General features: G+C 38.1%; 3 protein-coding genes across 5 annotated transcripts; 2 read left to right on the top strand and 1 right to left on the bottom strand.

The window, feature by feature from the left end:
- Positions 1-21821: 21821 nt before the first annotated feature.
- Positions 21822-28941, bottom strand: LOC105032541 (acetylornithine aminotransferase, mitochondrial). 2 transcript variants are annotated; one of them, XM_010907002.3, is made up of 4 exons: positions 27845-28940; positions 25329-25441; positions 25007-25217; positions 21822-22702 (listed from the first exon to the last, which is right to left on the bottom strand). In XM_010907002.3, the coding sequence occupies exons 1-4, from the start codon at positions 28280-28282 to the stop codon at positions 22163-22165; spliced, it is 1302 nt and encodes a 433-aa protein (XP_010905304.1). In that variant the 5' UTR covers positions 28283-28940; the 3' UTR covers positions 21822-22162. The 2 variants fall into 2 exon arrangements, with proteins under 2 accessions (XP_010905304.1, XP_010905303.1); XM_010907001.3 differs by having other exon boundaries at positions 25007-25441; positions 27845-28941.
- Positions 28942-40860: 11919 nt separating this feature from the next.
- LOC105032540 (WRKY transcription factor SUSIBA2) lies at positions 40861-64306 on the top strand. 2 transcript variants are annotated; one of them, XM_019846325.3, is made up of 6 exons: positions 40861-41243; positions 43042-43233; positions 61536-62100; positions 62202-62364; positions 62456-62614; positions 63066-63354. In XM_019846325.3, the coding sequence occupies exons 1-6, from the start codon at positions 40944-40946 to the stop codon at positions 63286-63288; spliced, it is 1602 nt and encodes a 533-aa protein (XP_019701884.1). In that variant the 5' UTR covers positions 40861-40943; the 3' UTR covers positions 63289-63354. The 2 variants fall into 2 exon arrangements, with proteins under 2 accessions (XP_019701884.1, XP_010905301.1); XM_010906999.4 differs by lacking the exon at positions 63066-63354 and adding an exon at positions 63439-64306 and having other exon boundaries at positions 40867-41243.
- LOC140853253 (uncharacterized) lies at positions 43740-52635 on the top strand. Its single transcript, XM_073247584.1, has 2 exons — positions 43740-48819; positions 48907-52635. The coding sequence occupies exons 1-2, from the start codon at positions 48352-48354 to the stop codon at positions 49447-49449; spliced, it is 1011 nt and encodes a 336-aa protein (XP_073103685.1). The 5' UTR covers positions 43740-48351; the 3' UTR covers positions 49450-52635.
- Positions 64307-72089: the final 7783 nt, after the last annotated feature.

Raw genomic sequence — 72089 nt, 5'->3', positions numbered from 1 at the left:
ATTTCAAATCCTTGAGTCAAGCAAAATCTCTGAATCTATAAAAATATTAAAATATAGATTAATGAGCTAGACAGTCCAGTAAGCAATATATACTTTAGTTAGATAAATTCAGTAATAATAATATACTAAAAATAAGTATGCAAGGTATATCAATTCAAAATATACAATACTAATAAATCCATATAAATTTATTTTTTAAAAAATTTATTTTTAAATTTATTTCTATTCATAAATTGATTACTTTCAAAACATCATACGTATCTCGACAGTCATGAACTAAATCAAAGTATCACTATACAATCTTCAATGACAGGGTATCAAAGTATCAGCGTACAACTCCTACTGGCAAGGTATCGAAATATCAACATATAACCCCTACTGATAGGGTATCGAAGTACCAGCACATAACCCTCACTGGTAGGATATCAAAAGACCAGCGCATAACCCCTACTAATAGGATATCGAAATATCAGCATACAACTCTCACTAGTAGGATATCAAAATATCAGTATGCAACCCCTATTGGCAGGGTATCGAAAGATAGTCAAGCTATGAGTCAAAATTCATCTCAGATCAAATATAAATTCATATTCTAAATTTAAAAAGTCATAAACCAGACAACATCAAAATTAAATCAATACGATCAATCACAAATCATTTGACATATCGAAAAAAGGGCATATTCAGTAATCCAAAATATAATGCATCGAATTTATAAATCATGAATAATTCAATATAAAAAATATCTTATAATTTATTGATAAATCTAAAAAAAACATATTACTTATCCCACATGCATTCCAATAAATCCAAATAATTTCATAAATTTTTTCTTTTTAAAATTTTCACAGCTCATATCGCTATATTCCACTACTAGACATCTTCTCGTCGAAACAACTGTACTCTTATACATAATAAGTTCAATAATCAGAAAGGATATGAATAATCATGGAAGATATGATGAACAGTAGTCACATCCTATCGGTTTGGGTCAGTCCAATCATATTAACTCTATCCAGTAGCCCAAACAAGATGTCCAAATAAGAACATCTATGATCAAAATCAAACTAAAGTGTGATGGTTTAGGGGGTGATCAGATCCATAGTATTTGACATGGGTCAAGGTGGAGATCGATACATCGATGGGCAAAGCAGTTCGAAACCCCTCATTGAAATCAAATTATATTTAAAGAAATAAATTGGATTCATCAGTTTCATAAATCACATAAAGAGAGAATATCAGAGGAGAGAAAAATTGATAAGATGGAACATGGCTAATCAAGCAACATTGTCCAACAATCCAATTAGTCTAATCAAGATGATTTAATCAAATCAAAGTTGAATTAGTTTATAGATGATTCAAAATAAATCATAGGTGATTAAATCTAATGATATCTGAATTCGACTGCAGATCAGGACTCTTTTTGTTGGAATCGGATCAGAATTATTAAAATAAATTTTTTCACTAGCTAATCTTAGAGAGATGACTTTTAGAAAAAAAAATCTATCAAGAGAAAAAAAAATTCTAAAAAAAAAAGTAGAGAGAGAAAATAAAATTTTTAGAGAGAGAAAGTGAAGCCCTTGAAGAGAGAAGGGAGAGAGGGGAGAGAGAGACCCTATCTCTCTTTTTTTTTCTTTTCTTTTTTTTTCTTTTCTTTTTCTTTCTTTTTTTTTCTCTTCCTGTGACTTCTTTAGCAAAATAGGGGACCATGTGGTCCCTTTTTATTCTTCAGATCAGAAGTCGCATCCGACGTGATGGTGGTCGATGGCTATTTGGGATGCAATGGTGTTGCCTAAAAAACCCAGACCGATGGTCAGCAGTGATAATCGATATCGAAAAAAATCAAAAGAAAGAGAGACAGAAACAACCCAAAATAGGGGAGGGTTTTTTCTCAAGAGAAATTCGATGATTGCTAGGTGGGATCAGGACTCTAATGGTTGGAGAATCTATAGAAAAGATCATCCTAAATCTCTTAGGTTCTTGCCTAACTTTTTCGATAATTTTTAAGCTGCAATCTTGTGGCATAGTGATGGCTTCCATGAGGGAAAACTCTGGCGGATCAATAGCAAACTTCATGAACTCTGGCTTGGGATTAGAAGGGGATGGAGGGGCTCTTAAATAGAATGGGAAGGAGGTGCCAAAATCCTCCTTGGATTCAAATTCGATCAGTGGAGCAGTCCAAATATGATGGGAATTCTTCTTCCCATCATGTTCTTTCTTTCTTTCTCCTTTTCTTGGTTCTCTTTTCCACTACTTTAAGATTCATGCGATGGGCTTAATCTAGGTTGGGGTATCATATTTTCTCCTCTTAAAAAGAAATTTCATCCTCAAAATATTTCTTTACTTACGTCTTCAAAAATCTAGGGTTACTTGTACCTCAAATCATGTCATCCTATAATTTCAAAATTGAATCTTTTATTATAATATCTTTCAAATCAAATACTATTCTGATCAGTTTGCAAACAATTCAAATCACTATATTTTTGTTGTGCACTATGATTCAAATCCACCAATGCACTTGTGTCAAATCTAACTTTCTAAGTTATGTCATAATCAATATAAATTATTATCCCAGTATCCCTAGTGTCAACCCACCTACACTCGTATGTCTAATTTTATGTGCCATAAATTATTCACTAATGCTTTGAAACCATATTAATTATCATACCCCATCCCGAGATCGCGAGTCAGAGATCGTGAAAACTGCCGCATTCTTATGAAGAACTCTCCCAACAAACATGCAAGGCATCTCATCATGATATCATAAAATAATAGCAGAATAAAATTTAAATAATTTATATTTAACTTTATTTTTTAATAACTAAATCAAATATTTTATAAAATAAAATTTTATGATCTTGAATCAAATTTTAAAAATTATTAATTTAAAACAAAATATCAAATTCTGCCTCTAGTTTACTTTTTTATATCGAATCTCTGAGTCGAACTAAATCTCTAAATCTGTAAAAATAGTAAAGCATAGAGTAATGAGCTAGACAGTAAGCAATATATACTTCAGCTAGATAAATTTAATAATAATAATATACTAAAAATAAGAATGCAAGGTGCATCAATTTAAAATATACAGCACTAATAAATTCATGCAAATTTAATCTTTTCAAAATTTATTTTTAAATTTATTTTTGTTCATAAATTAATTTTTTTTCAAAATATTATATGCATCTCGATAGTTATAAACTAAATCAAAGTACCACTGCATAACCTCCAATGGTAGGGTATCAAATATCAGTGCATAATTATCACTGGTAGGATATCGAAATATTAGCATATAACTCCCACTAATAGGGTATCAAAGTGTGGACACATAATCTCCACTGGTAGGATATCGAAATACCAGTATACAACCCCCATTGATAGGATATCGAAATACTAATATACAACCTCCATAGTCAGGCTATAAGTCAAAATCCATCTCAGATCAAATACAAATTCACATTACAAATTCAAAAAGTCATAAACTAGATGACATCGAAATCAAATCAATACGATCAATGACAAATCAGTTGACATATCAGAAAAAAGGGCATATTCGGTAATCCAAAATACAATGCATCAAATTTATAAATTATGAATAATTTAATATAAAAAAATATTTTATAATTTTTTAATAAATCTAGAAAAAGAATTGCATTGCTTATCTTACATGTATTTCAATAAATCTAATAAATTTTTTCTTTTTAAAATTTTTAAAGCTTATATCACAATATTTCACTACTAGACATCTTCTTGTCGAGACAATTGCACTCCTATACATAATAAGTCCAATAATTAGAAAGGATATAAATAATCATGATGAACGATAGTCGCATCATATGGGTTCAAGTCAGTCCAATCATATTAACTTTATCTGATCAAAATCAAACTAAAGTGTGATGGTTCAGGGGGTAATCAGATCCATAGTATTTGACAAGAGTCAAGGTGGAGATCGGTACACCGATGGGCAAAGCAGTTCGAAACCCCTCATTGAAATCAAATTAGATTTAAAGCAATAGATCAAATTCATCAATTTCATAAATCACATATAGAGAGAATATCAGAGGAGAGAGAAATTGATAAGGTGAAACATGACTAATCAAGTGACACTATCCAACAATCCAATTGGTCTAATCAAGATGATTTAACCAAATCATAGTTAAATTAGTTTATTGATGATTCAAAATAAATCATAGGTGATCAAATCTAATGGTATTTGAATTTGGCCAAGAGGGGTTGCGGTGCATAGCTCGACGACTGTAGATCAAGATTCTCTTTGTGGTAGTTGGATCATAATCATTAAAATAAATCCATTCACTAGCTAATCTTAGAGAGATGACTTCTAGAAAGAGAAATCTATCAAGAGAGAGAATCAATCTAGAGAGAAAATTCTAGAGAGACTAAAATTTTTAGAGAGAAAAGTGCAATCCCTTAAAAAGAGAAGGGAAGAGGGAAGAGATAGAGAGACCCTTTCTCTCTCTTCTTTCTTTTTCTTTTTTTTCTTTTTTGTTTTTTTCTTTCTTCCCGTGACTTCTTTGGCAAAACAGGAGATCGTGTGGTCCCTTTTTATTTTTCTAATCGAAAGCAGCATTCGGTGTGATGGTGGTCAGCAGCTGCGATGGTGCAGCCCAAGAAACCCAGACTGACGATCGGCAATGACCACCGACATCAAAAAAACCAAAAGAAAGAGAGGTGGAAATAATCCAAAATAGGGGAGGGTTTTTCTCAAGAGAAATCCAATGATTGTCTGGTGGAATCGAGACTCTAATGGTTGGAAAATCTAGAGAAATGATCAACCTAAATCTCTTAGGTTGTTACCTAGCTTTTTCGATGATTTTTAGGTTGAAATCAGGTGGCATAATGATGGCTTCCATGAGAAAAAACTCTAATGGATTAGCAGCAAACTTCATGAACTCTAGCTTGGGATCAAAAGGGGATGGAGGGGTGCTTAAATAGAGTGGGAAGGAGGTGCCAAAATCCTCCTTGGATTCGAATGCCATCGATGGAGTAGTCCGAACATTGGTGGATTTAATCTGGGTTGGGGTATCACACTATGAGTTTCGATTATATGAGTTATTAAATCTAATATATATTTGTTTATTTTATAATTAGAAATAGTTGTTACCAAAAGGACAAAAAGGTACTTGAGAGATCAACATGGCAGGGATAAGTTGCAATCAATTATGGAATATAAAATGAAACCAAAACATAGTATGGCACGACATCATTCTATCTTGGATGATAAATTTAAGGTATTGGGATGGGGATTATATTGTTCAACCATTCAAAAGAGCAAAAGCCTTTTGGAGGTCAGTACCAAAGTTTTGGTATAAGACATTTTGAAGAATATGTATTGAAAATTATACTATTTTTGACTATAAGGATCCGCTATTAAGATTAGAGAATGAGTATAACTATCATTATATGACAAAAGCAATGAGATGAACATGTACTCTAACTCTGTATCTTAATCTCTACAGTGCCAAGCATACTATATATAGCAAACCTGTGAGTAGCCTAATGATGACAAAGATGGCTTTGGGCATTGCACATCGAGTTGAATATGATAATGTTGTTCCAGAGCCATAGTGCACTAAGAATGGAAAAGAAGACTAAATACTATCTAGTAGTCATACTTAAACTCATAGGATATTATGTGCAGCTGCTTAATTGTTCATTTTGAATGTAACTGAGCATGTGTAAATATTAGTAAACACTTGAATGCCAATGTTAATGTTAGTATGTTTATTTTATAAATGATATAATTTTATGTTATATTTTATATGGTGATTATCATATGCCTTGAGAAGTATTTAATTGAGTGGGAGTTTTAAAATTGTTAGAACTTAAACTTTGCAAGATAAATATTAAGTTAATGATGCCTCGACATTCGAATATGGAAGAAGATTAGGAATATAGTAAACTTTTGATTTTATACCTTATGTTAAGCCATCATCAATTTAGCATGTTATTCTATTGCTAAATGATGTATGTGCATTAAATGTTGAAGTGTTGGTTTTTATTATCAACATTGTCTCTATAGAATCCATGGCATTAAAAAATATTATTGTTGACCTGAATAAGGATGAAAAATTGGATGGTGATAACTATAATATCTGGCAAACAAAAATCTAGTATGTTCTTGAAGAATAAGAGGCACTGGGGGCAATCCACTGCACCATGACTAACTCTGACGATGGAAACATTGCCCAAAATAGGAAAGGTCAAGAAGCTTATCAAGCATGGAAGCACAAGGATGCTTTTGCTTATGAAATTCTGATAAGCTCCATGATTGACAATCCCATTGGTGAATATGAACAATTACCTTCTACTCAAACCATATGGCTTCACATAAAAGATAAATTTGGGGGTTCTATTATAACTAAACTAAGACATTTGACTATCAACTTTGATACTTACAAAAAGTGACACAATCATACAATCAAGTAGCATCTAAGAGAGATATCTAATATGATTAGAGAACTAAAGGCAGCTAGTCATACCCTCACTGATCAGTAGCAGGTTCAAGTAGTAATCTGGCCTCTTTTCAATAGTTAGGAATATATAAAGGTCAACTTGACTCGCAATAATAGCATCAAGATTTTTCAAGACATGTCGCACTATGTTGAGCTGGAAGATGAGTGTCTTAAAACCGCTAATACCACCAAACAAGCTTATGTGGCTGAATCAAGCTCAAAGAAGACAAAGGGCTATTGGTGCAAGAAGTACAAAATAAAAGAAAAAAAGGGAAAGAGATTAATTGTGGACCTAGAAATAACAAGTTCAAGAAGAATAAGAAATACAAGCATTTATGGAAGAAAAAGAATAAGAGCAAGATAAGGTACTATAACTATGAAAAAATGGGCCACTTTGCTCGTGAGTGTGGCAAGTCAAAGAAGATAGCACCTAAATATATTTTTCTTCATACTATTTATATTTCTAATACTATTTTGCTCATAGATTCTTATTCTTTATGGACTATAGACTGAGGAGCCACAAATCATGTAGCTGCAGATGGAGCAGCATTTGTAGAATACCGTCAAGTCCAAACTAGAACCAGATGGGTATATGTAGGAATAATGCAAAATTTGAAGTGAAAGGAATAGACATGTGCAAGTTGAAATTGCATGGTGGCCGAACCTTACTCTTACATGATGTCTTGTATGCTTCAAAGATTTGGTAGAATTTAGTCTCCTTATCTATTCTTCTAAGTCTCGGGTATATTTTAAATTTCCATGATCGATGTGTAGATGTTTAGTGTAGATCTGTTTACTAGGGTGCTGGACACCTCTTAAATAGTTTTATTATACTAGATTGTGACTATTATGGTAGTAGTTATGCTAATAGTTATTTTTTCGTAACTACTTTAAGCAATGTTAATATGGATGTAAAAATTTGGCATGCAAGATTGGATCACATTGGATAAAAAAGAATGAATAGGCTAGCAAGAGAGGGCTTGTTAGGTCCATTAAATAAAATTGACTTGCCTAGATGTGAACATTGTTTAGTAGAAAAAGCAATTAAGAAATCATTTGAAAAAGTAATTAAAGCTGAGTTTTCATTGCAATTAATTCATTCTGATATATCTAGCCCTATGAATATGAGAGTGAGGCATGATCCTTTGTATTTCATCACATTTATAGATGACTTCATCCATTCTGGTCATGTTTATTTGATTTCTCATTAGTCAAAAGCATTGGAATGCTTCAAACATTATGTGACCCTGGTGAGAATCAATTAGACAAAATAATAAAAGTTTTAAGAACTGATTGAGGAAGGAAATATCTATCTAAATAATTGAAATATCTATATGATGAAAAAAGTATAAAATGGCATGTGACTATTCCTGAAACTCCACAACAAAATAGTGTGGCTACAAAGAAATATAGGACTCTACTAGAAATGGTTAGATATATGATGGTTCAAACTAATCTTCCCATTTAATTTTGGGGAGATGCATTGCTGACTTCTGCCTATATATTAAACTAGGTGCCTTTTAAATTAGTTATTTCTACTTCATATGAGTTATGGACAAGAAGAAAATCAGATCTAACTCATCTTTGACCATGGAGGTCAGCAGCTTGTGTTCACGATCCTTCCCACAAGAATAGAAAATTAGATCTTAGAGGTAAGAAATGTATCTTTATAAGATATCATGAATACTCGAAAGGATATATGTTCATTGGTGAACATTCAGATAGAGAAGTGAAATAGAATCAAGAGATATCATGTTTTTAGATGATGATTTCCTAGTAAGGGTAAGGTAAATAAAGAATTTCAATTATATGAGATAGAAGAACTTGATCATATATTAGAAAAGAATATTGAGATAGAAAAAAAAATGCCTCAATCTCTTGATCTAAGGAGTAGTACATTACTTGATGATCAAACTCCACATGTATGAAGAAGTACTTGTCAGAGTATTCCTCGATGATGTTTTGAGATTGAGGGAGAAACTTTTATAGTAGTATCACATGGTGATGAAGAGCCTAAATCAACAACTGAGACTCTAACATGTCCTACTAAGGAACAATAGAAAATTACAATAGAAGAGAAAATGGAGAATGAAAAATAACCATATCTAGGACTTGGTTGATCTACTGCAAGGATACAAAACTATTGAGAATAAGTGGGTTTTCAAAATCAAACATAAGGCAGATCGATCAATTAAGAGGTATAAGGTGCGTTTAGAGGTGAAAGAGTATGCCCAACTAAAAGATATAGATTATGAGAAAATATCTTCATCAGTAGTGCATTTTATATCAATTCACCTAATCCTAGCTATTGTAGCTCATTTAGACTTAGAGTTATATCAAATGGATGTAAAAATAGCTTTTCTCAAAGGAGAACTAGATGAAGAAATCTATATGAAACAATCTATAGGTTTTATAGTTAAAAGTCAAGAAAATAATGTTTGTAAACTCAAAAGATCTATATATAGTCTTAAACAATCATCCAGATAGTGGTATATGAGCTTTTACAAAGTAATAGCATCTAATTACTTTGTTATAATCAATGAAGATCATTGTATTTATGTCAAATGTCAACAAGATAAATTTGTGATTTTATCACTTTATATTGATGAATATTGTTAGACGGAAATGATAAGAAGTTTGTCAATATCATCAAAGGATGGTTGTCTTCAAACTTTGACACGAAAGATATGGGAGAAGCTACATGTATACTTGGAGTTAAAATTTATAGAGATCATTCTAAAAAATTACTAACTTTTTTACAAGAATCTTATATTAAAAAGATTCTAAAACTATTTAATATGCAAGATTATAATCCCATTGACACTCCTACTACAAAGGCTGAGTACCTAAGTCTTGAAATATGTCCTAATACACTAGAAGAGAAGAAAAAAATGGCTAAGGTTCCTTGCTCTAGTGCTATTGAAAGTCTTATGTATGCGCTATGTACACTTGACTAGATATATATTATGCCATAGGCTTGGTAAGCCATTGTTAGTCAAATCTTGGTAAGATGCACTGGAAGGTGGTCAAAAGGATCCTAAAATACCTCAAAGAAACTACAGATTATTCTTTATGTTATCAAGAAAATGGTTTGAGTAGGACATTCAGACATAAAGTGGGCAAGAGATCTAGATGGGTGCAAATCTACTTCTGACTATATTTTTTTGCTTACTAATGGCATCATATCATGGAATAGCAAGAAACAAAATTGCATTACATGATCTGTAATAAAAGTTGAATTTATAGTATGTTCAGCAACAGTGCAAAAAGTAGTTTGGTTAAGGAAGTTCTTACAAAGTTTATATATAAAAGAGAATATTACTAAACCAGTAACTATTTACTATAATAGCCAAGTGGCGATTGCTTATGTGAAAGATCCTAAGTATCATAGAAGAACCAAACATATAGATATAAAGAACAATTTTGTGAGAGACATAGTAGCAAGAAAAGAGTGGTCTTACAATATATTTCTATGCATATGATGTGAGCTGATCCATTTACAAAATCAATACCAAATGATGTGTTTAAAGCACATATGCAGTCAATTGGTTTGCATAGAATATGATGTACTACATAGCAAAAGACCAATAATCATATATTGTAATATTTTCAATTGATGAAATACAATATTTTATTCTATTTATTAATATTTGTGTGATTATATGGAAGAAAAATATAATTATAATACTAGCACATGCACATATGAAGTTTAAAAGATATGTCATCAGGTTAAGGTTGGTTCTCTCATATAAACAGCCACCTCATGCACTAAGAAAGTATGCTAAGATAAGATACATGTACACTTGTTTAAACCAGAGAGATTTGAAAGAAAATTTAAAAGTGTATAAATATATGGTTTAAGTATCACCTGAACTAAAAGTCAAGATAATGTCCATATTTATATGATTTATATTATTCTAGATCGAATATAATAATTTCACAATCATGTTAGCCTATGGTATAACATATGCTAGATGTGAGATCTCCAATGGGTTAAGGTGAATGGCCACATGGAGAACTCAAGTTACGTGTAGTGAAATGCCTAGAGTAAGATCTGTATGGTGTTTAAGATGAATATTAAATGAAATGACATATACTCCTTAGTGGAGAGATAACACTATAACATATATTTTATACTGTGTATGCAAAGACAACCAATAAGGAAAGTGAGGTTAAAATTAAAGAAATCCCTACATTCTCACTATGTGAGTTCCTCAAAGCTTAAAATCTAATTTGGCTTCAACATTGCCTTTATAACTTTTGACTATACTTTGATATGATAGATCAATGTTTACTACTTTAGTATATTTCCAATGGTGATAGAATAATTAATCATATGAGGTATATCTACGAAAGTAGTTGATTTGAAACTGATAAATATGAGAAGGAAAAGGAAGATAATTTAGATTATGTTAATCTTATATATTCACTAGTTGACCAATTATTTCTTTCTTAGAAAAGTTAGATATAATTGTGGATGCATAGAGAGATAAGAGGGGTTAAATATAGCTTTCGAGGAATTAATATGCTTAATCTGACGTAACTAAATGTATCTAGGGCATAACGAGTCATAGTATAATTTGAATTTAATCTCTAGTTTTTGCAGTCGCTATATATCTCTAACAAATGCATAATTAGGCATGAAAGTGAGCTCACAAGTCACACAACCCATTTGCTAGTATGAAAGTTACCATGATAATAGAAATGTTTTGCCCATCATATGCGAATGGAAGATGTTGGAAATTAGATGGGTCCACCCATGATAGGTGGGAATGGTTATTCTTAGGAGTTAAACAAAACCATCCAAAACTACCTACATGAGTTATAAAAGAAATAGAAAAAAAGAGTGGGTAGTGGTTACTCAAAAACTCTCTCATAAAAAGACCATCCGGAAATATCTTTCAATCTGGTAAACTTAACATTTGGGTTGTGAAAATTGGATGTTTTTCAACTGATTAATTATACTCGAGTCCCATGGAAGCACGTGGTTTAATCATGGTAAATTTCAGTCCAAAACTTCACTCAAGAGATAATCTTAAAACTCATTGTTTCATATTCATCATTCAGTGCTCCAACTGTCAAGCAATTCTCATCATACCCACTATTTACTATATTTTTAAAGATCTTAAAAGAGAAATAGAGTCTTTATCTTTATACTCCACACAATGTAGTTGTCTCTATTGAGGAATGACATTGGTGGATTTGAAGATCCAAACCCAAGCTACTGTTTGCCTTCTCTAAGCTATCCCGAGCCATGCTCCGATATCCAATATTAACTCAATTCACATAATGATATGGCACTTAGTTTATACATGAGGAAAATAATATGAAATAGAAAGAAGGGGCAGAGAGATATCTCATATTACAAATGAATTAAATTTTATTTACTCTTTCACTATATTACATGGGTTTATATAGAATCAAGAAAAGGGTACATTGAAAAGAATGAATAAAGTTGGACACTCAAATTGCTACATAAAGAAGAACTAAGATTGCATTTGGTAGCTGGCAATCTATCCAGATTGCTGGCAATTTAAAGGGACCCCATTAGATTACCACATTTGGTATGTTTTTTGGATTGATAATCCAGATTACTAAGGGAAGGGGTGGCTATCCAGATTACCACGTATTTGGCAATCTTGTAATAATTTTTTTGGACAAAAATACCTTCAAAAATCCAGATGATCTTCTTCCCCACAATAGACAGTGAAAAGAGGAGGGGCCAAAACCAGCACCCTCCTCCATAAAATCTGATTGGCAGTGGCCCCAAAATCGATGAATCGATGGGCCGCTGCCGTCTTCCAACCATCGGCTGTCGGTAGCCATCGGGAAGCAAGAAAAAAATATCGATCAAGGCAGGATCCAATGACCCCTCCTTTTTTTTGTTTATTTGGTTAACTGGGCCACCGGTGAGCCACATCCGGCACCGTCGGCTACCCAGATGTTGCCATCAAAGTCATCACCGCCTCTCTGAATGATGGCCTGCATTCACTACGTAGAGAAGAAGGAGGATACGGCATGGAGGAGCCGGTAGTCCCTTTCTTCCCTCTTTTTTTTGTCTAATGTGAGGAAGAAAAAGATCGGACTCGATGGGGATCAAGTGACGCCAGTCGCCACTAGTGGCACTGTGCCGGACGGCCGCAGGGGGTGCAGTGTGGGGGACTGATGGCATGGGTGAGGGCGGCGATGCGAGTGGGTGAAGGCAGCAATGGAGGTGGCTGTGAAAGGCACGGGGTGTGGATTCATCGGAGGGCCAAGGGATGGTGCAGAGGGTGGCATGGACAGTGGGGGGGCCGAGGGTGGTGCCAGAGATGTGACTGTCAGGGGGTCGAGGGTAGACGGCCAGAGGGCCGGGGGTGAAGCAGTCGGGGGTTGCGGGGTTATGGCATGCGGGGGAAGGAGAAGGAAGGAAAAAATAAAAATAAAAAAAATAATAATATATTATATTATATTATATATTATATATAATATAATATATATTATATATTATAATATATAATATATTTTGTTTTTTTATTCTAAAAAATTAAATATTTTATGCATGGGGTGTGATTTTTAATAATTTTGATTTAAGGATATTTTAAAAATTTGATGTTATATTATCAATAATCTAATTATCATACCAAATATGTCAATCAAAAGTTTCAGTAATTTTACTATAATATTATCTGCATATATCAAATATAGTAATCAATATTACTGACAATCTATTCAAATTATAGGTAATCTAGATTACCACTACCTAACAATGCACCAAACGTAACCTAATAGAAGAACTTTTCTTCATTTTTTGGCCAATCAGATTTATTAAACAAGTCTAGAATAAATATATCCATAGGAATCATGTCGGGATTCGAGTACTCTAAAAGAATAAATAGATGGAACAAAAATTTACGCTAACAATAATACCAAAGATACAGAGAAATCACAGCAATCAAAAGAATACCAAAATTTTTTTATGATTTGGTCGAAACCTATGTCCACATAGGGACCGGAGTAAAAAGGAGCTTCTACTATAATAATAGTTTAGAGTATAAAAAAAAAATTGGCACCACATCAGGAACATCGCTTCTGATACAAGAAAGAAGAAATCCAAAGATTAAATAAATCTCCAAAAGAATCCTCCTCGATGGAATAACTGTAATATAAGGTTAAGCGAACTCCTCCAATCGATATGTTTCAATCTTTTTTTTTTGAATGAAGCACCCTCCAAGCCTCTCTTCTTCTCTCTCCCTCTCTCCTTTTTGGTGGCTTATGGTCTCCTCATGGCCTTCTCTCTTCTTCTTTTCTTCTTTTTTTTTTGTGTTCTATTCACGACGTCTGCAACCCCCTTTTTATAGGCCAAAAAAGGTAAGTGTCCTTTATAGACTTGTTTTCCATGCAACTAAAGAATTCCGCACGTCAAAAGGCTTCTACACAAAAAAATTTCCATGCGTCTCTACCTTTCCATGCAGCCCCTCAAAGCCTTTCATGTTGTTTTGGTTTAAAGTGATGGGTCCCATTAAGGAGGGACTATACCAACAAATCTTTCCTTCTCAACTTATATGGGAGGTTCCATCAAGCCTACAGTGCCCTTGCACTTCATCAGTTATGTCTCTGAAACTAGCTTCATCAACATATCAAAACTATTTTCTTGAATATCAACCTTTTCAAACTTGAACTGCTACATCTCCACCGCATCCTGAATCCAATGATATCTGACATTGATGTGTTTCATCATTGAATAAAATGCCAGATTCTTACTTAGATGGATGGCACTCTAGCTATCACTATAGAGGACGTACATCTCTTGCTCTCTATCCAGCTCTTTTAATTAGTTCTTTAGCCATCACACTTCTTTATCCGCCTCTGTTATGGCAATGTATTCTGCCTCCATTGATGACAGTGTGACACTTTTATAACTTTGATTGCCACGACACCGCTCCCACTGAGAATATCATTAGATAACCTAATGTGGATTTTTGTGTGTCCACATCTCCCGCCATGTTTGCATCTATGTAAGCATGTAGCACAAGATCTCTACTGCCATAGCATAAATATATCTTAGATGCCCCTTTAAGGTACTTCATTATCCACTTCACTTCTTTCCAGTGCTCCTTCCTGGGATTTGAAAGAAATCGACTGACCACACTAACTATATGAGCAATATCAGGCCTGGTGCACACCATAGCATACATATGACTCCCCACAGTAGAGGTATAGGAAATCTTACTTATCTCCACTTGATCTTTCTCGCTCTTTGGATTTTGCTCTTTAGATAACTTAAAGTATCCTACAAGCAAACTTACCATCGGCTTTGATCTGCTCATGTTGAATCATCCAGTACCTTCTCAACATAGGCCTTTTGTGACAACTACAGCTTTCTGGATCTCCTATCTTGGGCAATTCTTGTCCCTAAGATCGTTCTAGCTTGCCCCAAGTCTTTTCATTGCAAATGACTGACTCCACTTCACCTTTAGGTCTTTGATTTTGGCAATATCGTATCCCACAATTAGCATATCATCAAAATATAGCAAGAGTATGATAAAATTATCATCTGAGAATTTCTTCATGAACATGCAATGGTCAGAAGTTGATCTCTCATACTCATTCTCTATCATAAAAGAATCGAACTTCTTGTACCACTGTTGTAGTGCCTATTCCAACCTATAAAGACTTTTCTTCAAGCAACACATCAGGTTCTCTTCACCTTTAATTTCGAACCCTTCCAATTGCTCTATATATATCTCCTCCTCTAAGTCATCATGAAGGAATGCCATCTTCATATCAAGTTGTTCCACCTCAAGGTCTAAACAGATAGCAAGATCGAAGATAACTCGAATAGATGTGAGCTTCATGATAGATGAAAAAATCTTTTCAAAATTGATTCCTTTTCTCTGACCAAAGTCTTTCACAACTAACCTCTTGGTTATGAATTATTCTTTTATGGCTTCAACCTGAACATCCATTTATTTTTAAGTGCTCACTTTTCCTTAGACATCTTCACCAGCTCATATGTATTATTTTCCTATAAGAACTCATCTCCTCCTTCATTGCCTTCATTCACTCCTCACTATGCTAGTGCTCCATGACTTCGAAGTAAGACTCTGACTCCTCCCCATCTATCAATAGCACGTAATCTTATGATGAATATCTCATAGACGGCCTTCGCTCTCTTATAGATCTTCAGACCTCCTATACAAGTGGTTCAACATGCGGCTTAGTATGAACATCATTTGTACTCTCCTCAACCTCATGGCTTAGTATGAACATCATTTGTACTCTCCTCAACCTCATGACTGTCACCTATACCATCATCTGTAGTTGCTCTCCCATCATCAAGACTCCTTAAAAAAGTATCTAGGCATAAGTCTACAGGACTACTTGGGAATAACTTCAGCTTGTTAGGCTTCTCGAAGTCGTCGATCGTCTGATCCTCCAAGAAAATAACATCACGACTATGCATGATCTTTCACTCTATAGGATCCCATATCCGATAGCTGAACTCTCCTTCCTCACCGTAGCTCAGGAATATGCACTACTTCACCTTGCCATCTAGTTCGAACCTCTCATCTCTGAGATTATGCATGAACGTCCTGCATCCAAAAATTTTCAAATAATCATAAGAAACATCTTTTCCTAACCATACTCTCTGTGGTGTATCACCTTTAAGAGCATAGGAAGGAGAAAGATTAATAATATGGACTGTAGTCATCAATGCTCTCCCCAGAATGCCTTCGACAGTTTAGCATGAGAGATCATGCTCCTGATCCTCTTACAGATTGTCCTTTTCATCCTTTCAACAACTTCATTCTACTACGGCATTTTAGGTATCATCTTCTCCAATCTGATGCTATTTTATTGACGGTATTTTTCAAAAAGACCCCTAAATTCATCTCCATTGTCTGTCTGTATGCACTTCAGCTTTCGTATAATTTCTCTTTCAACAGAGATGTGAAATTTCTTGAATATATCGAGTACTTGATCCTTTATTTTCAAAGCATCTGCATAAATTTTCTAAGAGTGATATCAATAAAAATCATGAAGTAAGAGCATCCATCAAGAGTTTTATCACTCATAGAACAAACATCACTATGAACAAGATCTAATGCACCAATTCTTCTTTTAGAAAAAAGATTCTGAAAAAAAAAATCGAGTTTGCTTATCCATCAGGTATCTTTCGTATATCTTCAATCTAGAACCATCAGTAAGAAGAGCATTCTTTTTGATCAAAATTGATATTTTCTTTTGGCTCATATATTCCAGTTGTCGATGTCACAAACAACAATCACCTCTCCACTTCAAGCTACTACTATCGTCTCATTATCCGAGCTGGAGTCACTACCTGATTTATTTTTTGACTTCTCCTTTTTCAGTAATCAACAGTCTTTCTTGAAGTGGCTCCATTTGCCACAATTGAAATATCTACTACTTCGGGACTTGGATCTCCCTTATGATTTAGTGCGGCTATCATCTAAATTAGATTGGGAGTCTCTGTACTTGCTTCTTCCTTTTCTTTCTATAACAAGGGCCTCATTGTGGCTTGAGATCCCTTGCTCCTTCTTTCTAGCTTCCTCGTTAAGCATACAATCTTTCACCGTCACCAAAGCTATCGAACTCTCTGATAAAAAATTGCTTAAAGACACCACCAAAGTCTCTCAACTATTGGGCAAGGAACTGAACAATAGTATGGCCTGGAGCTCCTCATCTAATGCCATCTTCATCTTGACGAGCCGGTTCATCATGTTCTGAAAGTTGCTTAGATGCTCCATGACAAAAGTCTCCTCCTTATATTTTATATTTATTAGTTTATGAATTAGAAACGTCTTGTTCTACACCATCTTTCTCTCATACAGACTTTTCAGTTTCAACCAGAGGCTATGGGCATTAACCTCTATTGAAACATAGTGGAAGATGCTATCATCAATCTATTGCCAAATGAGCCCAACAATTTTTCGATTTAGCTTCTCACATTCTCTATTTGATATATTATCGGGCTGAGCAATAACTCTCTTGATTGGATTATGAAAATCTTTACAATAAAGGAGGTCTTCCATGCGAGGCCTCCAAATCAAATAGTTGGTTGATGTTAGCTTGATCATAGTGTCCATCAAATATTGGTCCTCCATCTACTAGCATCTCAACTCTTTCTCTAGTACTTTGAATTCGATAGAACCAGATTCTGATACTACTTATTGGGATTCGAGTATTCTAAAAGAATAAATAAATAGAACAAAAATCTATGCTAACAATAATACTCAAAAGAATATCAGAATTTTTCTGTGATTCGGCCGAAGTCTATGTCCACACAGAGACCAGAGTAAGAAGGAGCTTTCATTATAATAATAGTTTAGAGTATAAAAAAATTTTCTAACACCAGGTCAGGAACACCGCTGATATAAGAAAGAAAAAATCTATAAATTAAATAAATTTCTAGAAGAATCTTCCTCGATGGAATAACTCTAATCCAAAGTTGAATGAACTCTTCCAATTGACATTCTCCAATATTTTTTTCTTGAATGAAGCACCCTCCAAGACTCTCTTCTTCTCTCTCCCTCTCTTCTTTTTGGTGGCTCACAGTCTCCTCATGGCCTTCTCTCTTCTTCTTTTCTTTTCTTTTCTTTTGTATTCTATTCACCACATCCGCGACCCCCTTATTATAGGCTAAAAAAGGTAGGAGTCCTTTACGAACTCGTATTATGCGCAACTAAAGAATTCCATGCATCAAAAGGCTTCTGCATAAAAAATAATTTTTTTCATGCGCATCTACTTTTTCACATGCCACCCTCAACCTTTCACGTTGTTTTGGTTTAAAGCGATGGATCCCATTGAGGAGGGTCCACACCAACAAATCAGAAAATAAAATAATCAATAGTTCAAAAGAAATATCTGTTACAGCCATCTGCAAAGTAGATCCAATATAATTGGCTACATATATTGTCATCTAATCTCCAGCACTATTAGCTTCTTTATGGACACGTGTCACTTCATTATAGAGTTGCCCTCATCTCTAATAATCTTATCTCAAAAGATGGGTAGAGGTCTCTAAAGATAGTGAATCAGGTAGCCATCTAATAATTATCAGAGAATCTTCATCAAAGTATAATATGGGAAGCTTTTAGAATTTTTGTAGTATATGACAAATTTTTCGATACAACACGCAATTCTACTATTTAGTGTTAAATAAAATAATATAACTTTATAAGATGGTAAGCTCCATTTAGTCCGTTTTACATGCTATTTAAAAACTTTAAAGTTCCACTTAGATTTAATTGTGGACTCCACAAGGTGTTGTGTTGTAGACCTCATGGAACACATTCATGAACCAACTACCAACTTCAACTTCAACTTTAACACGGCAATGAGTCGGCAACATCAACGTCGGCATTATATTTAACAAATGAAAGTGGAAAGAGATGCAACCCCTGATTCCAAGCGAGTCTAAAACTTCTACACAAACCGAGAAATAAAATGGGATATGCTGAAGCTGTGGTGCATTTGGTGGGCCAACTCTTCAGCTTCCTTCCCACTAGGATCCACTTTGATGCTCCTGGACAAGTATTCCTCCATTGGGTGAGTCGACTATTTGTATATATGAAACTGAGATCTTTTAACTGTTGGTGGTATGATGAAGTCTGAGGATTGCACAACACTGTTGTGTCCCAAGTTGCCATCCTATTTGGTTGCCGAAATCATATTTTAAGGATTGATAAAATGCATCCTCGTGTCAAAGTTGTGAATCTGGTTAACCATCGTTTTTCGGCAGTAGAGTGATTCCATTTTTCACTCAAGCCACCAATAGCAAATTAATATGAGACTTTTAGAGCACTCAATCAAATATTTGTGATGACAATTGGATTTTAGAAGAAGATTTATGATTCAATAGTATGTCCACTTTTCTTTTATGAAATAGAATGTCCTAGGAATATAGGTTACAAAATTTGATATTAAGAATTATGATTGTTGGAAAAATTTAAACGGGTATAAATTGTTGCGTCAAGACATGGAGTTTTGAGCTTGATTACACTTGTATTATGGAGAAGAATGATTTTTATGAATGAAGTACCTGATATTAAAGGCATGGTGCAATTTGATGATTAGGACTCGAGCAAGTTGGGCATATTCAGATATTTGAAGTGATGACTCTAAAGCTGGGAAAATTATCAACACCCTATGAGTATGGAAAATTTGCTTAATATCTATGTCTTGATTAAATAATAGTAACCTAGTGAGAAAAAAAAAAAAAAAGAGGTTGTAATTCATGAATAAGGATTCGATGAACTAGATTTATTTGGAGGACTTAAAAGTTATTTTGCATGAGGAGTTGATATATTTACTTAGAAATGATTGAAGTACCTCTTTTCTTAAAAGTAAACGAACATGAGGCACGTGAAATGAATCTACCATTTGAAGGATTATGATGGTAAAGTCCATTATTATTAAGGCCAATCAAATGTTATGACAAGTTCTAAAAGTCAATCAGGAAGAAAATATAGGGGCCATTTGGAACTCTAGGACCACGGATGCAGTAAACACAAGTTGCATGTGGCTAGAATTGCACGTGATTGAGTTGCAAGTGATCAAACCTACTCTATTTGGAAGGTTGTAGCTGGAGATGCTGTATTCTATAATTCTTATTTTTCTTTTCAGGCGACTACAATTGAAATATTTAAATTCAAAAATTATTTGGATGGATTACAATGTAGAGAATATAGTTGCCTTATAAATCTCGGGGTGAGTATCCCACTTATGATGATGTTCAAAAAATTATTTTGAGTATTTTGCTTACCAATTGCGGACCTAATTAACTATCAAAATATATAGTTGCACCATGATAACTTTTGAAAATGAGACTACCAAATTCATCATCATCATGGATAGGCAAAATCATGCCAAATGGATAAACCAGGCATATATTTCATGAAAAATTGTGCTAATATGTTAAACAAAACTGGACATGTACTAAAATTTTAAGTCAAAACATATAATATCAGCGAAAGTAGCAATCTACGAAGAGCCCATAGTTGTGCTTGCTAATAACCAATACATCGCTATAACAAGAAATATATTCACTGAATAGCAACAACAGTTGTGCTATGATAAAATATTTTTTCTTGGCATAAATGGACTCATCTCAGACGTCGGACCCATGAAGTGCTGTTCTCCATCCACGTATGTGGGATGTTCATAAACCGGTTGACGATCGTCTCTTTCTCTCAAGAAGATGCTTCGTGTAAGTCCAAAAAAGAAACAATGTAATCATTGCCGATTCTGAACATTAAAGGTTGGCAAGTAATCAACATCTTTCTTTTGTTGCACATAATCCTCACCACCCTTGACCACAAACCTCTCCTTCCATCTGTATCCATAGTCCTCGATCTCTTTTTACCCCAGCTGGTGTTGCTCAACCTATGTTGGCAGCTCCTAATATCACTCACCTGGTATCATTGAAACTCAACTCCAACAATTAGTTCAAGTCTCAGTTCATGCCCATCTTGATCAGCCATGATCCTGTCAACTATGGGGATGGATCATTCCCCTGCCCCCGTGCAACATGCCGCCGGCTCGAGGGGAGTGTATGTGGTCAACCCGGCCTATCTTAGATGAGTTAGAACAGATCAAAGCATTCAGTCATGGCTTATTGCCGCCATGACTAAAGATATCTTAGTAGAGGTTCATGAGCTCTCCATCTCACGATTCTTGGCTTGCGCCTGAGAGGAGGTTCCTCAATCCGTTCAGTGTTCAAGAGTTCCACTAGGAACTCGAATTACAGAACATAAAGAAAAGGTCTCAATCTATTGATGCTTATCTTCAATCCTTGGCTGCAATAAAAATTGTTCATCTGAAGTTTATGATGTTCTACCATTCTCTTATGAAATCAATACTCTGGTTAACCCTCGTTTAAGATCAATGAGTGCACAACTCATCTTTCCACATACTCAAGCTTGAATATCTTTTGTTAAGCTTGGTGCAAGCTTGAGCTGAGCTCAATCAGGCCTCTAATTTAGCAAGAAAAAACTGGAGCACAAACACCTACATAAAGTCTTTGCAATCTTTATTAGTTGATTGCCTACAGTTATCATCCGTCAACATAACTTGAAAATTCTACGGTTGTTTTGCAGCAGAGCATGGAGGCTCATCGCAGCATTATATTACATCAGGACTGAAAGCACATACAAATTAAGATGACATTTTATGAACCAAAATGCTGAACACTGGTAAATCTAGCAGTTTGGGTTCTCAATACTGTCATCACATTCAGCACCATAATCATATCATCACCTAAAATGCATAGAATCAGCAAGGTCACTTATGGAACTAGAGTTAGGTTTCCACCATATGCGCTTGTACACTCATGCATACATACATGGGAGGAAAAGAGCAGGGCATCGATGCTCGTCACAGCATTGTATTGCATCAACACTGAAAGCACATATAAATCAAGATGAAATTTTATGGCCCAATGTACTCAACACTAGTAATTCTAGCATAGTTGGTTGACAATCAGCTGTAGAATTAAAACACTTGGGTTCTTGATACTGCTATCATATTCAGCACCATGATCCTATCATCGCCTAAAATGCATAGAATCAACAAGGTCACCGCAGACCTAGTGTTCAGTTTCCATCATATGCACTGCACATGCCTTCCCTGGTCCTAATAAAACCATAGTAAAAATACAGAACTTCTACAGTAGCTCTCTGGACCTATCCCTAAGTTGGGGTAGCAGTGTCAAGTGCGGGTAAACATTCCCTTAAAATTTCAGCTGCTTGCTCCAGCTCCTTCTCTGATATGATCAATGGAGGTACCAGCCTTACAACATTTCCTTTCCCAGCTGTCAAAACCAAAAGACCAGCATTTCTGCATTCATCAACAAGAGGAAAAGCTTGCACATCAAGCTCAATCCCAACAAAAAGACCAAGTCCGCGCACTTCTTTCACATGTGGACTGACTCCCAGTTTCTGAGTCAGTAGTTCCTTCAAGTAGAGGCCCTTCTTGGTTACACTGGCCAAGAAGCTAGGCTCCCGGATTTTGTCCAGCACTGCGAGAGCAGCATGACACACAAGAGGCCCACCAGCAAAAGTGCTTCCATGGTCACCAAAGCTTATGGCAGCTGCAACCCTTTCGGTGGTCAGGATGGCGCCAATGGGTAGACCACCAGCAAGGGGTTTGGCAAGGGTCATTATATCAGGTATCACATCAAATGCCTCATGGGCCCAGAGCTGACCTGTTCGGCCTAAACCACACTGGACCTGTACAGTATGAAAAGAGATAATTAAAAGATGGCATCATGAAAACACTGCAGATTTCAGAGATCTAGAATAAAATGACAGCAGTATCAAGAATAATACTATGAAAGATTGGACAAATAAAACACATCTAAAGGTTTGTTATGATAAAAGAGGACAATCATATATTATTGAACCACAATACATTCAGACCTTAGTGATCAAGCGATGAGTAAAAATTTCATTTTCAAGTATGATTCCACTGGAGTGACATCTATCTTGTCTCATGGCTGTGGCATTATCAACTGATAGTTTTGCTTGACAGGAATAAAACAGCTATTTACAAATCAATTTTTTTCTAAGTAAATGTAGTGGTGCAGGCCTCCCTACCTATATTCCAGTGGGTTTGCTGAATATGCCGCTGTTACCCTACCCCATCTTACCTACAAGGATTCGGGCTATATAAATCCTATTTTGACAATTGCTCTTATTGAAGGTCATTTTCAAATATCAAGCCCAATGAGTTATATTTTGGCAATAGATTGGCAAACAAATAAAATGTTAAAGTGAATAGATGATATCTTTTTTTCTGAAGTTCATTTTTTTTTTTTGTAGCTGTTTGCGCATGCTATAACCTTTTAAATTTCAATTGATAGTACCAGTGACCACAATTTACCATTGCTAATTGTACTTTAGTTAATTTTTAAAAGTGAAAAGGGTTGAGAAAAGAAAACATAACCAGCCAAGACCTAATAACATAACAGAATCACCAAAAACATTTTGATCTGTCTCATGAACATTAAAACCTAAACTGACCTAACAACTTGGGTTCTTCATTTGTGTTTTTCCACCTTTACTACACAAGATTGTTTTGGTACTCCCTTCACATTGGGATACCTTAGTTAGGTATTTAGCATTGGCAATGATGCCAGACCAACAAGTTTTAAAACCTTAATCAACAAGCCATATTTCATTCATATAAGGCCATTTTTAGGCCAACAAGAGATCCATCAAAATTTGAGAACAGTTTATGACTGGCAATCAGTTAGATTGGTAACAAATTAATGACAGTAACTCAAGGTGGAAGAGGGTTCAACAAGGAAAACAAAATGGGCATTTGGCAACTGGGCACCTACCTTGCTGGTTATGCAATTTAATGAGTGCAAAAACCCTGGTATTGCCGAGATTTGGTAACAGTCCAGATGGAAATGGAAGAAGACTATTTGATTTCATGACAAGACTAATTTTCAGAGACCATGTCGGCTGCAACTATGATGGCTGCGCTGCGTATGTCTACCAACCCAGACAAAATGAAACTTGCTTGTTGAATAGCGCCAATCAACAAAATAGCCACACCACCATAGGCAGCTTGCTTGTACTCTCTTCCAAGCAAGGTTATGTACAATGGCAGGTGTTGCAGAGCAGCAGCAACCGGGATATATTTATTGCACATAACTCCAAAAATAAACTCATGGTTTTATTAGTTTAGAAATTTCTAGATGGCAAAATCAGTAATTTTTCAGAAGTATGAAACAACTATAAGGTAACCAGTATTTTGTATTTTACGGTTATATTCATTAGTTATCAGTCTAACAAAATGTGAAATCGGTAGCAACTGGAGGAACTCAGAAGTATTCGAATGTTTTAACAAATTTATACTCTCCAGAAAAATTATTTATTTCTTAAGCAACAAGAAATTGTGGCATCTAGTATATACTACAAACTAATTTTCATTTTGACAAGTAATTTCACGAAAATACTAATCACTTGATTTAAACCGACAAATCAAGTATCAAGCAGAAAGTTGTGGCCATCAGAGTACAACAGATTTACAGGCAATTATATATGAATGATTGCTGGTAGGGAAAACCTCCTAGTACACACATCCACACCCAACTATAATAAATTTGTTTCTTTAAACATCTTGTTTTGCTCAATCTCTTTTTCCTATAAAAAAAAAAATCATATTGCAAAGAAAGAAAAAGGTTAACTTGATCACAGAATTCTCAAAATGATACATATTTTTTGAGTTAGGAAACAAAATAGCTTGTTGCAAATATTATATCTATCACAGTAACAAAATTCAAAAATCAGGTTACCAGATATAACCTGTCATAGGCTGTCAAAACATACGACAGATGGCACAGACTATAAACTACAAACACCTTCAACATATTCGAATAGATCATTTCATCTTAGTGAAAGCATGAAGAATTAATAGCTGAAATAGTTTATACATGAAACTTAACCAGATAAGTAAAAAAAGAAAAAAAAAAAAAAAGAAAAATTACTAAGCATTTGTATAAATCAATAATTTAAGCTGCATACCTCATCAAAAACTAAAATAGCTCCAGCATCATCACAGGTTAAGTGCAGTGTCTGCAAAAAGTCCTTGGTAGCGCTGTGTATTCCACCTTCACCCTGAATAGGCTCAACAAAAACTGCTGCTGTTTTTCCAGGTTTTATTGTTTTCTTAAATTCTTCAATATTCCCATACTCTATGAATGTAACACCAGGCATGACTGGTTCAAAAGGTAGCCTGTAGTGATCTTTACTAGTTAGTGCAAGCGCCCCCATCGTCCTTCCATGAAAACTATCAGTAAAAGCAATAAACTCTGTAGCAGAATGTGGCTCATCAGCATGCACAAACCTTTGAAACTTCCTAGCAAATTTTATAGCTGCTTCATTTGCTTCTGTTCCAGAATTTGTAAAGAAAACACGATCTGCAAAGGAACACTCCACAAGGCGCTTTCCAAGTTCCACCTGCAGCCACATGATATGCGCACGTTAACCACCAGTAAACTGAAAAGGAGATACGGGACTGAAAAGGAGCCACAATTTTTGAGCTCTTAAGTGACAAGATTCCACCAATACAATATATAGTGTATCGCGATTTCACCCAAAAAGTTACTTTTCATTTCACCACATTTGGATAAGCTATTAAACACTTCCACAGAGTTGCAGGTTACCTTATGTCTTTATGCAGGACAAGCAAGAAGATGCACTTATTAACAGCCAAAAAATCAGCAGGCATTTAAAAAAAAAAAAAAAAAAGATAGAAGTTCCTCAAATAGAAGAGTACTTTCCATTTTCTCCAATATGAATGTAATCAGAACGTGAGAATAAAATAAACAGCCTTCTTAACTAATTAAACAAATAGCACAGCCACATTTGCCGAAAAAAGTGTCTTGTGGTATCTGGATTGCCTTGAACTTTTCGCAGAATTAAAAACTTATGTTGCAGAAGCATAATCCGCAAATGAACTACAGGCTTCCCCATTCAAGAAGCCATCCAACCAGCAAACCAAGTCTGTAACCTCCCCCAGTTAACAAAGAAAGAAAGAAAAGAAATGAGGGAAAAAAAAAAAAAGCAACATTCATTTGTGATTAAAGCAGGAGAGCTTTTGTGCTAGGGAATATCTTGAAATTCTCCTGGTGACAGCAACAAAGATGACACTGCATCAGCCCAGATTGTTCCATCCAGATTCCTCTGCATACTTAAAAATCTTATTCTCACCACCATCATTTTAATCAATCAACCCCATTTACATCTTTTACAAATGAAGCCCTAAAGATATGGAATGACGTTCAGCATAACTATCTATGTTATGCAAGTTAATATCTTTGGTGGACTTAAAAAAGTACTACCATAATCACAATCACAATCATGTACCCTTTTCCCAACTATTTAGCATCAGCTCTATTGATCCTCAGTCGCCAAGTATTCCTATCTAGTGCCATTTCTAATGTTATTCCAAGTTTCTCCATATCCATCCTCAGAACCTCTAACTATCTTAGTTTAGGTCTTCCTCTTTGTTTCTTACAACCTTCAACACAAACTAAAATACGACTCCTTGCAGGAGCCTTCTCAGATCTTCATTGTACATGTCTATAACATCTCAACTGATTACTTTGTCCTTAATTTATACTGCTCCAACAGCTTTTCTACCATATCAATTTTTTAATCTATCCTTCCTAGTTTTACCATACAACTTTCTTTAAGTATCACCCAGAACATTTTATTTTTGTACATGTTGATGTATCAGATATCTAAGAGTGACAGGTGTATTACCAATCTGTGACTTTAGTACACTTGCATATCTAGTAAAAGATGGCCATTCCAACAGTACATCAAGTAAGAATTCCCTGTTCTTTTGAACCATGGAGCAGCTGGTCGAACCAGATATATATTAGATATAAATCCATGTAGACTCAAGTATACATGTAAAAAAATTTGCAAATATGTTGCTCTATTGTGTTTTTTAAAGGTCCCTGCATCAGATATTTCTAAACCACTTAATCCTGGACACTAGTTTCACATGCCCAGGAATGATGATTTTCTATGTTGCCTTTCTTGTTTTTCTTCTCTCAAATCCTCTCAGTTTCAGTCTTGACAGCACCAAATTTACTTGTCATCACCCATTTCTTTCATTACCTTTCTGTTTAATATAGCTCCCTCTTGCACACACAGACAGAAGCCTCTCACAAAATGGCTATTTGTACTTCTTGTGTTTCATATCTTTTCTGTGTTCTCTTCCCAATTCTCTTCTTAAATACATAGACTAAAAAATTCAGTTCTACAGAATCTGAGTCATACATTAAAAAAATATCTGGAATTCGAATTAGGACATTAAACTGAGATCTGAGAAATCAAATTTGGACTTACTAAATCTGAAGGGTGTCACGAATGTCTAACTTATATAAACACATCCAATCAAAGTTAAAGATTCTGAAATTAAATGCCAGTATGCACTCCATTAAGTAAATTAATACAAGATTTATTTGTCCTTGTTAGTATTCACTGCCAAAAACAGGCAGATAAACTGCAAAAGTTATCACTCATTTCCATCTGAAAAAAGTCAGAACTGTATAGGAACAAATAAGAAACACCAAAAAATGGTATACAAATAGATATGATATGCAAATTTACTTAGAAGCATGCATCACCAATCATGAGAAGTTATCAATCATTCGAAGAAACCTAATGCACCTGCTGGTTAAGAAACCAAATTGATGAAATATAACATGCAGCCATAAGTAACAACAAGAGAAAACTTTTCTTCAAGAAACATAAGCACCTAGTTTTTATCATGAACCTGCAAGGTGTAAAATAGGAATAGATAACCATACAAGAGTATAGAAGTACAGATTTGAGTAAAATGTTCACCTGAGGGATTGAGTAGAAGACATTGCTGACATGGGTAAGAGTGTTGGCCTGCTCAACCACAGCCTTCACCCAGTCTGGGTCACCATGCCCGAGCGAATTCACCGCAATCCCAGCCGCCATGTCCAAATACTCTCGCCCATCAACATCATAGAGTTTGCATCCTCTGCCACTCTTCAACACCACTGGAGCTCGAGCATATGTTCCCACCAATACATTCCTTTCAGTCTCCATGATCTCTTTGCTATCTTTGGATACTGGCTTACCAGAGTTCGGAGCAACCGTCTTCTGCTGTGATTCCGAAATAAGGCATGAGGAAATTCTTGGAATATAAACTCGAGTTGGTACCCTCCTCAATTTCTCTAGACTAAACAAGCGAGGAAGGTTGGTTGCCGGTGAAATGGAAGAGGTATGGAAGGATTGGAGTTGGAAAGAGTTCATCTTTCTGCCTAAAAAAAAAAAAGAGCCTCCTTTAATACCTTTCTGCCCTAATTAAACTAATCAGAGAAGAATTTCAGAAGAATGTGCCACAAACTACTGAATACTCGACTAGATTGATGCAAAACTAAGGTTTTATCAAAGATCTAAGAAATTAATCCAAAAAGAATCAAAATTTTCCTTTTCGGGCAATCTTTTTCTCATCAAATTCTCAGCTTTCTTTACACCTATGAACGATAGACTGAAAGAAGGTTTCATGACAAATGATTTCTAAGAGATTGAAATCAAGAAGAGATTGAATCGCTCAAAAATTTAAGGATAATTCGATATCGGATGCCCTAAAAGCAGGAACCGAATGAGAAGAAGCGATTTCCGGAGAATATGCGACAATGATGAAATGCCTGAGAACTTCATTGAAGGAAAAATAAAATCGAGAAAAGGATGGGTGCGGTTCAGGGCTTTGGTGGCCAAAGAGAGGGGAGGGAGAGAGAGAGAGAGAGAGAGAGAGAGATGGGATGGTGACGCCGCCGATCGGCTCGCTGGCCAGAGGTGGCGGAACGCGGCCGAATCCGGTCTGGGGGGTGGAAACCGGAGGTGTGCTGTGAGCTTCTCAAATTGCGTGGCACGTTTCTAGACCCTCGTACGATGCGTCTACAAGTTGCCGCAAAATGAGTTTGTGTATTTATCCGTCTTTTATAGTTACACATCCTGTAAATTCCATATTTGTATGCTTTTTTTTTTTTTTCCTCATTTTTGTATGGTATAGTTGTCCCATTCCTTACCCTCACTCCATTTGATACTATCTATAATTATATATCTATTCGTATGTAGACAAACTATTGAGCTTAAATGAATTCTATGGTACTAACATTTTATGTCTTTTCAGATGCGGATTGGATTGAAAATTTTCTATAGCCAATGATCTATAAGCAACAATAATATATTTTTGAACTCTAATTTTATATTATAGAGCTCAAATAAACAACACATCGTAACTGACTCTAATATAAAGTCCAAATATAAAGATTTGGCTAATGCTACGGCTAAGCTTACATTAATTCAACAATTATTACAAGAGTTGATGTTTTCTTCCCTCTCTTCCTATACCTCTATGTGATAATTTAAGTACAATTTATTTGGCATTGGCAAAAGAGTAGCTCGTAATCAACTGATTGTAAGATTCATCTCCTCTTGAGAGTAGTTGTCGATATATTAAACCGTCATCAATTTTCTACTCTTGGATCCAAGCTCAATGTGCAGTCTATAACTCATTTGCTTGAGAGATGAAGTATTAGCCTAGCTGTTGAACAATAAATCTTAAAGAAATCTCTAAAATTATGAAGTCAAATATTCAAAAGATCACCAAAGAATATTCGAGTAATAACCAAAGTATATTCTTAGAATTTATTATTATATATTTTTTATAAAGAAATTACTGCAGCATATTTTTGAGATATTCATGAAATTTTTAAGATTACATAGGATTCTTAGAGTATATTCTTGGGATCTATTATTGCATATTTCCATCCTTATATCTATTATTATTATGAGTAGATGTAAAAAGATATGTAGACCTCTTCACCAACATAAGTTAAGAGAGAATTTTCTACAGCTCCGAATTTTTTCTTTAGTATATACTCATTTTTCAACTTTGACCTTTGCATGGTTAAAAATAATTTAAATAGACAAATAACCAAAGAAACTGTGATGGCCCGGCCCGATAATAAATTCCAGCCCATGTAACAAAGCCCAAAAAAAAATAATAATAAATAGGGGAGAAGACTCCCTTTGGGAGTCTTCTCCCTCCTCTCGTCGGCTCCCAATCGGAGTCGGAGACGAGCTCCCTCCGGCTCTATTTAAGGAGGAGAATCCTCCTCTCTCCTCTCATCGAGAAATTCCGGGGCAAAACGGCGGCAATCATCGAAAAAATTCCGTGGAAGACCGTCCTTGTGCCGTCCAATTTCTCGCCGGAAAAGCTTCGCCGGCGTCGGAGGTAAGCCTCCTCCCCTTCCTCTCTTCTCCCCCTTCCTTCCCATGCCGATGTGCATGCTCGCCGGCGACCGAAGTCGCCGGATTTTGTTGCAGAAGTAACCTTCATTTTTTGCCGTTTCTCTTTGATTCCGACGTCGGTGGTCACCGCCGACCACCGGGTTTGGCCCCCCTGCTATAGGATCGCCCCCTTCAGCCGTCGACCATCCCTGTGCCGACTGCATAGTCAATCGGCCAACCAATGAGGGGATTAAAGATCCCCTGTTTCGGCCCAAAGGAAACCCACGGGAAAAGAAGAAGAAAAGAAGAAGAAGAAGATAGAAAAGAAAAGAAAAAGAAGAAAAGGAAAGAAAAAAAGAAAAGAAAAAGAAGAAGAAAAAAAAAGAGAGAGAAGAAAAAAAATAATATAATAATAATAAATAGGATTTTCTCTCCTCTCTCTTCTGTGAAGAAAAAAAAAGAGAGAAAAGAAAAGAAAAAAAATTATTAAATTAATTAATAAATAATGATATAAATAATAAAATATGAGAAAGAGAGTTTCTCTCTCTTCCCTCTCTCCCTTCAACTTGAACTAGTATTTTCTCTCTCTAGAATTGGACTTTCTCTCTCTAGAATTCTCTCTCTAGATTATTTCTCTCTTCTAAGATTTTTTTAGAATTTTGAGAAGAATGATGATGAATTTAAATGATCCTAGTGATGGATTTTTGATCTGTGATCGTCGGACGGTACACCGACATCCAAGTTGATCAGATTAGGTATTTTTAGATTTTATTTCTTATGATCTTATTGAATTATCCACATGATAATTTCAGCATGATTTGATCTGATCGATCGGATTTGTTAAATCATATTGTTTGAAGAATTTAAGATGAATTTTCTCCCTCTAAAATTTTCTATCTCTAGAATTTTCTCTCTCTAAAATATTCTCTCTCTTGATTGATTCTCTCTCTAAAAAGGTTAGTGAATGAAAAAAAAAATTTTAATAGTCCTGATCTGATTCTAATGAAGAATCCTGATCCATAGTTGTCAGACAGCGTACTGACGCCCACCTTAATCAGACCATGAATCTTTAGATTTGATCATCCATGATTTCGATCTAGCAATGACTTGATTTGATCATGTTGATTTCATCAATCGAGATATTGGACCAATCATAATGTTGGATTGTGTCATCTGACCAATTCGAATTGTACCTCATTGATTTCTCTCTCCTCTAATTGTCTCTCTCTACTTGATTTTATGAAATCGATGAAAAAACCTCGGTCCTATCACTTCGAATCCGATTTGATCTGATAGTCAAACTTTGGATCGTTTAGGTCCTAATTAGATTTTGATTAGATAAAATTAGATGATCGGACCCAATCTAAACCGTTGAAATATGGTGTTCGTATTCTTTCTAATTATTGAAATTGATTCTGTATAGGATTGTGGATGTTTGATCATGCGATATTACGATATGATTTACGAACAGAATTTTTGAAAAAAAATTTATAGAATTATGTGGATTTATTGGAATGCGTTCGAGGTAAGTAATGTTTCACTTTTTCTAGATTTATCGACAAATTATAATGTATTTTTCTGACATGATTTGTGAAACGATGCATGAATTGGATGAATGGTATTTTGTTATAAAAATATCTTATTTGAAATGTTATGATGGAGCATGATTGAACATATTGATATAAGAAATATTATAAATTGACAACTTGACTATGTAAAGGACCCCACCAATGGGGACATATACGTTGGCAATTGATTGTCCTGAGGGTTTATGTCGTCAGCGAGACCAGCGACATGTCGCCAGAGAGACCAGCGACAAACCGCCAGCGAGACCAACGGTTTCAAAGGACATGGCTGTCAGATGATTCGCAGCCTACCGCAAGTAGATACGCGGTATTATGACCCTACCACAGGAAAAATATGGTCATAGCTCATGGTTGACGAAAAGAATTGAAGAACAAAAGAAATTCAAATCTCGAAAGAAACTTGAATTTTCAAAAAAGAATAAATTTGACATGAATTATATTGCATAATTGAAATTGATTTCGAATTGATAAACTCTATATGCTTATTTTCTATAAATGATTATTTACTTATATGCCTGATGAAATCTGTTGAGAAGTGATCATTGCTTACTGGGCTGTCTAGCTCATTACCTCTTATTTTACTGTTTTTACAGATGTTGAGGAATTAAGATGATACAAGATATGAATAGAAGAGTGATCAGAACCAGAATCCCTATACTTTTATTTTCGGTTGAAAGTCTTATTGAATTTGATGTAAGGACTATGAATCATTGTTGAATTTATTGAGACATTAAAGAAAAAAATTTAGATCGTTATATTTTGGATTTAAATTATTATCTAGTTATTCCGCTGTTGTTTTAGGATAGCATAACAAGATGCCTTGCATGCTTATGGGAAGAGTTTTCTATGAGTATGTGGCGGTTGCCATGACCCTCAATTCACAATCTCGGGTCGGGGACGTGACAATTAAAGTGGTATCAGAGTATAAGTGGATGAATTATGAAATATAGAATCAGATATAGAATGGGTGTAAGTGGATAGACACCAGGGATATTATAGTGTAGATCTTTGATGATTGTAGTGGGGGAAATATTTATAAATTTTGATTAAACATTGTGATTATGTATGAAAGGATCACAAGAGATTATGACATATAGAATTTGAAATATAATGGATGATCTATTGATCATGATATGATCAGTTAGATTTGGATCGAAAGTAATCACAAAAGGATTGACATGAAATTGTATTGTGTATTATGGTTATTAATTTGATCATTGGTTATTCAAGTGAATCGTAAGTTCAAATTCGATGTGAGAATAATACTATGATATTACTTCTAGTTGAGAAGTTGACTATTATTGACAAGATAAAGATTTGACGATAAAATATTATTTCAGGATGGACTAAGAAAAATCTTTTATGATGCTTGATTTGAATATTTATCGAAATTGAATTTGGTATGTGGATTATATATAAAGTGGCATATTAGGATGAATGCATATTTGAGGATATTATAAAGAAACCTATGTCTTATTGATGAAATTGATTTTGAGATTATAGGATATTCATCGTACTGGAATCTTTAATCATCATCCTTAGATCTAAATAATGGATCTTATTATGTCTCTTGGAGACTACATGATGTGTATGAAATTTTAATTTAAAGATTTCGTATTTAAGTTGATCAAGAGATTTTTTGATATTATTGTTGAGGTTGTTAATAAAAAATTGATATCTTTAGATTAAGATAAAAGATCTGATTTATATTTATTTCAGATTAAGGGATCCATGTGAATTTACAATTTAGAAATTTGAGATTTAGAAATTGATATGGAGTTCCTTTGCTTTTGCTAATGAGGTCCCTAATTGAATCTACTATTAAATGGAGATTTGATTTTTTTGAAGCTTGTATGATTGTTATGAAAGGATATTTGATAGATATTGAAGATCCTGATGATAGAAATTTTAGAAAAAAAATAATGATTTGAAGTTCTTATATATTAAGATTATGTCCAAATTTGATGGAGCATCGAAGGATTTTTTCTTCATTAATTTGATTTATAAGAATTTTTGGTTTGAAAATTATCGAATTGAATTGATATGAGAATTGAGATTTGATTCATATTGATTATAGTAAATCTATATGATGGTTTAAATATGATATTGGACTCAAAAGTTAATCAAGATTATTGTACACTAGTAAAGGTATGAATGAGAATCGAAAGTCAATCTTTGATTTCAATTAAAATTTAAAATTTTAGGATAAAGAAATAATTTGATCAAACTTTTTTTTGGTGAACCTAAGAAATTTTGATTGTTAGAACAGAGTGCGCAGCGGAAGCATGGTAATCTGGACTACTTTGAGTAAGTTAGGAATGTTGACCCTTTGAGTTAAAAAATTATGATAGATGATATGGTTTGATACAAAAAAATTTATTGATATTAGAAAGAATAATATTTTAAAATTTTAAATTATTTTTGGATATCCCTAATGTGATTTTCAAAAGTAGAGCTTCCACCTACTATGCTACAAAAATAATTAGCATCTTAATTCTAGGATGAGTGGACTTTTGATTTTAGATTTAGAATATTTAGAGATAAATTTTTTCTATCCTAGAATTAAATTTTATAATTCTCTATTTATTAGAAAGAATTTGAGATTGTTTATCGAATGATGATTTCGATCTTAGATTATTATACTCAAATATTTATCTCCAAGGTATAATAAAATTTGAAGTTAGAACTCTTTTGATCATTATTATTTCTCTGACTGAATGGAAAAGATTGAGGTTATCTATTGATATTGACGATTGTTCTACAAAAGATGGATTGAAGTTATTTATAATTTAATTTGATAATAAATCGATTAATTAAGAGTTGTTAATATTTAAATAAAAAAAATTGATATACTTACTAAGAATAGAGACATTGATTTTGATTATAAGAAAAATATAGTTTTGATTTAGATCAATTTTTGAGTTATTGATTTTCATTATGGAATGACTTAATGATAAAATTTGCTTCAAGAATTAGAATATTTAAGAGTTTGAGTAAGAAAATTTTGATAACTAGAAATAGTGATATTGATTCAATCAACAATGGTAATATTGATCTTTATGAAATGACTTAATGATGAAGTTGTATCGAGAATTAAAATATCAAAAGTTCGAAAATGAGATTGAAATGATAAATCTTCAACTTTTGAAAGTACGAATAAGAGAAAATATTTTTGAATTTTGATTGATTAGGATGTCATAGTATAATTTACGAAAGTATGTTTTCCTATCTTATGATGGATTGAAATTAAGAGTGGTTAATATTTTAAAATAAATAAATAAATAAATGAATGATGATGAATGAAGTTCTTATGCAAGAATAGAGACATTGACCTTCTTCTATTCATAAGAGATAGATTTGATTTTAATTTGAGTCATGAGATATTGAACATTAATTTTTACAGAAAATGAGATCATAAATTCGAAATCTTGAAACATTGAAAATTTTTGAGATGTTGATTTTGATAAATAAAAAAATGAATAGTTCCGTTTCAGATAGATATTGATGTACTGACTTTTTTCTTATGAAATGATTTAAGAATGAATTTATATCAAGAATTAGAATATTGAAATATTTGTGGATGAGATTCAAGTAAGAAACTATGAAGACTCAGGCAAGAAAAATTTTGAGAACGAAATTTCTTTTAGAGGGGAAGAATGTGATGGCCTGGCCTGATAACAAATCCCAGCCCATGTAACAAAGCCCAAAAAAAAAAAAAAAACAGGAGAGAAGACTCCCTTCGGGAGTCTTCTTCCTCCTCTCGCCGGCTCCCAATCGGAGTCGGAGACGAGCTCCCTCTGGCTCTATTTAAGGAGGAGAACCCTCCTCTCTCCTCTCATCGAGAAATTCTGAGGCAAAACAGCGGCAATCGCCGGAAAAATCCCACGGAAGATCGTCCCTGTGCAATCCAATTTCTCACCGGAAAAGCTTCGCCGGCGTCGGAGGTAAGCCTCCTCCCCTTCCTCTCTTCTCTCCCTTCCTTCCTGTGCTGATGTGCACGCTTGCCGACGATCGGAGTCGTCGGATTTTGTTGCGAAAGTAACCTTTATTTTTTGTCGTTTCTCTTTGATTTCGACGCCGGTGGTCACCGTCGACCACCGGGTTTGGCCCCCCCTCTTACCATCGAATCGCCCCCTTCGGCTACCGACCATCCCCGTGCCGACTGCATAGTCGATCGGCCAACCAATGAGGGGATTAAAGATCCTCTGTTTCGGCCCAAAGGAAACCCATGGGAAAAGAAGAAGAAAAGAAGAAGAAGAAGGAAAAGAAAAGAAAAAGAAAAGAAAAAGAAGAAAAGGAAAGAAAAAAAGAAAAGAAAAAGAAGAAGGAAAAAAAAAAAAGAGAGAGAGAAGAAAAAAATAATATAATAATAATAAATAGGATTTTCTCTCCTCTCTCTTCTGTGAAGAAAAAGAAAAAAAAAAGAGAGAAAAGAAAAGAAAAGAAAAATTATTAAATTAATTAATAAATAATGATATAAATAATAAAATATGAGAAAGAGAGTTTCCCTCTCTTCCCTCTCTCCCTTCAACTTGAACTAGTATTTTCTCTCTCTAGACTTGGACTTTCTCTCTCTAAAATTCTCTCTCTAGATTATTTCTCTCTTCTAAGATTTTTTTAAAATTTTGAGAAGAATGATGATGAATTTAAATGATCCTAGTGATGGATTTTTGATCTGTGATCGTCGGACGGTACACCGACATCTAATTTGATCAGATTAGGTATTTTTAGATTTTATTTCTTATGATCTTATTGAATTGTCTACATGATAATTTCAACATGATTTGATCTGATCGATCGGATTTATTGAATCATATTGTCTAAAGAATTCAAGATGAGTTTTCTCTCTCTAGAATTTTCTCTCTCTAAAATTTTTTCTCTCTAAAATATTCTCTCTCTTGATTGATTCTCTCTCTAAAAAGGTTAGTGAATGAAAAAATTTTTTTTAATAGTCCTGATCTGATTCTAATGAAGAACCCTGATCTATGGTTGTCAGACAGCATACTGGCGCCCACCTTAATCAGACCATGAATCTTTAGATTTGATCATCCATGATTTCGATCTACCAATGACTTGATTTGATCATGTTGATTTCACCAATCGAGATATTGGACCAATCATAATGTTGGATTGTGTCATCTGACCAATTCGAATTGTACCTCATTGATTTCTCTCTCCTCTAATTGTCTCTCTTTACTTGATTTTATGAAATCGATGAAGAAACCTCGGTCCTATCACTTCGAATCTGATTTGATCTGATAGTCAAACTTTGGATCATTTAGGTCCTAATTAGATTTTGATTAGATAAAATTAGATGATCGGACCCAATCTAAACCGTTGAAATATGGTGTTCGTATTCTTTCTAATTATTGAAATTGATTCTGTATAGGATTGTGGATATTTGATCATGGGATATTACGATATGATTTACGAACAGAATTTTTAGAAGAAAATTTATAGAATTATGTGGATTTATTGGAATGCGTTCGAGGTAAGTAATGTTTCACTTTTTCTAGATTTATCGGCAAATTATAATGTATTTTTCTGACATGATTTGTGAAACGATGCATGAATTGGATGAATGATATTTTGTTATGAAAATATCTTATTTGAAATGTTATGATGGAGCATGATTGAACATATTGATATAAGAAACATTATGAATTGACAACTTGACTATGTAAAGGACCCCGCCAATGGGGGCATATACGTTGGCAATTGATTGTCCTGAGGGTTTATGTCGTTAGCGAGACCAGCGACATGTCGCCAGAGAGACCAGCGACAAACCGCCAGGGAGACCAACGGTTCCAAAGGATATGACTGCCAGATGATTCGCAGCCTACCGCAAGCAGATACGCGGTATTATGACCCTGCCACAGGAAAAATATGGTCATAGCTCATGGTTGACGAAAAGAATTGAAGAACAAAAGAAATTGAAATCTCGAAAGAAACTTGAATTTTCGAAAAAGAAATAAATTTGGCATGAATTATATTGCATAATTGAAATTGATTTCGAATTGATAAACTCTATATACTTATTTTTTATAAATGATTATTTACTTATATGCCTGATAAAATCTGTTGAGAAGTAATCATTGCTTACTAGGCTGTCTAGCTCATTACCTCTTATTTTACTATTTTTACAGATGTTGAAGAATTAAGATGATACAAGATATGAATAGAAGAGTGATCAGAAGTAAAATCCTTATACTTTTATTTTCAGTTGAAAGTCTTATTGAATTTGATGTAAGGACTATGAATCATTGTTGAATTTATTGAGACATTAAAGAAAAAAATTTAGGTCGTTATGTTTTGAATTTAAATTATTATCTAATTATTCCGCTGTTGTTTTAGGATAGCATGATAAGATGCCTTGCATGCTTATGGGAAGAGTTTTCTATGAGTATGCGGTGGTTGCCATGACCCTCGATTTACAATCTCGGATCGGGGGCGTCACAGAAATCCTTTAAGAACTAAATTGAAAAAAAGTAAGCATTAGGAATAGATTAAGATTTTGAGATTGCAATAGATTATTTCCAGGACATATTACATGGGTAAAAGTGGAGGTCGCTGTCAATGATGGGCCAACTAACCCTTGGGACTCTCCCTAGTTACCTAATGGAGAACTTGGTGATCTCCATATTAGTTAACCTAAATCTTGAGCGATTAATGAGGGAATTCTTGTTACACTTGCTTGACAAAGGTAGAAAGATCTACTTGATCTCTTAGGAATCTTTGTGCTAACCCATTTGAGATGGTGGTTTTTGTTTCTATGCTCTAATGTCTAGTTAGGAAGTCCATCTTACTAGGCATATCATGAAATTTTTGTTGGAGCCTAACAACATCTAATGTCTTTTTTGATGAGGGTTAATGTGGGGATGAAACAAAAATGACACCCAATGGCTCCTAGATTACTCTTTCATTTGGAGGGCTTCATTACTTACATTGATAAAGTGACATCTAGTATCAGATGGAGGGTTAGTAATGGAAGGTCATTAATATTCTTTAGGATATATGGCTTGTTGAGTATCCTCTTGTCTGGACACCCACGACTATCGAGTATGGTAGGTCGGAGAATCTGAGAGCTATAAATCTCTTTATTAAATGGATATTTTATTACTTATGTATATTGTGAAGATTAGATCAGAAAGATCCAGATATTCGAGTGCTTAAAAAGACTAGTTTAAGAAAGCACGACAAGCTATAAAATTAAGTCCAATGATTTACAAAAATTATTGTGTTCCTCCCTTCAGACGGTTAGGGATATTGCATGGGTCTAGAAAATTGAAATTCTCTTGATGAGTTGCTCTTCTGTTTTAAAAAATGATTTAGTAGAAAAATATTGTCAACTTTTTTTTTAGAGAGTATGATAATTATTTACCGATACTCAGGTTTGAATCTGAGATCTTTTATAGCTAAATTAACAGCTATTTTAAAGAAGAAAAGCTTACTTCTCCATAAATAATTAGGATGGCTCATCTAGTTTGTTGAGACAAGGTATTGTCAAGGGGGTTGGATTTTTTTTTTTAAATTTAATTAGGCAAATAATCTCATGCCAACTATAGTGCATTATAGTGGCTAAAGATAAGATTAAACTATATTGCTATTATTATTTATATATTTAGTATATAGCTAATATGTATGGAAACAGTCTTTTATACAATGATAAAATTGCTCTTTTATGACTTGGAGGTCACAGTTTCAAAATATGAAAATAGCCTCCCCATACGTAGGGACGAGGCTATATACATGTAACCCTTTTTAGATCTTGCAATTGCAAAGGCCTTCCTTTAGCTAATGTACTACAAGATATCTAGAAATTTCATGAATTTTGCAAGTTCAAAACTTCTATACCTTCTATAAAAATGAGGTGATGTGACTCCAATAGCATGAAGGGTCATGAATTACATGCATTTGGTGCAAGAAATCTCCTTAATTCAACTTCACTTCTTCTTCTTCCTTTTTTCCCCCTTCTTTTTTTCATTTTTGATGAATCTCTTTTCTAAATATCAACAGATGTGTTAATGCTAGGGACCAACACATGCCTACTTGGTAGAAACATACAAAATTAGTTGTATCTTGTGATGCTGTGACCTATAACACATTATTACCTTTTAAGAATGCTTGAAATTTTTATTGCGGTATTCTTTAATGATAAAGACATGATACTAAAAATGATGTTGAAACCATAGCATAGCTTAAGATGGATGGTTAATATTTTTCGACTGTAGACTAGTTAATTTTTACACAAGAAGAAATAAATGTATTTCTCTTCTTGGCTCTCCTCTTTTAGAGCGATTAAAAATCCATCATGTGAGGGTATGATTTCTGTAATATTATTCTTCGTACCATAATCAAGAAAAATCAGTCACTTAATCTCATCAAACCTTGATGCACGTAGGCCTCAACCCTAGGCAAAAAGATGAGGATGCCCCATCAATATCCTTATCAAAGGACTTGAAAAATGTGAAAACACAATTGCCATCACAAGGACAAATATAGTGCATTGTGAGCTTTTTGGTTCACTAACCATCTGCCCCCCAACATCTACCACACATGAACCTTAAAGTTTGACAAGCATGATGCATCACACTTTACCCCACATTGGATCTAAAATCTCCACCTTTTCAGTGCTAGGCAGGGAGACATCACTCTCACCCTTCTCTGAACACCAAAACGCTATGCCGAAATCTAATGACGGGTCTATACTTTTCTCAGAAATCATTGTTCTGTGTCAAGCACGTGCATCGCACGCTCCTAGACGGACTGACTCACTCGGCGGGCATACAGTCAATTCACATGTGATCAACCGGTTTCGTGACAAAGCTACTAGTACTTTGACAAATTTGTTGAGGGCATTTATGTCAACAAAACTTCAACTGTGATAGAGTCCACTTGAGTCAAACCCCGTCGCGGCCGCCAACAAGCAAACAAAACGCCCAGGCCAGACAATTTCTTTCCCAAAATACCCTCCACCGCCCCCTAAAACCGAATCGATCCTTCTTCTCCTCCGTGTCCCTACTCCCCCCTCCACTCCTCTCTCTCTCTTGTGCTCTAACGCTCGCTTCCTTGCTCTCGTGGATCCAAAAATGGCGGAGGATCCTGAGGCCGACGCCGGAGATCTCCACGTCGGGGCGCCACTGGAGGGATCGCGGGGGCCGGAGCTTGGATTAGATGGTTTCGGCGAGGGAAACGGTGGAGGGTCGTGGGAGGGGCGGGGCGGGAGGGAGGGGAGGGCGGATCCTAGGGTTTCGTCGCTCGCCGGGGCGAGGTACAAGTCGATGTCGCCGGCGCGCCTCCCGATCGCGCGCTCCCCCTGCCTCACGATCTCCTCCGGCCTCAGCCCCTCCGCGCTACTCGAGTCGCCAGTCCTCCTCACCAATATGAAGGCATGGGGTCTCATCTATCCCCTACTATCTTTCTCCATCTATGATTTTTTTGGTACTAAAAATTGTTAAATTCGATGAATTTTCTGTTATTATTTCAGCATTTCTGGATGACATCTTTGTGTTACTTTTTAAATTTTCATTTTTTTTCCTGGTTTTATTTATTTTTGGGTACGATGTGACGTGGAGTTGCTTGATGGCATCTGTCTATCGATTTTTAGCAGTTTATCTAGTTCTGATATCTGAATAATGAAATTTTAAACGATTGTTCCGAATCTCACTGTACATGTGGAAATGTTAGCGTTTTTAACTTGGATTATGAACTACTGTAATGCTTTTCTGGCGTTATAGTTAAAGTAGGAAGAGGTTAGTAACAGAAATGAACATTTATACGTGCTTTTACCTTAAATTTTTTTAATTTTGTTTCGTCTTAAAGCAATTTAATTTCATGATTAGTTCTGTTCGTAATGGATTGCATTTTATAATGGGTTTATTCACTGGTTACAATATTATTCTGCTTTATGTTAAGATTATTCCATTCTTCTTTTTGTTTTTATCAATGGAACTTTTCTGTTGGCATGAAAAAAGGGTTGCAGAACTGCATGACTCGTGGCCGTAACTAGATTCTGATGCCTGCTTTACGCCATTCTGTTTTTTTGCACCTTTATTCCGGTATATGTGACACGAAACTATATCAAAATACCCACTTTTTTTACTGACTTAGATTGGGAATCTGTCCCTCTATTAAAAACTCCCCACTTTCTTTTTGGTAAAATGGAGATGTGTTTGCAGACACTGTCCTTTTTTGGCACCTGCTCTTTTCTGCCATGCCTTCTGAGCTCATCTGGGTAGTGATTTTAACTTGTGATGGCATGACACATGAACATATGTGTAGAACTTTTAGGCCTTGTGACTTCAAAGTAGAGAAGAGAACAATCATTTAAGTGCCTCTTTGGTATGGCTTTCGTGGGTTCTTCAAGAAATGCTTTTCTATGTTGAGAGTCTTTAGGTTGTTATTGCAGTTACTAGAGGTTGCTTCAGTGAGGCCAAAACATTTGCAAAAAGTTGTTGGACATATGGGGAAGGAAGTTGGCAAAAGGGTGATACTTTTAGTGATTGTTTCCTGGAATTATTCTGGAAACGATTTTACATGTGCCATCCACTTTGTTTTACTTACTAGTCTTTACAATGAAATTATCTTTGTGGTTCTTTGCTGGCTAGATGCTATTCTCTTATAGTCTTCTAGGTGTATTATCATTTATGATCTTATAGATTTAACAACACTGCAAGATAAATAGAAGATAATCTGGCTAGATGAATTTGAAACTAGTCTTGTAGGTTACTGCTAATAATCATGATACAGGTCCCATTTCTGTTTAAATTTCTATCTTTTACTCACTTTTGAATGAGAATTAGCATCTAGATTAAATCCGGAATTGACAATAAGTGAGCTGGAATAATATTTCTCTTGCTTTTCTTGTTTCCAATGCAAAACCTCTCCTTTGTACATCCTGGATTTGCTTTGGAAACCCAGAGGGAGAAAGAATTTTGGTGCATTGTATATGATAAACTTCTTTTGCTTTTGGAGGAAGATTTAATTCTAGTCAATTCCAGATCTCTTCTATAATGTAATAGTGAAACTAAACCATCATTTTTCAGATGTTTAGTGGTCATGGCCTGCAATATTGGAAGTTGCCTTGCCTTTTGCCTTTTCGAAGAAGCAAATTATCTAATTAAATTATATACACTATGATCATGCTAATGAATTCATGATTTGTTTTTGTCGTATTCTTTCATGCAGGCAGAGCCCTCACCAACTACTGGTACCTTTAGCATGCCCTCACTGATGAATAAAGCTGTTTGTTCTGACACAATATCATCTCCAAGGGATTCCAACAGTAATGCATGTGATGAAGAGAGTTCTGCAGCTTTTGAGTTCAAACGCCACATGAGATCATCTATGAATTCGGGCTTGTCTCCATTGGGTGCTTTGGTAATTCCCACTTCCTTCTTGTCATTGTCATGTAAAATAAATTATGCATATCAATTCCGTTGCTTAATTTACCAGAAATGACCTCCATGGTTTGGTAGTTAAGGGATAAGGGAATTGACCTCTTGGACTTCTTTGAAGTTGACTTTTGGATCAAAGCCATATCATATTATGAATTTGGAAAACTATGCTAATTAGTGAATCAGACATAAACTCAGTCTGCTCATGAAAACTCTACTTTTAGAGTTCGATAACATTGATTCCTTGGATTGCTGGACCAGGTGCATTGAGCATGGCTACCATCCATATCTTGCACTTCTTGCTAATTATTTAAAACAAATTGCTTTATATTAAATCAGCAATCCAATAATGTGAAAAAACTTGTAGATGTCATATGACCAAGAGAATCATAGAGTTACATGGAATGCAAACCCTGCCAGAGATGTCAATTGACATTCATGATGAGGATCTTGGTGCATGAGTAGCGGTTTTTGTCCAAGGTAAGTTCCAATTAGCAATGCAATTTGTTTTTTAAGAATAATAATTAAAAGAACATTTGACCAAGATTTCTTTTGCTCCTTTGATCAACCTTGAGTTAAAGCATTTATGTCTAAATAATCATTTTAGAAAAGCTTCCCAACACATAGGGAATCACTTAAAATAGAATCCAGACTTAATTGTCATGGGAAGAACAGTTTGAAGGAACTTGGTGTTGAGAGAAGCTCATTGAATCAAATGCAATAACAGTTTGCATAGCGATTTGTGCTTTTAGGTGAAGCCAACTTGTGTTGCTGTATTTTTGGTTAAAAAACATGTCTATGTTTCTCTAGGACATCAATATGATTTTCTGAGGAATATTCTAATGGTGAATAGTTTGTCTTTTTTTTTTAAATATAATATATTTAATGTAGGGCTTTTCTTCTTTCTTTTTGTAGAAGCTTTATATAAAGATCACTTTAGGGTGTTATAGACTATTGTCTATAGAGTACACTTTATTTTTAATGTAGAATTACGTGAAATGTTTCATGTGTTGATGGGCAGGTATTTCACCTTTGTCCCCCTCTTCTTTTCCATCCACAACTCTTCTCTCTTTACTATTTCTTTTGAAGATTTCTTTCATTTGAAAAATAACAATATAGTGAGTTTATAGCTTCGGTCAGATTGAATTTGTTACTTTTCACATTAGTATTTCTAACTTTTTATGCATTTAAAGAGTTTGCTTCTTGAGAAATTGAGCAAGCTCATTCTTCAAGGCTTGAATGAAGTCTTTCTCCTCCTACAAACTTTTTCTGATCAAGAAGTAATGCTACAAGAGTTCAAGTCCTCTTTAGTTCAGACCTGAACTGGAGAGGGCTAGTTTTCCTATGATGACTGTATGTAATCTGTGGTGGCTATGATTGGATAGGCCCCATATGATACAGGGGGCAGTGCACCACATGGGACCATTTGGAGCCCATCTAATCACAGCTGTCGTGCAAGTAACAGACATTCCTATGATTGGAGATTCAGCCCTCTCAAGTTCAGGTCCGGACTGGATAGGATCGTAACTCATGCTAAAAACCTCAACTTTATTAGTGATGCTGGTAATATACTGGGATATTTGGGAGATTTCAATGAACGTATGTGCTCTATTTTAGGGTGAGGGCTAGCATCATTGTGATTGAGTGAAACTCTCCAAAAAAAGTTACTATGGGATTGAAGCTATGTTTTCTTGGTTTTCAATTTTTCAGAAGAAGCAGAGCCTTGTCATGAAGAACCAACTTGCTTTCACCCACTCCTTTTGCCGAGAGTTCTATTGATTGTTACAGACAAACAGCTGTGGTAACCAACCATATTATTTTTCTCTACCTTAGATTGGCAAGAGGAAAGAAAAAATCAATCTAGTTTCTTCATTTGATTAAGAAGAAACCAAAGATGGTTGCATGAACAGTGACGAACTTCTAAAACCATTTACATTGTTTTGGCTGCATTTCTGTTGAAATTTCTTGGAGTTTTTTGGTGATAGACATGAGAATGGGCAAGCATAACTTGGTAATGTGGCTCGAAACAATATGATATCAGGCTCATAGTTGTTCTCTTGACATCCCTAAATTCATTGACCTAGCGCATTTCATTATTTAAGAGCTAATAATAAGTTCATATCAACTGGAACAATTATAAGCCATGCTGATATTCTTTTGGATCTCTTTCAAGAGTTTTGTTGGTGCAGAATTCTGCCGACGCCGGAGAAGCTGGAGTCGAGGGGATCGCATCTGCCACCGAGACCTGCAAGAGAAGTCTAAACCGGAGTTGGGGTGGCTCCGGCAAGATCCTCCGACGCTCAAGTCAGTACTCTGCCTCAATAGAAATGGAGCATTCGAATGGGATTTTAGCAGAATTTCGAGATGGAGTTTAGAGCTTAGAGAAGAACGTAACTGGGGGTCCCTTTTATAGACGGAGAGTGTAACTGATTGACAGCGACGTCTGTAACTGCCTGGTAGTGGATCGTTCGGGGTCACGCGGAGTTTGTTACGGAGAGTAGTGACGTCAGTGGGCCGTTCAGAGCCACGTGGAGTTTGTTATGGAGAGTGGAGTGGTGTCCGTTGTCGCGACTTATCAGAGAGTGGTAGGGCCACGTGGAATCTGTTACAGAGAGTGGAGTGGTGTCTGTTGTCGCGACTTGTCGGAGAGTTCGGACCGGAAGGCTGAAGCTCGGCTGGGACGTCTGATGGAGCGGACTGGCTCTCTGTCTCAGCAATTTAAGAGAGGCTCGGATGTTTTCGAGGTTGCTGACGAGTCCACTGTTGTCGGATGCCTTGGGTGCTGATGCTGCAGGCGGAAGTCATCTGCTGTAGAAGCTCGGACGGGGATTTTCTGTTGGAGAAGTCCGACAAGAGTCCGATTGCTAGAGAAGTCCGTCTAGAATTTACCTGATGTAGAAGCTCGTCTGAGGACTATACGCCAGAGATGTCCGATTTCATAAGGAATCTGACAAAGGGTCGACCGACAGTGGAGTTCGGATGGCGTTGTGGAGGTTCGTCCGCTGGAGGAGTCTTGAGGACACTGTGGAAGGTCGAACGTTGGAGGAGTCCGGGATTCAATTCTGTTGTAGAAGTTCGGACGGAGTCCGGCTCTTGTAGGAGTCTGGACGAAGTCCGCTTATTGTAGAAGCTCGGACGAAGATCAGTTGTCGTGGAAGCTCGAATGAAGACTTCTTATTGTAGAAGTCCCGCTGCTGGAGAAGTTCGGTCATTGACGAAGTCCGGAAGAAGTTCGGAGTAGAGATCTGGCTGGTGGAGCCTGTCCGTTGTAGAAGTTCGTCTGGGATCCATCCACTGTAGAAGTTCGGACGGAGTTGACTCTTGTAGGAGCTCGGATGAAGTCCGTTTGCAATAGAAGTTCGGAGTAGAGTCGATCGTGGCTGGAAGAAGTCTGGAAGAGATTCGGAGAACAGTCGATCACTGTAGAAAATCAGCTGATAGTGAAGCTCAGAGAGCGTTTGGAGCAGTCCGGTAGATGAATGGAGGAGCTCATTATTGGAGAAGTTCGGATGGTATTATGGAAGCTCGGACAGTCGGGGGAGTTCAGAAAGACGCCGCACAAGGTCGGAAGTAGGAAGAGTCCTGAGAGGGTCGGTCTTTTACGAACTTCGGTTGGGGTTATTTTATACCCAACACCAGTCTCTCTACTTCTGAGTTCGGGTTCCGAATGATGGAAGTACAGAGAAATTTTCACAACCGAAGTTGCCTCCCTCGATTTTCGTACTCGATTGTTTCCAGATATTTTGGCGTTTGGCGCACTGGTGCTGGAGCCTTTTTAAATCGAGGCGATCCGAAAAGATTTTTTCGGAATTTCTGCTGGAGCGTTGTTCTAGGTACGGCGCAATAATGATTCTGTCAGTTGTCAGCCGCCTGCTATGATGAGTGGGACATATGGCAGTTGTAGATCGGCCAGAGGAGATCTGCAATCATTATTACGTCGGACCTCGTCGTCTATTTAAACCTGCCTCCTTCCTTCAGGGATCTCACTTTGCCTGAGAGTTTCTTCGGTCCCTCCTTCCTAAGAGTTCCGTTCTTCTCCAGCGTCCTTCTCGGCCTTAGGCGTTCTTCGAGTCGTCCCCATCTTTGCATCCTTCAGACCAACCTAGGTTAGTTCCAGAACTCTCTTCTTTTTTTTTTTTGCTGTTCTTCTTCCGTTTTTCCTCCTTTACATTCCGTCTGTTCGGTTTTCCGCGAGCATCTCGTTTCTTATTTTTTCTAATTTTTTCGAGATTTTTAGGATTTTCACTTGATTCAAAATATCCTCCAACACTTCCTCTAGTAGTTCTAGGAGTTCGTCTATTCCAGCCCCTCAAAATCTTAGTTCTGTAGATGAATCTCGTTCGGTCTTTGTACCAGACACCATCTCCAGTTCTCTGACTCCGGAGGAACTCTCACTGATTAGGATTCAGTACGGGGTTCCTTCGGAGTACGAGCTGGAGCTTCCTGGGTCGACTGGCCGGACTAGCGCCCCTCCCTCCGGTTGCTTCTGTCTATACCAAGAAGCTTTCCGCGTCGGGCTCCAACTTCTGCTTCCACCTTTTGTTATTACTCTTTTTCGCTTCTTAAACATTTTTTTAGTTTTTGTAGCGCCGAACTCTTTTAAATTTCTGATAGGATATCTTTTCCTCTGTAGTTTAGCTGAAGTTCGGCCAATTCTTTCTTTATTTAGGAATTTCTATACTTTCAAGCGTCATCCTTGGCAAAAGACTGCTGGTACTTCTCCCCCCAGTTCGATAGAAAGGGGTTGCTGAAAGGCGCCCCCTCTTCTATCTACAACTGGAAGGAGAGGTACTTCTACGTCCGATGTCCGACCTTGGAGCTGGGGTTGCCCCCTTGGGGCTCCCTGAGGGATTTCGTCCGCCGGACTTCTAGCCTGGGACAGGACGACCTTGAAGCCTCCAATAAACTCGAGGCTTATCCAGTTCCTCTTCTCTCCAACCTCTTGAAGGAACAATTCTTGTTTAACGTCGGCCTAAGTCCTCTCAAACCTGTCGGTATTTTTATTTATATATATATATATATATTTTTTTTTTGTCATTCGCTGCTTCTCCTTTCTTCTTGTTCTTTTGCTAAGCTGTGTCGATCTTCTTTCATTGCAGACATGGACGCTGACGCAGCTCGAATGCTAGCCCAGGGTCTCAAGACCCACAAAAGGAAAGGCGCCGCATCCTCGGGGGCGGCAAAGAGGGCAAGGGCAGAAGAGACTAGCTCGGCCGCGCCTGCCCAAGCGGCCATTGCCGTCGACACCCCCTCCGACGTTGAGCTCGCAGTCCCCCGGACCTCTTCCAAAAGCCCCCCGGCCGAGGTTCCCACCCCAGAGGCTAGGCCTGAGGAGGAACCGAGGGCCGAATGGAGGAGAAAGAAAACATTGGCCCGCAAGAGCCGCAGCAGCAGGGCTACCATCGAGGGGGCCGACGGCTCTGAAGAGGACCTGGGGGAGAATCCCTTCAACAATAGGGATTTAATAAAGAGATTGATCGACGGGTGCGTCCTGTCCGAGGTCGTCCACAGGATCGTCCACGCCGATCCTGAGCAGCGGGTCTGGGACTCTCTGGGGTCCTTTTTCGAGGTAAGTCAATTTACTTCTTTCTTCTTCTCGTCTCTTTACTTAGTTTATTTCTCGGCTTTTATATTGACTTCCTGGCCGCTCTTGCAGATCGGACATCAGCTCATCGCCAACATCGAGGCGATGAACAACGCCAAGAAGGAGGCCGTCCAGGCGGAGGAAGGTCGCCTGGCCGAGGCCGTCCGCCTCAAGGAGAAAATCGCCGAAGTCGCGAGTCTCCAACAGGCGCCGCAGAAGGAGGGGCAAACCTCGGCAGACCTGAGGGCCACCTTGGAGGAGGAAAGAAAGAAAGCAGAGGCCGAGGTCTCTGAGCTGAAGGCGCAGATCCCGACCCTGGTCTCGGAGGCAATGGTCCGAGCAGTGGAGTTCAAAATCTCCTCCGAGATGAGGGATCTGAAGGTCCAGTTCGGTCAGGCCGCCTTCATCAAGAGCTTCGAGCTTTGTCAGGAGAAGGTGGTCGGGAAGTTTCTCGAGCTGGACCTTGGCTTTCTGGATGAGGCGTCCGACGATGAAGCCGGACCTTCTGAAGCTGCTGCCAGTCTTCCTCCAGCCGGAACTTCCTCGACTGCCGCGGCTGACCTTTCGGGGGCGCCAAGCTCCCCCACTTCTGTCCCAGAGGTCCGAAACCTCTAATTTTGTATTTTTTTTTTGTTGCAACTTTTCTTCGTTTTCTTGTACTTAAGAACTATTTAATCAATGAAATCGGATTCTTCTTTACAGAGAGCTCTTTTTTTTTACTCTGCATTCTTTTTCTTCTCTTTTGTTTTCTTGCAATGATTTGTGTTGTGGCGCTCTTGTCTTCCAACGACAGTGCTCTGCCGAAGCTCTTCCCCTATCGCAGGGGATTTTTTTGAAGTCGATGATCCGGGACCTCAGAAGGAAAGTTCGTCACCTGACGAAGAAATCAAAGAAGTTGGATGACGAACTTCACTGGCTGAGGAAGAGCCATTCGGAAGTCACTGCGGAGGTTACTTGCTTTCGGGACCTCCACAAAAAGAGCTTCATGGACTACACCCGGAGGAAGGCTGACTTCGTGAAGGAGCTTGAGGAACTCTGAAAACGTGCCAGCGATCGATCTTGGACTCAGGCTTCCAAGATCAGCTCTCTTGAGGTCGAGCTGGTGGCTGCACGGGAGAAGATCGGCCAGTTGGAAGGAAACTCATCTTGGCTCACGACTCAGGCCGATCACGATCGGGACTGGTCGAAGAAATTCTTCGACCTCCAGAAGCAGCTGCAGGACGCTGAGGCGAACTACAACGCCTACCGTGTCGGCTGGTGCGGGCAAGTAGACGACTATCGAAGGAGGCTCAAGACGGCGACTGACGAGGTTGTCCGTCTTCAGAGGCAGTTGTCTGAGAGAGTTCAGACCGTTTCGGTACAAGGCTCCGACGAGCTCCGTTCCTTGAGGGGGATCATGGAAGAACTGTCCATGGCTCTTGGGCAGGAGAAGGCCGAACTGTAGCGGCTGAAGATTCAGCTAGCTTACGAGCAGCAGGCGGTCAGGGATGCCGAGGCGGAATCCGAGGTTCTGCGGAAGAGGTTTCGGGAGTCGGAGGGCGAAAGCCGGCGGTTCCACCAAATGTACCGGGAGATGCTTTTAAGAAAGAAAGAACTGGAAGAAGAAGTCGAAAACTTAAAGCAATCCCTGACATGGTTAGAATCGAGAGTTCGAAGTCTGAAGAAGCCGAGCTTCCTTAGAGTTTTTTTACCTTTTATTCTATGTATTCCTTTCTTTTCTTATTATTTTTTTTTGGCCTTCAAAGGCTTTGTAACGCGTACTTTACTAATGAAATGAAAAGAAAATTTTTCATTATCTTGTCCATTCTTGCATTAAGTTGTCGTTTACCGAGCTTCTTTTGTCTTCTGTCTTATTCGATGTCGACGTTGTTTGAAGATTCCTGGTCATCGCCGTGTTGATTCGCCTTCAGGGATTGGAGATTTTTGACAAGGGTTTTCTTCCCGTTGAGACGAGGTCCCTTGGGTTTTGGATGTAGTTCATTTTTTTTTATCTTTAATGTAGCTCGACGCTTTTTCTCTTTTTTTTTTTTGTGTTAGGGCGAGGGTTTTCCTTCTGCTCCTAACGGGATTATAGGGGTGTAGAGGAGTTGCTGAGGGGCTTTTTCTTTCATCCGGTCTCAAACGATCAGATCTTCGTTTGTGTCAGGACGAGGTTCTCCTCCTGTTCCCGACACAATCAATTTCAGCTCATATTAGGACGAGGTCTTCCTTCTGTTCCTAACAGGGCTGCGGGGGCACATAAGGGCGGTTGTAAGGGTCTCTTCCTCCATCCGGTCTCTGAATAATCGGGCCTTCGTTACTCATATTAGGACGAGGTTCTCCTCTTATTCCTAACATGGCTGTGGGGGTGCATTAAGGCCGTTGCAAGGGCCTCTCCCCCCATCCGGTCTCTAAATAACTGGACTTTCGACTTTGCTCATGTTAGGACGAGGTTCTCCTCCTGTTCCTAACATGGCTGTGGGGGCGCATTAGGGCCATTGCAAGGGCCTCTCCCCCATCCGATCTCTAAATAATCGGGCCTTCGTTTGTATCAGGACGAGGTTTTCCTCTTGTTCCTGACACATTTAATTTCGATTGTCTGAAGGAGCTACTTCCTGTCGTCATAAGCTCATACCAAAAGAAAAGATATGCGAATATGAAAGAAACTTTTATTTAAGGCAAAGTTATCGGTTAGATTTTTCGAATTCCATGATCGCGGAAGGTCTGCTTCTTCGAGTTCTTTTAGATAGTATGTTCCGGGTCGAACCACCTTCCTGACTTCATACGGGCCTTCCCAGTTAGGGGCAAGTTTTCCTTGATTCTGAGGTTGTGAAACAGCGGCTCGCTGAAGTACCAAGTTCCCCGCTCTGAAGGCCTTGCTCTTGACTCGGGAGTTGTAGTAGCGGGCCACTTTCTTCTTGTAAGCAGCCATCCGAACTTGAGCTGTCTCCCGCTTTTCTTCTAACAAGTCGAGGTTGGCCTTGAGATCCTGTGAGTTGTGCTGCTCATCGAATGCCACAACTCGCGCTGATGGAAGCTTGAGTTCGATCGGGATCACGGCTTCTGTTTCGAAAGCTAAGGCAAAAGGGATCTCCCCTGTGGGCAGTCTTTTGGTAGTTCGGTATGCCCACAACACATGATAAAGCTCATCTGCCTAAGTTTCCTTTGCTTTTTCAAGTCTCGCCTTGATTCCTTGCAACAGAGTCCTGTTAGTAACTTCGGCTTTGCCGTTTGCTTGCGGATGGGCTACTGACGTGAAGTTATGGGAGATATTTAAGTCCTCACAAAATTTAGCAAACCTCGCTCCAGCAAATTGTCGCCCATTATCAGTAACGAGAGTTCTGGATAAGCCGAACCTACAGACAATTGATTTTCAGACGAAGTTCTGCACCTTAGCTTCTGTGATTTTCGCCAAAGGTTCAGCTTCGACCCGCTTGGTGAAGTAGTCAATTGCCACTAGGAGGAACTTCCGCTGTCCGGATGCCATGGAAAAAGGTCCGAGGATATCCATTCCCCATTGTGCAAACGGCCATGGGGTACTTAAGGGTGTAAGTTCGGAGGCGGGTTGTCTTTGGATATTTGCATATCTTTGACACCGATCACACCTTCTGACATATTCGATGGAGTCATGGTACATGGTAGGCCAGTAATAGCCTTGTCGGAGCAGTTTGTGGGATAAAGATCTGGCCCCCAGGTGACTTCCGCAGACTCCCTCATGTACCTCCTACAAGGCGAAGTCGGCTTCAGAAGGCCAAAGACATTTCAGGAGGGACAAAGAGTACGACCTCTTGTACAGCTTGCCTTCATAAAGAATATATCGGGAGGCCTGGTTCCTAAGCTTTCGAACTTCTTTTGCATCATGAGGAAGAACCCCATCCTTGAGATATGTAACCAGTGGGTCAATCCAGCTGGGTTCATGGCTGATCTCCATCACAAGTTGTGGTTCTTCCGTACTTGGGCACTTCAGAACTTCGAAGAAGACTTCCTTGGGCAGTTCAGCCGGAGCCAGTGTAGCCAACTTGGAGAGAAGGTCGGTCCCGGTATTTTCTGTTCTTAGAATCTGCTTGATGTCAAAGCTGCCGAAGGTAGGGATGATCTCTTTTGCCTTTTCGAGATATTTGGTCATACTATCCTCCCGAGCTTCATAGTTTTCGCTGACTTGTCCCACCATCAATTGGGAGTCACTGTAGATTTGGAGTCGATCTACTTCTAACTCTTTGGTGATCCTTAGTCCTGCAATCAGAGCTTCATATTCTGCTCCGTTATTTATCGCAGAAAATTCGAAGCGCAGCGCGTACTCCGCAATAATTCCTTCTGGATTGACCAAGATCAGGCCCGCGCCTGCGCCTGACATGTTGGAGGAACCGTCCACGTAGAGGGCTCAAAAATCATCAGGGAGATCTGTTCTTTCTTCAGGGGAGTTCGACTGAAGCCCTGAGTTGTCAGCTTCATCTCGTTCAAGTTCGGCCTCTTCCGAAATAGTGCACTCCACTATGAAGTCTGCTAATATCTGAGCTTTAATCGCCGGCCGAGGTTGATAGTTGATGTCGAATTCCGTGAGCTCGACTATTCATTTCGCTATCCTTTCGGAAGCATCCGCTCGATGCAGAACCGTCTTAATCGACTGGTCGGTGAGCAGTGTTATGGTGTGCCCTTGAAAGTAAGGTCGGAGCCTTCGAGCTGCAATCAATAAGGCGTAAGTTAGTTTCTCTAACTCAGTATACCTGATTTCGGCGTCTCTCAATACTCGGCTAATATAGTAGATCGGCCGTTGAATTTTTGCTTCTTCCTTAACTAGAACTACTGCGAGAGCCACGGGGGAGACCGTCAAGTACAGGAACAACTCCTCTCCGGGTTTAGGCTTTGTTAATAGTGGAGGTAAGCCGAGATAGCTCTTTAATTCTTCGAATGCTTGTTGACATTCAGTGGTCGAACAGAAGTTCTTCGGCTGCTTGAGGGTCTGAAAGAAAGGCAGGCATCGTTCGGCCGACCTTGAGACGAAGCGATTCAGAGCTGCTACTCTCCCAGTAAGGCGCTGAACTTCCTTTATTGACTTCGGGGCGGTCATTTCCTGGATGGCACAAATCTTTTCCGGATTTGCTTTGATCCTGCACCCCGATACCATGAAGCCCAAGAGTTTTTCTGAGGTTACTCCAAAAGCGTATTTGGCTAGGTTCAGCTTCATCTTATATTTCGGAGGGCACTGAAGGTCTCCTCAAGGTCGGCGACGTGGTTCATTGTGGATTTGCTTTTTACAAGCATATCGTCCACGTAGACCTCCATGTTGTGGCCGATCTGCTCTTTGAAGATCTTGTTCACCAGCCGTTGATAGGTCGTCCCTGCATTTTTGAGGCCAAAAGGCATGACTCTGTAACAATAAAGACCACAGTTAGTAATAAAAGCAGTTTTTTCTTCGTCCTCCGGTGCCATCTTGATTTGATTGTAGCCGGAAAATGCATCTATGAAAGTGAGAAGCTCGTGGCCCGAGGTTGCATCCACCAATTGATCAATTCTGGACAGAGGGTAACTGTCTTTCGGGCAGACTTTGTTTAGCTTTTTGAAGTCTATACACATCCTCCACTTGCTGTTCGCCTTCTTGACGAGAACCACATTGGAGACCCAGTTCGGGTAGTTGACTTCTCTAATGAACCCGGCTTTCAGGAGTTTATCAACTTCCTCAGCTATTGCCGTTTGCTTTTCCTGTGCATGACTTCGGATTTTTTCCTTCGTCGGCCGATGTTTGAGATCAATAGCCATGCGGTGCTCCATTACTTTTGCATCAATCCCTGGCATGTTCGCCGGAACCCAAGCGAAAACATCCGCATTCTTTTGTAGAAAATTGATGAGCTGTGTTCATACCTCTTCTCCCAGGTTGGAGCCGATCTTCACCACATGCTCCTCATTCCCATCGTTCAAAGGAATTGAGACAAGATCTTCAATCGGCTCACCCCGTTCTTCAGCAAGGTCGTCGCGGGTGTCCAATCCGTCAACAGGACAGGGGTCAGACTGACCATTTCTTTGTAGGGTTATGTTATAGCAGTGTCTTGTCAGGACTTGATCTCCTCTGACCTCTCCGATCCCTTGGCTAGTAGAAAATTTCAGCTTCAAATGGTAGGTCGATACCACAGCTCGGAGGGCGTTAAGGTCAGATTGGCTGAGTATTGCGTTGTAGACAGACGGTGCCTTTACTACCAGAAAATTCACTTGCATTCTTGATTGCTTCGGGTACCGACCTGCAACTACGGTTAAAGTTATTACTCCTTCCACCTGCACAGCGTCGCCAGTGAACCCCACCAACAGAGAGCTTATCGGCCCTAATCGACCATCTGGAATGGACATTTTTGAGAATGCATCGTAAAACAAAATATCAACCGAGCTTCCACTATCAACAAAAATGCAGCATACATCATAATCAGCAATATTTAAAGAAACTACAACCGCATCATTATGGGGGAATTGAATCTCTCGGGCATCTTCTTCAGTAAAGGTTATAGATTCTTCAGTCCTCTGCCGCTTGGGCGGTCCGGTTGATCCACTGGCTGCTCCCCGTCGGAGTCCTCCAGAGATAGTATTGATGATCCCGATTGGAGGCCGATCTTCAGGCTGTTCCTCCCTCCTTGGCGGCTCTGGCCGTGGTAGGGCCCTAGGCCGATGTTCCCTGTCTTCAGGCCAGCGTCGAATGAATCTGTCGAGCCGACCTCGTCTGATGAGCTCCTCGATCTCGTCTCGGAGCTGAATACACTCCTCCGTGTCGTGGCCGTGGTCACGATGATAGAGGCAGAACTTGTTAGGGTTGCGCTTCTCGGGGTGTGTGCGTATCCTTTCCGGCCTTGGCAGCTGCTTCCTGACTTCCATCAGCATTTGAGCTTTTGGAGCATTGAGAGGGGCGTAGCTGTGGAATCTTCCTGGGGGAGAGCTCCGTCGAACCCTGCAGTCCGGGCTCCTCCCCCTACGAGCTCAGGGGGGAGTTCGGACACGCTTGTGTCCGGAGGGAGTTCGAGAACGTGGTCGAGCTTCACTCGATCCTTTTTCAGCTGCGGGCTTGCTGGAGTCACCCGCCTGCCGCTCCTTCGCGGCCTCCTTGTCCTTCAGCTTGAAGGCTTCCTCTGCTCAAGCATATCCTTCGGCCCGAGCCAGCAAATCAGCGAAGTCCCTGGGATACTTCTTTTCTAGGGAAAATAGAAGATCGTTCTTTTGAAGACCGCTCTTCAGGGCGGCCATTGCAATTGACTGGTCCAAGTTTCGGACCTCCAATGCAGCGGCGTTAAAACGGTTGACGTAAGTTCGGATGGATTCTCCCTCCTTCTGCTTGATGTTGATGAGGGACTCCGAACCTCTTCGGGGACGCCGGCTGTTGACGAAATGAGCAGCGAACTGATGGCTCATCTGATCAAAGGAGAAGATAGTACCCGGCTTCAGTGCCGAGTACCAATTTCTTACTGCTTCCTTCAAGGTGGATGGGAAAGCTCGGCACAGGATGGCGTCTGGCGTGCCATGGAGCAGCATCATTGTCCGGAAGGCCTCCAGATGGTCAACCGGATCCGAGGTCTCGTCGTAGCTCTCGAATTGGGAGAGCTTGAAGTTTGGCGGGATTGGTTCCTGTATAATCATTTGAGAGAAAGGAGGGTCAGTGCAAATATCTTCACCGTAAGCAGGGGGAGCATGGCGGAGCTCCTCGATCCGCCGGTTCATCTCTTGGAATCTTTGATCTAGGAGATCCTCTCGATTGCGAGTCTCGAGGGTCTTCTGGTAGAACAGGGGTAGGGACTCTCCGAGGGTGGAATCGTGATCGAACGGAGGGCTCTTCGCCTTCTGCTTCCCCTTTTTGGGAAAGACAGGGCGACTGGCCCAAGTGGCCCATCCGATCGCCGGATTCTGGAATTCCGACGATGTTCTTTCCAGCCGCACAGATGCCTGCGGCTGCTGCTGCTGCTGCATGGCCTGCACTGCTTCGATGAGGCCTCTGACCTGCTGAACCAGCAGGTCGAACTGCTCCATGCCGACTGCCGTTGCTGGAGGAGCCTGGAAAACTGGAGACGAGGTCGGAGCTTGCGGATCTCGCTGAGATCTGGCCACGGAGGCCGTAGATCGCCTGGTGGATGCCTTTCGGGGAGGCATCAGGTGGGGATTTGGCAGGAGAAGAGGAAGAAGAAAATATCGAAGAAGATGACCGAAGACAGCCCCGTTGATTATTTCTTTAAGAACAAGGGTCCTGCGAAGACACAAGCCCCTTCCTCTAGCACCAATTCTGTTGGTGCAGAATTCTACCGACGCTGGAGAAGCTGGAGTCGAGGGGATCGCGTCCGCCATCGGAACCTGCAAGGGAAGTCTAAATCGGAGTTGGGAGTGCTCCGGCAAGATCCTCCGACGCTCAAATCAGTACTCTGTCTCAAAAGAAATGGAGCACTCGAATGAAATTTTAGCAGAGTTTCGAGATGGAGTTTAGAGCTTAGAGAAGAACATATCTGGGGGTCCTTTTTATAGATGGAGTGTAACTGATTGACAGCGACGTCTGTAACTGCCTGGTAGTGGGCCATTCGGGGCCACACAGAGTTTGTTATGGAGAGTAGTGGTGTCAGTGGGCCGTTCAGGGCCACGTGGAGTTTGTTATGGAGAGTGGAGTGGTGTCCGTTGTCGCGACTTACCAGAGAGTGGTGGGGCCACGTGGAATCTGTTACAGAGAGTGGAGTGGTGTTCGTTGTCGCGACTTGTCGGAGAGTTCGGACCGGATGGGTGAAGCTCGGCTGGGATGTCTGATGGAGCGGACTGGCTCTCTGTCTCAGCAATCTAAGAGAGGCTCGGATGTTTTCGAGGTTGCTGACGAGTCCACTGTTGTCGGGTGCCTTGGGTGCTGATGCTGCAGGCGGAAGTCATCTGCTGTAGAAGCTCGGACGGGGACTTTCTGTTGGAGAAGTCCGACAGGAGTCCGATTGCTAGAGAAGTCCGTCTAGAATTTGCCTGATGTAGAAGCTCGTCTGAGGACTATCCGTCGGAGATGTCCGGTTTCATGAGGAATCCGGCAGAGGGTCGACCGACAGTGGAGTTCGAATGGCGTTGTGGAGGTTCGTCCGCTGGAGGAGTCTTAAGGACAGTGTGGAAGGTCGAACGTTGGAGGAGTCCGGGATTCAATTCTGTTGTAGAAGTTCGGACGGAGTCCGGTTCTTGGAGTCTGGACGAAGTCCGCTTATTGTAGAAGCTCGGACGAAGACTAGTTGTCGTGGAAGCTCGGATGAAGACTTCTTATTGTAGAAGTCCCGCTGCTGGAGAAGCTCGGTCATTGACGAAGTCCGGAAGAAGTTCGGAGTAGAGATCCGGCTAGTGGAGCCTGTTTGTTGTAGAAGTTCGTCTGGGATCCATCCACTGTAGAAGTTCGGACGGAGTCCGGCTCTTGTAGGAGCTCGGATGAAGTCCGCTTGCAATAGAAGTTCGGAGTAGAGTCGATCGTGACTGGAAGAAGTCTGGAAGAGATTCGGAGAACAGTCGATCACTGTAGAAAATCGGCTGATAGTGAAGCTCAGAGAGCGTTTGGAGCAGTCCGGTAGATGAATGGAGGAGCTCATTATTGGAGAAGTCCGGATGGTATTATGGAAGCTCGGACAGTCGGGGGAGTTCAGAAAGACGCCGCACAAGGTCGGAAGTCGGAAGAGCCCTGGGAGGGTCGGCCTTTTACGAACTTCGGCTGGGGTTATTTTATACCCAACAAGTTTTATTTTCAGGAATAGTAATAATCATCATTAGATCTACAGTGTTTGTTGGACCTATCATTTTCATGTTTTATGCATGAGTGACAAAACAATATATTATTAGGCTAATAATGGTCTTGGCTTTGGCTAAACTACCTAGCACTCATGCTTGGCTCAAAATGCTAAAGACATGCTTAGGTTTGGTTGAGACTACAATTATGACTTTCAGAGTTCAGACTAGGCCTAGATTTGGGCTTAGCTCAAATATCCAAGCCTCTAGCTTGCTCTGGAATTTCCTGATTAGGGTTGCTAGGGGTCAGGCTGGAGTTTTTGGTCAGGGAAAGTGTGTTGGTGTTTGGAGTTAGGGTGTAGGTGAGTTATGTGAGTAATTAGAGCGTGGATTACTTGTGGTTGAGGATTGGTTTTCTTGGTGTTGAGCATGGAAGGTAAGGGGATAAAAAAACAGGTGAGGGTTGATGGCATTGAAGAGGTGGTTAGTAATCAAGGACTAGGCAATTAAGCTTTTGGTGGAGGTGGTAGAGAGGAGCAGAAGGGAGGTGTTGACGAAAGGAAGAGAAGAGGAGAAAAAAGTTTCTAGGCATTTTATACATGTGTAGATCATGAGCAACGGCATGGATTTTTATTTTTAGATAGCTTTCATTGATTTTCATTGGATGCATCTGGAGCAAAATATTCACATAAGTATTCTAGCTTTATAGAGAGAATAAAGTAAGAATGCTTTTGAGAGTATATGGCCCTGAATGCTTCCCGGTGAAAACAAATACTAGCCAGCCAGATTATAAAAATCCACACCTCTCATCATGGTTGGAAGTCCAATTTAGCTAAAAACAAAAAAGAAACCATGTATTTGTAACACCTTCTATATATATGTCAATCAGATGCAAAATGAACAATTTTGATATATGTTATGTGTTTTAATTTGATTTATACTCCCGGAGCATCCAAATCAATTGAATTTTGATCTTTATATGTTTTAAGATATGAGGACTGCTACATATACTCACATGTGTAGGTGCTTCTGTCCTATACTTGTTCTGGTTGGGTCAAATGGTGCTTCACTCAAGAGGCACTTAGTATCTCCACTGTTTCTCATTCAAACACCATGGATTACCAGCTAGGAGAGGTTTCCCAGCTGTTGAGGTTTCCCAGCTGTTAAGGTCTCCCAACCAGTTAAGTGTAGCATTTGACTTTTAGATTGTGAACAGGACTCCGGCAAAATGAATTTATTTAAATTATTCTTTTGAAGATGCCATCACTAACATCATGTATAGCACTCACTCACTCTCTCTCTCTCTCTCTCTCTCTCTCAAGGATTATAAAACAGTATGGAACACTGTAGTCTGATGTCCCTATGCAATGGAAATAGCTCATGTCCTAGTTGTTATCTCTATTCAACAGGAAATAGCAACTTTAAGTTTTGCCTCTTGCCTGGTATCTGTCTCATAGTCAATTTGTATTCATATTGGGAACTCAGTGACAATAAACTTGATATTATCAGCTCTTAACACCTCAGTCTATACATATTGATATATTCCAATTTTTTGGTAGATACAGTATCAATATGTCAGGAGATTTCCTGATTGATAATTTACAAATTGAAAACAATTTTAAATTTGCAAATATACCAATCAGGTCTCCTAATATGGTCATTAATTTTAGATTGGTTTTATTGATCGATATTCTGACATCTTGGTTCATCTAATATCACCAATAATCTTGTAAAATCTTGAACAATATTTGATCTTTCCATTCAATCCCAGCCTTCTTGGCTAAAATAAAAAATCTCGGTCATCTCAGTCATAGCTATCCACCAAGATGGTCAAGTTTAATAGTTTTAAAAACCATGGGCAACTTCAATATCAAGTGTTTCCATTGCTTTGAGACATTATGATGTTATTTAATTTAAATATATTTGTGTTCATAGTCTTGTCATTTTCATAGTCAAGCTGCTGCACTTTTGACCATTTTGGCGACCTGTACTACAGGAAACTGCCCCTAGCTTGTATTTCACCATCTGTTATGTTGCCCAACCAGAGTGCATGGAGGACAGGAGGGCCAACATGCACAAGCATATGTAGTGTTCATCTATAAGATGAGATATCTACATTAAGATCAATGGTTTGGATTTTCAGATTACATAGCCTACAATATAACTTTTTCCTCTAAATTATTGCTATTATTCATTTTGTGCCTACTTGATACATAGGAAAGACCTAGGATATCTCTAAAACAAGTTTCAAACTATACAGCCTGCAATATAACTTTTTTAGTAGCTAGGTATTGTAAAAACAATGTAGATTGTGATCAACAGTGTAAATTCCCATTTTGAGAGAGCTATTATGATTTTCATTTGGGAGCATTTGAGGCCAAATTCTCTTGAAAAGCTTTAGAATGTTATATTCTTCTTGTTTAAGTTGATTATCCAATGACACTTTTCTTAAAAAGATGCAGCAATGCAATGTTACCTTAAAAAAGGAGTAAAAAAGGCTTGGCGTTTTGGTAGAACAATCTAAGCACCTTAATAATTTTAACAGGTGAGAATGAACTGACATGCAAATTTAAAACAAGGAATTGTTGAAACTGATTGAAACCAAGTTTTGGAGTCAGTTTTAGTTCCAGTTGGCATACTATGGTTGGTAGTCAACATGCATTCTCGATTTGCATTTCACTTATCTGCAGAACTAAGTCATGCTGCTTATAGCCGAGAATTCTCCAATTAAATAGGCTAATAAACCTTTTTCTTTTTGTTGTATGAATGTTTATATGTTGTTTCAATAGATACATCTTATTTATGCTTCTATACAAATATCATAACATGAAATTAAAGGAATGCTACTATGATTATGTATCATCTGCTTACTTTGTGTCCATATGAGATGTTTCAGTGATGTGAGCTTATTAATATTCATCTTATTTTCATACAGAGGACTGCTGTTATCCAATGTCTATAACATGTCCAACACTGTAAGTGGCTTTATTGGTTATATATCTTTATTACATCCCTGCTGTTTAATGTAGGCTTCTGTCAATCCAACTCAACAAGAGCAGGAGCCTTCTCTGCCAGTTCAAAGTCAATCACAAACTCAGACATCTTCCCAGATAGCTAAAGCTGAGAAGGCAACTCTTTCTTCCGATGAATTGACTTTATCAGTAAGAAATCCACATCCACCTCTTGAAACACTTCCTTCAGCTGGTGTACCTCCAGAAGTTGCATCTGATGAGTTACAACAGATCAAGGGTTCAGAGAATGGCATACAGTCATTGCAATCTGACCATAATGGATCTATGCCCTCCACTATAATTGAAAAGTCTTTAGAAGATGGATACAATTGGCGGAAGTATGGGCAGAAACATGTTAAAGGAAGTGAATATCCTCGAAGCTATTACAAATGCACGCATCCTAATTGTCAAATGAAAAAGCATTTGGAACGCTCTCATGATGGACAGATTACTGAAATTATTTATAAAGGTCGGCATGATCATCCTAAGCCTCAGCCTAGTCGTCGAGTAGCAGTGGGTGCCCTGCTCTGCACCCAAGGAGAGGAAAAACCTGAAGGGCTCTCTTCATTAGCAAGTCCAGAAGGTTAGAGAACTTTGTCGCTGACCTACTTCATATGTCTTCTGTTAGTTGCTTTTCTGTATTCTCACCTAACAGTTCTCTATACCATGAAATAATATGTGCAGGTAAATCATCAACTGTGCACATATCTTATCCAATTGATCCAACTGGTGCTCCTCAGCTTTCTCCTATCTCAGCCAGTGATGATGATGTGGAAATTGGAGGTGCACGTTCCCACTATACTGGTGATGAGGTTACTGATGGTGATGATCCTGAGTCAAAGCGCAGGTGCTCTGGGTTACGCTTGAATTTACAAATCACATGTAAGAGACAATGTAACTTGCTTTAATATTTTACCTTTCTTAATATTTGTAAACAGGAAAATGGATGCCACTAGTGTTGATGCTACTCCAATTGGTAAACCTAACCGTGAACCACGTGTTGTTGTGCAAACATTGAGTGAAGTTGATATATTGGATGATGGGTACCGCTGGCGGAAATATGGGCAGAAAGTAGTGAAAGGGAATCCAAATCCAAGGTAGGTCTCAGCTTTGAAGATTTTAGATGTTCTTTTTAACCTCAACATTTGTTTTCTTAATTGCCTGAATTATATTTTTATTTAGTTCATTTGTAGACACTAGACAGACTTCTGCAAGTGTATACCAGTTCCATTGCATTGTTGGAGAAAATTTGAACGAGAGACTTGGAGATGGCTGTTCTTATGATAAACTAGAAGTTTCATAGTCTTGAGCTTGCATAATGCATCTTCACACAATAGAGAACATGACTTATGCAGCAAGCAGCTGCTATAGATTAGGATATTAGTCTAGTGCTAGCTGGTATTTTATCCAAATCCGACTGAAATATTTTAGACCTCAATCATGTAAATGGTATCTGGTATGCTGTCAGGCCAGATATGGAATCCAGAACTGATTTAGAAGCTTATGTGATTTGTTTTTAGATACATGAAACTAAATTTGGTACTACAGGTATTGTAAAATGCGCCATTTGTCTCCCCTTCGAAGTCAAATTTGCAGGCTACGTGACATAAAATATGGGTGCGTATATCAATTATCAAGTACTTATTTATGTTCCACTCTTTTGACAAGAGAGGTGGGTATATCAAAATTTGATGTAATAAACAAGAAAGAAAGCAAATCATTTGTTAAAACATATGGAATTGTATCCATCAGAGGAAAGAATGTTTTTTGATGTCGGTCTTGTAGGTATCAAATACTAAATCTTAAGCTTGCTTGTCATTTTTCAAAGATCTATTAAATTTCTTATCCTGTTATTGATGAGCATCCTTAATGCTTCTCAGGGATATGTGATATTTATAATGCTTTTCTTGCATGAATTTAGGAGTTACTACAAATGCACAAATGCTGGGTGCCCTGTTAGGAAACATGTGGAGAGGGCATCACATGATCCAAAAGCGGTGATAACGACTTACGAGGGCAAGCATAACCATGATGTACCTGCTGCAAAGACTGTCAACCATGATACATCTGTACCAACGATTGCAGATGGTTCCAACACTATGATGACTCACACGTCATCAGCTCTCAGAGGTTTTATGAGGAATGGTGACACGATGATCATCTCGCAGCAGTACACTCAACCGGAGGAGAGTGATACAATCAGCCTTGACCTTGGTGTTGGGATCAGCCGGAATCACAGCAACACAAATGAGCTGCAGCAATCTCCAGCAAGAGACCAAGTCCACGGCCATCAGATTCAATCTGTTGGTTCTGACTGTAGTAATGCGATGATTCAAGCAAATCCATTATCAACCCTATATGGAAATTCAAGCAATGGCGTCTATGGCTCCAGTGAAGACAAAAGCGACGGTTTTATCTTCAGGGCTGCGCCTATGGACTGTTCATCTAACCTCTACTATGCAAGCACAGGAAGTTTAGTAATGGGCCCGTGAGACTCTGTGTAACCTGATTGAATGGAACATCGGGCGTAAATTGCTTGCGGTTGTCTGCTGTTCAGGCTGAGATAAAAATAGTGGATGTTCTCGTAGGCTTATCATGTTGTACCATAACTCATTACAATGCTTCATGTTTAGTTAAGTAAAATCCCACAAAAATTCACAGATCGGATCTTATTGTGGGTATCCAGATCCTATATCTGTCATGATTAGATTCATCTTGGAATCCCTTGATTGGTGTAAAAATTTTTTTTCATGAGTTGATATAAATATGTGCGGTACTCTTTTAACTCTCTTTTTCCAGCTCTCGGGAAAAAGTGGGAGGAGGAGAAAGCTCTATGCTTTTAACTAAAGCAGAACTTATTGCTCAAACAATTCAACCGGCTTTCTGAAGCTTTGCTTTTCTCTCTATGTATGGGATTTTATCTGACAACTAAGTTAAAAGTTTTGAACAATTTAAATTCCAAAATAGAATTTCAGTTGGTCTACTTTATTGGAGCTAAAAATTCGACCATTGGCTCTTCTATCTTCCGGATTTCTGCATGACAGTTGCAAATGTAATATATCGGTGTCATGGGTCCAATGGCAAGGCCTTCAATTCACAGGCCCGAGCTCTGGAAGACTCTTGATTCATGTTGCATTGCATCAGGGGATGTTCTTATGGCCAGGTTTTTCTGATTAATCATTCATGAGATGAGTTATAAAATTAATAGATAAACATATACATGGTTAAACATTCTACTGATATCCTTAAAAGAAAAACATAGTTTTTATTAGACGGGGGGAGAAAGGAAGAGAGAAAAGAGGAGATAGAAAACAAGGGATGCAAGGCAATTGCAGTGAATACAGGAGACAAGAGGCAGGGTTCGTGGATTGGTCCTAGCCTGCTAGGGTTGCCTTGAGAATAAGAAGAAATAGTAATAGATGAAGAGGTACGAATGTTTTAGAACAAGTCTGCACCAGGCAAGGGAGGAGAAGTAAGCACTCATTGGGCAATTCTATCAAACACCAGATCCTGGACATTGTGTAGCATTTAGGAGAATGACGAAACATATGACAAAAAAATTAATAAACTCAGAATTGTGGGAAAAATCTAAAATGGGAGAAAATAAAAAAAGTGATATACTCTTATAGTTGTTAACGTAAAAGCGAAAATGGTACACAAGAGGCCAAAAGAACAACTAAAGCTAGTAAAAGCAATGTTAATGTGTTCAGTGCTAATGGTTTTAGAAGTCCAAAACAACTTGTGATTAATATGTGAGCAAAATATTAGCAATTAAGTTTTAATTGGTTTGATGAGATAAGAATAATTTAGAGAATCATTTATTCAATGAAAAAGATTATAAGTTTGGATGGGTTGATGTATCAGAGGATATTACTACCATATGATCCGATTGGAAAGAATGAAGAATTTTTTAAACTTGCTCAACTTGAATCTCTAGATCCTTTTTTTTCTTTCAATAATTTCGATTAAATTGAGACATATAGCCCGAGTTATGCTAGTGATGTTTGCCCTTGCTTAGTTCAAATCAAATTTCAATTCTAGTTCGAATAGAATTAGATATAAGTAGCAGAAATAAATATGAACAAGTGAAAATTCTACTAATGGGGGATCTCGATTTCTATGTTGACTCTACCTTCAACTATCCTATCTAATTCTTTCTATATTGAGAAATACACTTAGTAAAAATCTTTTCGTAGGAAAAAATTTGGTTTGTTAGGCTTGTTTTAGTACCCAAATAATGGAATTTTGCCTAATTGCTTGGTGCACCATACCTTCTGATAGGTGATGCCACATGATAGAGTTCTAAAAGTTATCCGATTTTAAGTTACGACCTCCAAGAATTTGATTTTGCTATCCGATATAGCAAATCTCACTCTTGGATCTTGTCCAGCCATGTATGTGGTGGTTAAAGTCATCTGCATCAAGTTCAACAATTCTTCTGGATTACTATGGTTGAAAGATGATACAAGCAAAGCATGCATCTCGATGTCGAGTAGAAAGTTGGCTCCCATATTTCCAAACATGTAACAAACTTTGTTTTTCCTTGGTAGAAATTCATAGAATTCAAATTATATGGACCGTATTAATATTATTCCTAGCCTAGATCAAGATGAAAAGCCAGTTGTAGGTTTGTAGCCCTTTTCACCCAGAAGTGAACGATATTGGCACATAAAATTTCCTGAAAGGAATGATGGACGACTTAACTACATGCCTTTTTTCCACGCGCAAACATGTAAATTAGACATTGTTTAAAATAGGTATTAGACGTACATTGCCCTTATCAACCAACAATAGTAACGAGCAAAACATTTGAGGAAAATAGTAATGAGATGATTTCTTCGAGAAGAAAAACAAAGAAAAATGAAAAATAGTAATGAGATGGACTTGTCCAGAGCCTGAATGTATCCAAGTATATACATGTGTATCTAGACCAATTCATGAGCGTATCAAGGAGTGGTTATCGATATCTCATTCTTGGTCATTTCATCTACACAATGAGAACCATGATGAAGATTATAAGGTAGGGAATTATGATATGGACTGGTTTCTCAGAACCTTAATGACATGTTAAACAAATACATGCATATTTATCTTGACCAAACGAAATATATCATAAGGATAAGGTAGATAGAAACCAACCTCTGCCCATGACAACTATGATGAAGATTATAAGGTAGGGAATTATGACATGGACTGGTTGTTCAGAACCTTAATGACATGTTTAACAAATACATGCATATTTATCTTGACCAAACGAAATATATCATAAGGTAGATAGAAACCAACCTCTGCTATTTCATTTATATTTAACCAATAATAGCTGAAATATATTAGTGTAGTAGTCATGGAAAGGACCGGCTTGGAGCCCAAGTGCATGCATATTTGGAAGGTGGATGGATGCACTTATGAATTAAATCATTGACAGTTTGCATGGTAGATCTGGGACATCACCCTTGGCTATTCATCTGCACAATGACAACTATGTTTTGATTGATACAGAATGTTGTGGAATGCATGCTTGCACTTGCCATCAAGGGAACTTCGATAATTCATTATAAGTAGAGGAAGCTAGGCTAGGGAAGAGCAAAGGAGCATAGGGTTAGGGAGAGCCAATATGCAAGTAGGATGGTAAATGGTCTAGAGGCTATCCAATAAGAATGTTCATTGTAGATCAGGGTGCAGGAGTAGATGTTAGGACCAGTAAGTGCAATGTTTGGCAGTGACAGCCATGTTGGTGCGTGGAACTTTATGTTGGCTCGCTGCAGCATCATTCATGTTGAGGCCCAGAGTTTGATCCCATCTTTGCATCATAGGGTGATAATTCTTGACGGTAAATTTAGTTCTGCCCTACATTTTTCTTTGTCATCAACAAAGGTAGCCTTGCTTTATTTCTTACTAGATAAGGACCACTTTTTATCCTATTGCCTGTACAAGTTCTTGGGTTCTTAAGAACAATGTCTCTAGTTTTGGGGAAGTAAAAACTTATGATGATTGGTTTTTTTCATAGACATAGATGTAGAAGCAGACAAATTGGTAGCATCTCTCCTTTTTTCTTTTTTTCCTAATTCATTCAAAGAGTAAGCTATTAGAAACCTTGGTTGCCAATCATAAATAATGATCATTTCCTCCTCCATGGGAGAGAGAACCTAGTATTCTCACCTTAATGTCACGCACTGAACATCAATTGATGTAAACATACTTAGATATCAAGTGGCATGGAATTTATGTACGTACTTTGGGGACTAGAGATGGTGGGTATATGTTGTATATTCTGCCCTTTGTTTCTCCAAATTGATTTCCTACAAATTCCAAAACAGAAGTGTAGGCTTGTTGTTCTCTGAACAGCCAAAATGCCATTGTACACAATTAGAGCTGTCACATTGCTTGGTAATCAGTATAAATCTGTTTATTTAATTTGTGTGAAACCTGATACTCCTCAGCATAAGTTGCTGGAAACTTGATAATTACTTGGACTGATAGCTATGATTTCACTTATGCTTTTATTATCAATTACTTATTCCGAGCAACTGCTGCTTCATAAAGCAACAAACATATGGTTTGAATAATTACACCCATGCTTTTATTTTCTTGTAGAAGGGAATGGATAAAGGAAGAGCGACTGCCTCAGGCAAAGTGAAGAACGGGAATGATGGCTGTAAGGTCATTAACAGAAGCATGATGCTTACCTGAGGATGCTGAATCCAGTCCGGACAAAAGCAATCACCCTTACAGGATTATGGACAAGTTGTTTCCATGGAAATTTCTTGTGTCATACAGTGGTAATGTGCCTATAAATGAATGGCTGGATTACGAATCCAGATAAGTAGTATGCTGAGGTGATCATCTAGGATTTGTGAGACCTTGTATTGGAGTGCTTCTCTTTGTATTCTCTCTTCATCTGTACCAAGGTTCTTCGATCACTATAGCTTGTGGATGTAGGCTCTAAGCCAAACCACGGAATTTTTTGTGTTTGCTGGCGAATTTTTTGGGCATCACTCATCATTACAACTTTCTGTCTGGTATTTGAATGCATATGAGCAAATAGTACTTCCAGAGGGAACAAATATGGATAGATTGTGGAACTAAGAATGAATTGCTGAGCATGTGGATACCATGTGTTAGGAGACTAAGCCATTTTCCCGACCAGTATGGCTTGGTCACCATACGAGGAGGCAACTCACCAACAGCCCCGGTGAAGGCATTGAGGTCAAAGAACCTCTAAATGACCTCAACTTAAGAAGAAATACGACCTTTGATGTCAATCGACCTCGAGACTAGACAGCAACCGACCATAGGATTGACGGACCAGAAGAATCGGTGGAGGCTCGCTTCGACTTTGTACCGACCAAGTCACCGAGGATGCCTTGCCCTTATGAGGATGAGGTTTGGATCCTTAAAGATGGGTTGTATAGGGTGAATCTCGAGTTGGAATCCTATTAAGGTTTCTATGAGCACTGACAATACCGTCGGCAGCCTTTCACCTCTTCGATATGAAAGTTTGGATCCGTCCAAACAACGTATGGTGCCGCATGGAAGAGCGGGCTTGATCGAAAGTAAACAACTAACCAACTTTAGTAAGTGATGATGACTAATCTGCTCTGCAAACAACCAAAGTTGATGGATCCTTTCCCCTAATCACGCGCACATGAGCTTAACTACTGCATGTTATCCATATAACTCTCACCCATATCTAACATGCATAATAGGTGCCCCACTATCTCTAATTGGTGCAGATTTTTCAGAGCCACATTACTAAGCTCAGTGGTAACAAAAAGCTATGTCTCCTCTATATAAAAGGGGTGAAGGAGATCCTGAGGTAAGTAACTCGTACTCCATAAAGACAGAGCCCAAACTCTACCATTTTCTCTAATCTCAACTCTCCTATATTCTGAAATTTTGACCAACTTAAGTATCAGAGGGTCTCCAATTGAAAAATCTCTGGTGAGTGGACTTTTTTGTAGGTTTTCTCGAAAAAAGAGCATTCTACCTTCAGTGAAAGTTTTCCCTAGGTTAGTAGGCAACCGATCATCTCGGTGTAAAATGGAGCCCAGTCACAGCGAGTCAAGGATTGAAGACTCTTAGAAATAGATTGATATTAGAGAAAGGCTCTGCTTTTTTCTAAAAGGTATAGAGTTTAAATAGAGAGAGATGACAAAATCAGGACTACCTCCAATGCTTCACGATGCCAATCCTTCTAGTGCAACCAACGTACCATTCTACCATCAAAAGCTGATCTGTATTAGCTGACAGTGATGGCAGAACCACCATAGTTTAATAACTTGATGTAATAGGTTCAAAACTTGACCACCGCTGTTCAAAGTCTCCAGAAGATGGTGGAACAACAATGGTATCGAGAGCTTGCTTTACCACCAGCTCCCTCACAATAGACCGGGCGCTCTTGAAGCCCTAGATGAGCATGACCATCATGATGGATCCATCATTTAGAGTCCACGATTTGTCGATCCCGTTCTCTTTGTTACCAAAGCCCCAGGTGTGAGGAGCGATGCTAGCACTCTTTAGAATCTTCCGAGAATGGTTCCACTCTTGGCAGCACCATGAATAGGCACAATTTATCAACCATTATATAACATCACTATGCTCTTCCTTTATTGTATCTCTATGGTGTTCTAATTATTTTATTGCTTTCTATGATTTTTGGCACTTTGTTGGAAAATATTGTACTTTCTTACTGATGTATGTATCATAAGAAAAAGGATCTGCCTCATATGAACTATTCTCCTTGCCTTTTTCTGAACAAAAAGAAGAACGGCCTTATGTTTTGTAAATTAGAAGGGCTATCTCATGTTAGCAAGAAAATACATAGTAGAATTTTGTGTTGTCTAAATCAGACTTTCAATGGATCTAGGTGTTGTTATAATGAAGAATAAATATTCAAAAACTAGAGGGCCTTCTCTTAATGAGTTGAGTGGCTACAATTTCAAAAAATATTTTAGTTCTAAGCAAGGTTTGTGGTATCAATTGATATCGATATAAACCAATTATATTATAATGTATCACTATTGAACTAGTATATAGTCTAAATGGCATACCAACATTTGGCATGTCCGATATGGGGGTCTATTCAGCATACCATACTATGATAGAATGATACCAATATGAGGTCTGGTATCAAAACAACAAATCTTGATTTTGAGTATGAATGATATTAGAAGAGGCATTGGGTAATTTGAAATTAAAGCATACTATAACTGTGGCTAAAATGTAAGTTTTTGGTTCCTATAATAATGAAAGATATAGATTGAAATGAAGGCATGCTATAATTCATGCTACAAATGCAAGTTTCTGATTTTCATAACAACGAAAGAAACATAGGCTTGTACCGTCTTGGTAAGAATAGCATTTAGAGATGGATGAATGTTTTGTTCCTTTGATAGAGGTATTTTTTATTTAGGAAATGATTAATTTGCACATTGTTTTCTTATTTTTTGAGAAAAGGGGAGAAGAGGATCCACCTATGCCTTTTTTCTTAGCAAAAAAGAGAGAAAAAAGGCAAAACTATGGTACTCGACTTATTTCATTGAAGAGATGAAATGGGAAGGACAAAAGAAAAGAAAAAAATAGATAGAGAAAATTAATAACCTAGCAGAGGTAATAGGAGCAAGCTTAAACAACTCAGCATACAAAATCACACATTCATATCTTTGTGCAAATCACTATCCATAGATCACATCAAGAACAAGAGTCTCTATATGTAATACACAAGCCCACCCAAGGCTCTAGCCTACCAAGAAAGCAAGGAGATAGAGAATTTAAAAGACATTGTTGGAGAAGGATCTCTTGTTTGTCTTGGAGCTATGATTCTATTCATCTTCCTCGGCCAACATTGTACTTGACCAATCATAGACTATGGTATTAGAGTTCAAAGAGATGATATTTCTTTATTTAGAATATTATTATATGAATTCTATGACAGTGTGGTCCACTTGAATTGAACTGAGCCAGAGCAACCTAGCCTTGGATTGGATAGCATATGCTCCACATGTGTTGAAGTATTCAAAGACTCATGATTGGTGTCTTCTTCCTCATCGACTCCTTGTGAGAGTTGGAAAATGATGATAGCCAAAATAGGAAGGGAACCCTAGGGTTTCTTTATCAAAAGACTTCCACCACTCCTAGCTTACCCCACGACTGAAACCAGCTATTACTAGTGATCTCTTCTTCCTCTTCCTTCGTATTCATCACCATGCCACCACCCCTCCCTATTTTTGTCGAATAGTTTTCACAGACTCATCGAACACAAGGAAATAAACTTGATTTATCTTTTCTTCTTCACTTTTACTAGCCATAAACCTTTGTTCATCTAATTAGAGCTAGCAGGTTGCTGGTTCCACTGCAACCATGCATCCTCTCCTATTTCAGCTTTTCAGCCCTTATTTTGCTTCTTTTCTCCCTTTTCAAACACCTTTGTGCCACTATCTTGTGATTGGAAGTTAGAGCTCTAGATGTCGGTGAGCAGGCTGAAGTTTGAATCGATTGTGAACTCACTTTCTATCCCTAGTATACTCTCTCTCTTACTAGTTACTAATCACCGCTAGTTGCTCATCAATGCCC

This window comes from Elaeis guineensis, chromosome 13 (genome assembly GCF_000442705.2).
Source record: "Elaeis guineensis isolate ETL-2024a chromosome 13, EG11, whole genome shotgun sequence".
In the NCBI taxonomy this organism is placed as follows: domain Eukaryota; kingdom Viridiplantae; phylum Streptophyta; class Magnoliopsida; order Arecales; family Arecaceae; genus Elaeis; species Elaeis guineensis.
The sequence above is the reverse complement of the archived record's forward strand: the minus strand, read 5'-3'. Positions and strand labels throughout refer to the sequence as shown.

Bases quoted from the DNA above. Each gene is read 5' to 3' on its own strand.
- LOC105032541 (XM_010907001.3), bottom strand. From the start codon at position 28,282: ATGAACTCTTTCCAACTCCAATCCTTCCATACCTCTTCCATTTCACCG. The intron at 25,442-27,844 runs GTGAACATTTTA...ATGTGGCTGCAG, and splicing joins TCTTCTACTCAATCCCTCAG to GTGGAACTTGGAAAGCGCCT. The intron at 22,703-25,006 runs GTATGCAGCTTA...CATACTGTACAG, and splicing joins CTATTTTAGTTTTTGATGAG to GTCCAGTGTGGTTTAGGCCG.
- LOC140853253 (XM_073247584.1), top strand. From the start codon at position 48,352: ATGGACGCTGACGCAGCTCGAATGCTAGCCCAGGGTCTCAAGACCCAC. The intron at 48,820-48,906 runs GTAAGTCAATTT...CCGCTCTTGCAG, and splicing joins CTCTGGGGTCCTTTTTCGAG to ATCGGACATCAGCTCATCGC.
- LOC105032540 (XM_010906999.4), top strand. From the start codon at position 40,944: ATGGCGGAGGATCCTGAGGCCGACGCCGGAGATCTCCACGTCGGGGCG. The intron at 41,244-43,041 runs GCATGGGGTCTC...TCTTTCATGCAG, and splicing joins TCCTCCTCACCAATATGAAG to GCAGAGCCCTCACCAACTAC. The intron at 62,101-62,201 runs GTTAGAGAACTT...TAATATGTGCAG, and splicing joins TTCATTAGCAAGTCCAGAAG to GTAAATCATCAACTGTGCAC.